This window comes from Coturnix japonica, chromosome 3 (assembly GCF_054131305.1).
Source record: "Coturnix japonica strain WE chromosome 3, WE-NBRP24, whole genome shotgun sequence".
In the NCBI taxonomy this organism is placed as follows: Eukaryota; Metazoa; Chordata; class Aves; order Galliformes; family Phasianidae; genus Coturnix; species Coturnix japonica.
The window spans coordinates 2,821,965-2,891,949 of record NC_140665.1 but is presented as its reverse complement, the minus strand read 5'-3'; the positions used below and the strand labels follow the sequence as shown (position 1 = coordinate 2,891,949).

General features: G+C 47.0%; 4 protein-coding genes and 1 long non-coding RNA gene across 27 annotated transcripts in view; 1 reads left to right on the top strand and 4 right to left on the bottom strand.

The window, feature by feature from the left end:
• The window catches only part of EHBP1 (EH domain binding protein 1), a 184,753-nt gene extending 184,498 nt beyond the window's left edge, over positions 1 to 255 (bottom strand). For all 21 annotated transcript variants that reach the window (XR_014944325.1, XM_015856563.3, XM_015856564.3 and 18 more), the window contains exon 1: positions 19 to 255. The gene's annotated coding sequence lies outside the window, so the exon portion shown is untranslated. The remainder of the gene's footprint in view (positions 1 to 18) is intronic.
• A 2,637-nt stretch (positions 256 to 2,892) lies between these two features.
• Positions 2,893 to 5,983, bottom strand: LOC116653229 (uncharacterized). The gene is made up of 2 exons (XR_004306752.2): positions 5,885 to 5,983; positions 2,893 to 4,686 (listed from the first exon to the last, which is right to left on the bottom strand). It is a non-coding gene; the product is annotated as an uncharacterized LOC116653229 (long non-coding RNA).
• A 28,119-nt stretch (positions 5,984 to 34,102) lies between these two features.
• Positions 34,103 to 38,334, top strand: TMEM17 (transmembrane protein 17). Of its 3 annotated transcripts, none has more exons than XM_085540928.1 (4): positions 34,103 to 34,231; positions 36,767 to 36,870; positions 37,125 to 37,238; positions 37,870 to 38,334. In XM_085540928.1, the coding sequence occupies exons 1-4, from the start codon at positions 34,129 to 34,131 to the stop codon at positions 37,909 to 37,911; spliced, it is 363 nt and encodes a 120-aa protein (XP_085397054.1). In that variant the 5' UTR covers positions 34,103 to 34,128; the 3' UTR covers positions 37,912 to 38,334. The 3 variants fall into 3 exon arrangements, with proteins under 3 accessions (XP_085397054.1, XP_015712080.2, XP_085397053.1); XM_015856594.3 differs by having other exon boundaries at positions 37,649 to 38,334; XM_085540927.1 differs by lacking the exon at positions 34,103 to 34,231 and adding an exon at positions 35,544 to 35,713 and having other exon boundaries at positions 37,649 to 38,334.
• Positions 38,335 to 41,095: 2,761 nt separating this feature from the next.
• LOC107310707 (uncharacterized) lies at positions 41,096 to 48,927 on the bottom strand. Its single transcript, XM_085541017.1, has 5 exons — positions 48,791 to 48,927; positions 47,926 to 48,070; positions 43,225 to 43,429; positions 42,767 to 42,899; positions 41,096 to 41,263 (listed from the first exon to the last, which is right to left on the bottom strand). Exons 1-5 carry the CDS (start codon positions 48,925 to 48,927, stop codon positions 41,248 to 41,250), a joined length of 636 nt encoding a protein of 211 aa, XP_085397143.1. The 3' UTR covers positions 41,096 to 41,247.
• A 6,246-nt stretch (positions 48,928 to 55,173) lies between these two features.
• LOC107310709 (uncharacterized) lies at positions 55,174 to 65,217 on the bottom strand. Its single transcript, XM_015856597.3, has 10 exons — positions 63,624 to 65,217; positions 63,352 to 63,391; positions 60,959 to 62,854; positions 59,680 to 60,618; positions 59,190 to 59,255; positions 58,213 to 58,313; positions 57,455 to 57,519; positions 57,078 to 57,229; positions 56,852 to 57,004; positions 55,174 to 55,905 (listed from the first exon to the last, which is right to left on the bottom strand). The coding sequence occupies exons 1-10, from the start codon at positions 63,717 to 63,719 to the stop codon at positions 55,583 to 55,585; spliced, it is 3,831 nt and encodes a 1,276-aa protein (XP_015712083.3). The 5' UTR covers positions 63,720 to 65,217; the 3' UTR covers positions 55,174 to 55,582.
• Between the last annotated feature and the right edge of the window lie 4,768 nt (positions 65,218 to 69,985).

The following is a 69,985-nucleotide window of genomic DNA, read 5'->3' as shown; positions in this document are numbered from 1 at the left end:
CGCGGGCGCGGCGCTCACCTGCAGCCGCTCTCACGGCGTTCCCCGGGGCGGGCGCTGGCACTGCGCGGCGAGCCGAGAGGCGGCCCCGACACCGACACCGCCCATCGCCTTGGCGGCGCCCCGCGGCCGTTCCCCCGCGTTCCCGTGGCCGCACAGCCCCGCCGGCCGGGCAGCCCGCGCGGGTCCCGCCGCGCCTCACGCCGCCACCATCGCCCTCCTGCCGGCAACGCGCAGCGTCTCGCCCCGGCCCGGCCCGACCCACCGCCCCCCGGCCGGGCGCGGCCCGCCCCCCGCCGTCCCATTGGCTGAGCCGCGCGCCCCGCACCTCCCATTGGCCGCCGCTCCGCGTCAATCACCCGCGGCCGGAGGGGCGATCCTGCAGCGGGCAGAGCCGAGCGCTGAGGGAAGGCGGCGCTCGCGAGCCCTCCGCTCCTCAGCTCCCACTACGGCCCATCTCCGTCCCGATTGGCCGCGGTACCCGAGGAGGCGGGGTCGCGCGTTAGGAAAAGCCTCGCGATAGGCGAGCTCGGTCGCCCGTCAGCGCGACAACGTGCGGCGATTGGCTGTAGAGCTTCCTACAGCGGCAAGGTGGGCGCGGCGGGAGGAGCGGGCTGTCAGGGAGGGGCGGGGCCGCGTGGCGGCGGGACGCGGTGCGGGCGGGGCTGCGCTCATGGCCGGTCGGGGATCCGGCCTCGTCGGCTTGGCACGTGTGTGGGGGATTTGCTGCCCAGCTCCGCACGCGGAGCTTGACGTGAGCCCCGTTTTTCTTTGAAGCGCCGATCTGCTGCCCGGCATTGGGGAAACGAGGCCGGCCGTGCAGCATCGACATCATGTGCCTCCATCCGAGCGGGCGGCTCGCGTGCTGTGTGAGGCGGGAGTCGGGTTCCAGCCGTTATCGGGATCCGGTTCCTCAGCGCTCCACTTCGAGTTACCGCTGTCAGTCCCAGGTCCACGATGTGCTCAGGGCGGCTCTGACAGCGATATTCCTGCCGAGCCCGCTGTGTTCCTCGCCTCAATGAAGCCGTGGGGGTGTATCTATGCATGTCCTCACCCTCCACACCTGGGCACGGCGCGGGATGCTGAGAGCTGCATCACACCTCGCCATCAGAGTGACTGAGGGCGGGTTGTTCACCAGGACATAAATGGCCTTTGCTAGAAATAGCCATCCTTATAAATCTGCTTCCCCGGTACACGAGCCTGCGGAAATGTCACCGAGGTAATTGACTAATTGGATTATGTCACATTTACAAGAGCACTCAGCTTTGTGAGGCAGTGGGCTGTGCCTTCACCTGCTACATCTGAAACGCCCTCATCTCTCTGGATCCCTTCAGAAGTTTGATCCCACCTTTACATAGTGGAGAATTCACACGGGCTTCCTCAAATCTGAGCAAAGCGCCATCCTCCAGTCCTGAACATGGTGCCCTGCTGTGCTCTGCCCAGAAGGGGTGCCCCAAAAGCCCATTTCCTGATGGCAGCTTCACGTCTCAGCCTTTGCAAACGGCTTCACTGCACCATCCCGGAGGTGCTGGGCGCTCCTGCCCAGACCAAAGTCCTGTAGGTAAAGACAAGAGCCTGGTTCCAAAAGGGAGGATGAAAAACATCCTCACCTGTAATTCCTTTATCCCACCTCTACCTGGCTGAAATTCTTCCTGAGCCACTCAGCAGTAAAAGAGACGTCATATTTATCTACAGACGAGGTCAAGGACTGGAGTCACATTCCTGAAATGCAGAAGCCACGTTGCAGCAGTTCAGCCCTTGGAGCCGAGATGAAAGATGGGGTGTTGGTGGTGGAGACCTGCACACTGCAGACAGCATTGCCTTATTGTGCCTCACAAAACACTGGGTTAGAACTAATTTCTTCAAGGAACGTTTTCCAGAGTTATTTCCAGTCAGTCTGATGTTGGTTAGCTTGCAAGTGGGCTGAGCAAGTTAACGAGTTTTATCATCCAGCTTTTGGTATCCTTTAGAATTGTACCCTCATTGGGCCATTTCTCCCTTTAAAAAAAAAAAAAAAAGAAAAAAGAAAAAAAAAAGAAAAAAAAAAGAAAAAAAAAAGAAAAGGAAAGGAAAGAAAAAGAAAAAGAAAAAGAAAAAGAAAGAAGGAAAAAGCAAAAGCAGGCTGTGCTTTGTCCATAAATAACAGCTTTCGATCCTTTAATCATGCTTAGTGTCTTCTGTACCTTTTCCAGTCCTTCAGTACCCTTCCTGTGTGGTCTCCCTTGCCTTTTTGCAAGGTAAAATGATGCTTGTTTAGGACATCCTGCAGCATTAATGAGGTGAAGAGTTCCTCCTTTTGTTGCCTTGTTTGTCGTTGTCAAATAAATACCACATTTCTTCCCAAATAATTCAGCTGTTGATTTAACTTAAGATGCCCTTCAGGAACACTGACCTGTGAACATTTGCTGTTCACTTTTTCCTCACTGGAATAACTTCTTTTTGTCTTCTCTGAAATCCCTTTTACCTTTGAGCACTGCCTTCTTTTTTAACATATACTTGATTCATAACCCAATTGCTTGTTACACAGCCTGCCAACAGCACTCTATGGAAACAGCTGGAAGGGGGAGGGCCTTTAGACAAGCTTTAGACAAAATAAGCAAGCAACCCGCGGCTGGAATTTGCAAAAAACCATTTTGGATGGGTTTGCCAGCACAAGTGACACCCCACAAAAGCAGAATCGGAACAGAAAGACCCTCTTCCAAGAGCACTGGCAGAACATCTGAGATGGAGCAACTTGGACTGCAGGTGGAGGTTTGTGGAGGCACCCAAAGGAATTCCCAGAGGTGGAGGGGTCGAGGAGTTATAGTTGTGGAGCCCATGGCTTCTTTTTTTCTAATCTAAGGACCTGTTTATTAGAAACGGAGTAGTTGGACACGCAATCACAATACCATACTGGAAAAGAATTTAAGCCTTTTAACCGTATTTCAATAACTCTGCATAAATATCAGAGCGATCATAAAAATGTAATACAGCTGTCTCCAGAGATTACACAGGAAATTCCTCTTTGTCCAACTACAATATCATATGTCGCCTTTAAAGAGAACGCCTACTTCACTTGGATCTACACCGTTAGTCATGCACACAGGCTGTTAGGAACAGAGGTATGCTGCCTTGGAGTGGGGACATTAACAAGGCACAGGTTGGCACAGGTCACACCCCAAATCCTCACCAGGATCTGAACCTCACCCACTGTACTCAGCTCTGGTGAGGCCGCACCCCGAGTGCTGTGTTCAGTGTTGGGACCCTCACTGCAAGGAGGACATTGAGGCCCTGGAGCGTGTCCAGAGAAGGGCAGCAAAGCTGTGAGGGGTCTGGAGCACAAGTTGCCTGCTCCCATGTTTACAATCTCAGCCATGCCCAAACTATGTAATTCCAGGCTCAGAAACTGCTCTTCAGTAAGTCCAAATCAATCCACGTGTGTTTAACAGCACTGCAAATTATTTCAACTGAGTGTATTACTTTAAGTCTTTGTTAATCTCCTTGTACACTTGTAACACTGTGTGTATTGAAGTCACTATATGCAAATATCGACTAACTCCTCTAGCGCTCTCCCTGCATACACAGAGAGCTGGTCTCCAAAGCACAGAATGGGACTTCAGCCCTTCCATCCTGGTACTCACCATAGAATTGTTTGAGTTGGAAGGGACCCTGTAAGGTTATCTAGTCTAACACCCCAGCAATGAACGGGGACACCTGTAGGTGATCAGTCTGCTCACAGTTCTGTCCAGCCTGACCTTGGTTATCTCCAAGATGGCTTAGGGAGTGAGTAGTCAAATGCATAGTTAGGAAGAAACAAGTTGGAGCTCACTACAGATGGGCTGTAGGGCTCATTCTGTCAGATCGTGGCAGTGTTTGGCAAACAGCCCTACCTGCCATTTGTCCCTGTGGGAGACTCTCTCTGAATTGTTTTGGCAATCTAATTTACACATACCCAGGAGGAGTGGATGCCTTTACAACTCCATAGAGCTACAAGAGAAAAAAACAAACTTAGTCATCACAGGTACACCTTCCTTCCACCTCTACCCAGAGCTCTGGAGCTAAGCAAGGACATACACAGCAACAGCAAAAGGCTGGTCAGGGCCTCTTTCTTCCTGACAAAAGATCCTGTATCATCCAAACCAGCAAATCTGTCTGTTTAGGGGAACAGCAGATAAATCAGATGTTCTGGCAAAGCCCAGGAAAAATAACAGCTCGATGCTGTTGAAAAGAGAGCTATCAGAGATTGATTTGTCTGACAATCTGTCTTTATGCTCTCTGCTGAAGAAGAACAAGAGTCCTTTCATGCACACTGAATTTACCCGTAGTGTGTATCAGCATCTGTCAGCAAGGCTCTAAGCGTTACTAGTTTAGGGCAATGGATGATGGCTGCTGCCCGGCACCTGCCCTTGGCACAGCACTCTTGCATCCCAAAGGTGGTGCCCCCCAGCTGAGCTGGCCAGCTGTGGCTCTGCCAGGAAGAGGCAGAACAGTTCTTGCTGAATGGGCCTAGAAGGGAGGGGGAGCTGCAGGAAGAAGCCATTCCATGCTCTCTGGTCTGCAGGAGGAGCACTGGTGCCAACCAGGCACAGGAACAATGCTGTGCAGAGAAGCAATTTGATAGGAGGCCCAAAAGTCATGTCCGTTCCCAGCTTCGCTGAAGGTTATCTCATACAACCTCTTTTAGCAAATCTGCTCATCCAAAAGATCAACCTGAAACAGTCACAAAAAAACAGGCATTAAAAGTCTGGCTAAATTAGAATCATAGAATGGCCTGGGTTGAAAAGGCCCACAGTGCTCATCCAGTCCCAACCCCCAGCTATGTGCAGGGCCACCAACCAGCAGACCAGGCTGCCCAGAGCCACATCCAGCCTGGCCTTGAATGCCAACAGGGATGGGGCATTCACAGCCTCCTTGGGCAACCTGTTCCAGGGCGTCACCACCCTCTGGGTGAAAAACTTACTCCTAAGATCCAACATGAACCTCCCCTGTCTCAGTTTAAGACCATTCCCCCTAAAACTGTTTGGTTAGAAGGAACAAAACAAAGAGGCTATAGCTGGTGGCAATGTTACTAACTGTAGATGGACATCAGTTTGCTAGACCCCACTACATCAGCTAATGTTGACCTCATCATTTGCTGCGAAGTCATGGTGCATATCTCAGTGCACTCAGTGAGACCAAAATAAAACCCACAGAAAGGTTTTATATAACACTGAGGCTACAGGATCTCTAAATGTTGTTTTCTTATTGGAGCAAGAGCCAAGAACAGCTTAAATTCATTAGCTAATGGCCTGTGACAATGAAGGACAAAGACAATTATTCTGCCTATCTCCCAGCTGATCACTTCTGTTTGAAGAAAACGCAACAAATTATCTTTCTCCCATATTAACGCATCAGAACAGATTAATATCATATCAAGAAAAACTTGTTTCTTCCAAAATGCAGACTAATGCTGGATAAATTTGATTTTTATAGATGAAAGCTCAGTAGAAAAAAATCAAGCTGTTATTAGAGCCATGGACAATCACATTACTTTTTGTATGATAGGAAGACTTCAGTATTGAATCAGGAAATTGATCTCAAGAAATTTTTTCTCCTAAAGGCTTATCAATTCCCTGAGCATCTGTCACGGAGTTCTCTCTAGAGCTCACTCCGGGACAGTGGGAACAAGCCCAGGGCAGCAGGAACAAAAGTTCCCCCTTTCTCTAGCGGCACTGTACGGCGCGGCGGCGGCGCGGCCCGGCCACGTGCGTTTCGGGAGGGGGGAAGGGAAGGGAGATTGCGATTGGGTCTAACAAAAAATGAAGGAGAAAAAAGGTGATCTGAGAACGAACGGCAGTTTAATAACCTAATAACGCTGAACAACAACAAGAGAGTTTCAACAAAGAGAATACCAAGTCCCCAATCTCACCGATGGAGCTGTGGAAGGCGGGAAGCTCCGACCGCGTAGTCTCCTCGCAGGGAGCCGGGCCAGCAACCCCGTCCCCTTCCCCACTTCCCCTCCGGTGCCACTCCCCACATGAACATTTAAGGCAGTCCACAGAAAAAAAACTTGTCCCCTTTACTCCCATTATTAGGCATGGTGTTCTGTTGTGGAATACCAACACCAACCAAATTACAAAACCATAACAGCATCTCTCATCGCATCTCAAATACTTATCCTTGGATATTATAGCCACAGGCACTGTATCTTAATGACTATTTTTATTTATAGGATAGTCTGGAAAAACATGCAATATGGAGTCTTGAAGGGGAGTGAAAATCTCCTGCCTCTATCAGCTGTTGATCCACTTCTTTTCACCTGAAAAGGGAAAGAAAAAGGAAGGCAGAGTAGCTGCACACTTGGATTGGCAACCAGCAGCTGTGGCTTTCTCTAATTTTCAATGTCAATTTAAGGTTTTCTGAAGCTTTATGTGCTTCACGACCACTCTGCCTGTTAGATGCTGGGTAACCACTGTCAGCAGACACTTCTCCCAGCACCGAAGCACACAACCTACAACTCTTTGTAATACAAGCAAGCTTACGAAGAAGCCCATAAGCCCTGGTTTTATGGGCAGTATTTTATGGAATTGCACATTCTAGGAAACACCTGCTTGTTGTTCCTGGAGACCACGTGGAACTACCCAGAAACACCTGGAGCTGCAGCCCATCCTCCTTCCCCTTCATACTTCAATTGCTCCCAGTTGTCATTCATGAGTGTTCAGACCTCTCCTTTGTAGTAATGGGTCGTTCATCTGGGCCTTGACAAACCCCAGTCTCATCCTCTAGTAACATATGCTGGCCACAAATCCTCCGTTGTAAGTGCTTTGTAACCCAGCTTTCATCCTTCCTGAAGCAAAAGGAGCTGGGGGTAAGTTCTGGTGTCCCAGCATGGCGTAGGTATGCAAATACAGCTCGCCCAAGGATGTCCCCCCTGTCCCACAAAACAGCCTTTTACATCTTCTCTTTGCAGCTGACCTTTGCACTGTAAGCCACTGGGACTAATAAAACACATAACACGGACTACGTACACAGAGTGTTACAGATCATGAAACTCAATGCCATAATTTAGAAGTCATAAGAATATTATTTAATTCCCAGTAACTCCCCTCCTCCCCCTCCCCCCAAGAGACTCTAGAATGTGTTTATGCACTAAAGTGCCAAAATGATAAAAGGTGCTGATTTTGTGCTATTTGCTTTGTGGTGAGCTGGTTATTCCGTAACATTCCATAAATACAGGGAGCTAGAAATAATTAGCATGCTGAATAACAAGCTTTCCTCTACAGCACAGTACATTTTAAATCACCCCTTTTCAGGAAGCGCTAAGGCACAGCCTGCCTTAAACACAGCAAATAAAAGGGAACTCTTCTGGGAGGGGAAAGCTGCTGTTGGGTTTTGTTCTGTTTGCTTTCCCTTTAAAGGGTGGTGTATTGGTAGCAACAGCCCCAGGGCCGCAGGGACAAAAGCTGCAGCGTGTCTCCCTGTTACAGCAGGAGGGACACGTTCCAAGAGAGCATCACGTTCTCAAGCTTAGAACTAATGCAAACACCCAACAAAATCCTCCTTTGAAGGAAGGAGATGGTTTTAAACTGCTTGTAACGAAGGGAGAAGCAGCACGATGCACAGCTCTGCACCAGCCAAGGAGTTCTCCTGATTTTCACTGCTTGGCTTGTAGTACTTCTTTTTTTTTTTTTTTTTTTTTTTTTTTTTTTTTTCCCCTTTTGTAAAAACACAGCGTGGATTTTATTGCCTTTTTTGGATATTAATATGCAATCAATTCTAAATGGTGAGTTGCGGCACTGGGTAATTTCTCTGCAAGAATGCCAAGCAGGTTCTGTGCTGGATCAGCCCCCGTGACAGCACAGCAACTAGCAGTGCCTGAGCCATGCTTTAGAAACAAGCTGTGCACAGCAGCTCAGCAGGGAAGCTGGAGCAAAGCCCATCTCAAGGCCAGCTGTGATGCTGAATGTTACCCTGCTGAATGAATGTTACCCTGCTGAATGTTACCCTGCCGAATGCTCTTTTTGGAAAGAAAAAGAAAACTGAGCTCACATTCTCAGGAGTGGTGAACTGGGACAAAAAGAGGGAACAGCAGGATCAGCCATCCCCAGGGCAGTGCCACCAGCCATCCACATGTGCATCAGAGGTGCTTGTCTTGATTTCCTCCCCTGCTGTCTGCTGTCATGCTGGCACCACAATCAGGGCTCCTTCTTGCTGCTCACCAAAGGAGAGAAAAGGACCATTTTTATATGCGAGGTTAAAGAAGACAAAGGGAAGGGAGTGTGAGCTGTTGTGTCAGAGGTTCGTGTGGACCAGATGCACACTGCAGAGCAGCACTGCCTCCAGGACTGTGCCGCACTGGTCATCAACATAGCTGAAAGAGCACTTGGTTTTGTTCACATTAATCTACGGAAGCCTTAATGACTAGCAGGTCCAAAACAAAGCTGGAAGTAGGTGGCTGTGCCTGCTCCAAGCCCAAGCAGAAAGCACAACTGCATCTGGCATGGCTACCAAACCTGTAACCACACAACCCAAAGGAGCAGCGAAGGATGCGGGTGTGCAGAAAGTGCTGATGTTCACGTATGCTTTCCTTTCCATCTCTCTTAAAAATCCCCTTGGCTGTGTGGAAAAATATTTTCCTATGCTGCAAAAGGAAAGCGCTAGCCAAGACCAGGCTCTGCTTTTCCAATGTTAATCACAGAGCTCAGCCTTGGGGGGTATCATAACTTGGTTTTGGTAATCTAATACATAATAAGAACCCTTCACAGTAACACCAGCTCAGAAAGAAACACCGAGCTGAGGCTGCAGCTGTGATATCCAATTGCCTTCACCTAGATACTGTGGTCAGCATACGTAGTCCTTAATAGGGAGTACCAAAACAGCCTCCAATATTTGTGGCCTGTGGAGTATGATCTGTTTGCTGCAGTGTCAGGAGATGTGAGGACACTGGTCACCTTCCTTCAGCACGGCCCCATGCTTTCAGCAGATCTCCCTTTCCTCTAATACCCACATTCACCTGCCAATTAACAGCTCATAAGAAGAACTTACAGAAGCATCTGCAGTTTGTCACAGTCTGCGTTTGATGATAACACTTAAAAGATCAAATATCCAAATTATCTCCTAGTCCTCTTTTTCCCCGCAAACCCCCCTTCCTTTCATCCTTTCCTATTCCCATAATTCATTAGAGGCCCAAACCAGTGCAAATGAACTACCCAGTGTGTGACTGCACAACCCACCTAGGAAAACTAATTCAGGAGCAATGATTTTCATATGCCTTTTACTTTCTCAGGGCTCAGGAGTTCTTACAGAGCTTGCTAAGGAGCCATTTTGATTGGCCCGCTTGTGTGAAAATAATCCATGTTTCCTTGGCATGTCAAGCATACAACATGCCAGCAATAGCTTGCATACTTTTGAAGGCCTTTCTGCTGTGAAAGACTAGCACGCTACTAGCTTTACCAAGGGGTCTAAAACATGCTTGTGGGACTTGAGAAAGGCCTTTCCAATGGCAGATGCAAATTAATTTGCAAGGCTAACTCATTAAATTAGCAGAATTGTTATGTCTCTCAAGAAGTAATTGCCATCCTGTGCAACAGATGAAATTCTAGAAGAGGAAACCTCACGTCTCTTAGCTAATAATGAAATAACAAACCACCACAAACTCTTCCCAGACTACTCTTATTTGGATGTGATCCACATTCTTTTCCAAGCCAGAATTTCCTGGTCAGCATAAGCTTCCTTTCTCCTCTCATATTCCTACATTTCCAGCTTGAGCCTGGCCTGGGTAAGTAGGCAGAAGCAAGCTGAGGGGAACAGCATCACCTTCACAACACGTAGCAATATGCCTTAGAAAAGAGCATCCCATCCATCTGAAGGATTGCCACATCTGTATGGGAACTGCTGAATCACAGCCCGGACCTCTGATTGATCACCTGAGGCAGGCACTGAGTCAGCCCTGGGAGCACAGGGCAAGGCAATTCTCCTGTGTGGTCAGAAGGGGCAGAGCCTGGCTGCACCTCTCCTAGACCCCATTTAAGGGCTGACTGCCAACTGAGGGATCTCTCTCTCGAGGTTGCTCCTTGTGTCTCTCTGGAGGTTGCTCCTTGTGGAGTTTCTTGTGCACCTACAGCACTGGTGAGCACTTCCATTATCTCTAATTATCTTCTCCAACTTGATAATCTTACAGCTTTTCTATATTCCATATAACATCTCTATACTCACTGATCATACACACATCCATAGGGTTTTAATCAGCCCTGTTTAGTTTGTAGCTTCTTTAGATCACTGTGATTTAGATCACTTTAGACTTAAGGTTACATAAGCCTGTAACATTCCCCTTTTTACTGCTATAGTAAATAGTTACTGCAGGAAAAGGGAACTTTTTGCTTTTAAACACAAAATTGATCTTGTAGGCAGCCTCCTTCAATGTGTTAAATTGAAGTTAACTATAGAGCATCATCCAAAAGGAGGACCACTCTTCAACCCTCCCTGCACAGCAGAAATCTGCACCAGCGCTGCTGATCAGACACCTCAGGGCACAGAGGCAGGAATGCTATTTGCTCTTACACCTACTCACTTCTCTGTACTGGGCAAAAAAATACCCCTACTTGCTCATCTAGTCTATAGCCAAAGATCGAGAGTTCAATTACATTCTTAGCACATCTGGTTTCAGCAGCACAGGTTGAATGCTTCAGAAACCACAGAGCAGAGGTGTTTGGGTTAGGAATGTTCTTGTGGTTAAAGAAAAGAAAAGAAAAGAAAAGGGGGGGGGGAGGTACAAAAATCTTCAAGTGTTTGTTTAGAGAAAGTAATTTTCATTTAAATGCTGGCACAATTTCAACAATTGGAGTTGAATTTTGAAAGCATTTATGACCATCCATAATTACAAAGATGCTCAATGAACGATACAGGATTTGTGTTCTGAATTTCATCACAGCAGCAGCCTGATTTCTATATTACAACCTATTTTATATCACAGTTTGGTTTTGCCTTTAGGAATCCGGTGATGCTTTAACACACTGCTGCTGATTTGCTGTTTCATTGCTGTCTCTGACTTTCTCAAGTGAATACCAAAAAGATGTTCAAAACCAGAAAACTCTGCTTGTTTGGGGTCAAAGTTTGACCCAGTTTCCAGTAAAAGGAATCTCTTGGTCCAGATTCTATCAAATTCAGGCCTGGGGTTACAGAAGCTCAGTTTCACTGAACTTAGCATAACTATTTGGAGCTCATTCTCCACTGAAACCAAGCAAAATTGGGTCCTTGGCTCATCTCAGAGCAGTGTGCAGGCCTCAACCGGATAGATTGCCCTGAACTTCTGTTCACAGCCCCACTTGTGACACAGCGTACCTCCATCCAGCAAGACAAGATGTTGCAACTAACTGCAACTGCTGCTGTTGCTTCACATTGGTTTCAAGGGAGCAGATTCTGTAATACGGTTTGCTAGCGAAGCTAATTTCCATTTAAAAAGGAGGGGAAAAAACTGACTCCTGAGCCAGCTTTTGAATGCTTTCCTTTGTTAACTGGCACAGTTAATAGGCCTGGATATGACAACTAATTTCACATCATTAGCGTGCCTCAAAGGGAGAAAATGAGCAAGGAAAAGCAGCTTGAACAGCCAGCATTGCGAGGGTACCTGACGGAGCACAGTCTGCTCTTGGGCTAGCTTACAGAAAGAAGGACAATATCAAGAAGATAAATATTAATAGCATTCCCTCTCTGTCAGAATACACCTTCCCTTGCAATCATGCAGTTCTGTTGGACCTTTGTGCTCACTGAGCATTGAGACACAATCAGTTTCACCACTAGGAAGAGATGAAGAACATCAATTAGGTTCTGCTAAAGCCAGTGGAGGAAAGGGAACAGCAGCACTCTGCTAGCACAGCCAGCGCAAGCACAAACATCTGTCTGTGGAAGGCACAGGCTTCGTCCCAGTGTTGTTGAGTTTGGTGGCAGTTGCCTATTTACAAGCTGCTCAAACCCTCCGTTGCATTTTTGTATCGCCCTTCCACCACACTCATCTTTCCAAGTGTAATGAGGAGCAAAAGACGATGCCTTCTTTAGGACGAGCATCAGTGAAAGTATTTCAGCCTTTTGCTTTTGCCAAGGCTGACCAACATCCAGGAAAGCCACCTCTAGGAGAACTCTTCTATCTCAAGCACCTCTACAGTCTTCAGAGTGACAGCCCATTTCTTTAAGTGATCGGCAACTGCAATTGCTTGAAGCTTACCCTGAGATATCGAGTCCTTCATGGAAGAGGCCTCGTTTTTTGAGGCAGCCATTTCAGGTACTGACAAAAGTGAAACAAAAACTGAGGCTCACAAAATCCTTTGTGAGATTTATGAAACGCAGTCAACCTCACTTTGTTCTGAATCTCATTCTTTCTCCAGTTTTAACATCTCTCCCAACTTTCTGTTTCCTACAGCAGCCTTCACTGGGCTTTAGCTCAATCTGCACATTGTTAACCTACAGACACTCACTCTCCACCAGCATTTCTACTTGGAAGCAGCCATAGAAATTAAAGGTAAATTAGTTCATTGTGGAATCACTTGATATAATAGACTCAGTGTGTTAATGCTGATGTATGTGGTCTGGGAAAGAGAGTAGAGAGGGCTGTTGTGTTGGTCTGGGGAGTTTTTCTTGCCTGTGCCTAGCAGATGTGGTAAGGCAACAGCAATAAATCAGAACAAAGGGAGCAAAGCAGTAAGGCTTTGGGGAACATGTGTTTTAGAAGAAAAGGCTGGCTCACCACTCAAAGCAGCACTGCCTCGTAATGGATGGTTAAAGTACAGATGGAAAAGACAAAATTATGTAAACCATACAGTGACTTACAGGTCAGTGCAGCTTTCAACCAACACTGCAAACCCATCCATCTTCCTGGGCCCAGTCAGACCTCAAGCCCCAAGACAAGGTCACATCTCATCTCCAAGCTGTGTTGTGATACATCAGGCTGCCAACAAAGCATTAAATAGTTAAAGCCAACCCAAACAACTGTTGGAAATATCCTCAATAATTTTTGGTCAGGACGGTATCTCTGATAAAAGCAGTTTTTATTCGCGATTGCAATGGCGGGCGCCCTGATGGCAGAAGCGCACCTATGGACATGATGCTACAGTTTTTATACCTTTTCTCCCATATGTTTTCCCCTCCCCTCTCCCCTTTGATTGGGTATTACAGGTTACAATTTTACCCGAGGTTTGCATTTGTTAATTACATTAGTTCACTTGCTATCTTGTCAGTCGCCATCCTGCTGTTTTTGTTTCCAAGATGTCTCGGTACTCTTACCATATTGATATGTTGATTACCTTCAAAGCTTCTTCCATTCTGTCCTAGAGGCCTAGGACAGAATGGAAGTTAAAACAAAGAGCCCGGGGGGGGGGGGGGGGGTGATTCCAGTCCTTCCCAGTATCTCTTCAGGCACATCCTTAGGTATGTCCCGGTAACCCGGTGTGTGTGCCCCGGTGGCGCAGTGGTTAAGGACGCCGCCTTGCTGCAACACTGGGGCCCGGAGTTCGAATCCCCCCTGTGGCGCAAGTGGTAGAAGTGCCGCTCTGCTGTTACACAGAGGCTCGAATCCCGGGGGCTGGACTCGATCTCTAAGGTCCCTTCCAACCCGCACGAGACTATGATACTATGATGATGATGATATCACGACTTGTATATTTTTACAATGCGTACAACAAAACACTAAAACATACATTGTTGCTAGTTTACACAGGCATATTGTTAATTATTTTAACTTCTCCTCTTTGGATCCTTTATTACTCAGGTCTTATTTGTCCAGCACCAAAAATCAGTAGTTCTGTTTCAGACAGCTGGACAGACAGGAGCTGCAGTCTTTGTACCTAATAACTTCTACCTAATAACTACAAACTGCTTCACTTATATAATGAGACCTTGAAATAAAATATCCTTATCTTATTCTAAATGCAGAAACAACATTTGATTCCCACACAACCAACATTTCCTTTCCCAGGATCAAGACTCTCCAGCTGCTGTTGACAGCCCCACTGCAAGCAACTTCAGCTTGAGACATGCAGCTGGAGGAGCAGTTTGTCTTCCCAGAAGCCATGCATCCCATGTGCTGTCGTGGTGTGGCAGCAGTTTCACATGGCAAGAGGGGACTTTTCTCAATGCCGGGCAGGCAGAAATGCTCAGCTGAAATGATGATTACTTTGGAGCAGATTTTCCCAACATACTTAGGAGTCCAGGACAGGAAGAAGGGGGAGGGCAGTTCTCAAAGCCTCCAGGTGGGTCAGACTCAATCCATAGCTGGGCATTTTCCTCCTCTCTCCCTACAACTTACTGAGTGTCCCTTAAGAAGTGGCACTCTGTACTTTCAGGCACCTCAACATGTCTGCAGAGAATATGAGGTTTCATATCACACCCTCCTGTCTCACAAGATGCCCCTGGAACTTCCAGCCAGGCCAAGGGTCAATAGTGGGCAAACCCAGGCTATGGGCAGGAAAGCAACCCCAGCAGCTGGCAGGACACGAGAAACCCCAAGAGAATGAAAAGGCACCTACTTGTCTGTCCCATGCCTGTTAGCCTTTTAGGGTAAGCAGCCTTTATTTCATTTAATGCAGTATCATTACCACCAGTCCTCTGGCCGAGTACTATAATATTAAATGTGCCCTACAGACACTTTGCTTTCAGTGTTGGTCTGTCTTTCCACACTCCCCCTCTTCTCTTGCTTTATCATTTCCATTCTTACATAGAAACAAAGCCTGCATGTTGAGAACTGAGCTGGGGCTGTGAAAAAGAGCGACAGACACCATAGAAGTAATCTGGAAAATATAGTTTGGATGTGATTGATGAGCTCCAACCTGTGATAAGTCCTTACTTAAAGCAGCAGGTAGAAAAGCAGAGCTGGCAGTGGGTACTTCTCATTCACCATCTTGAAAACCTGACAAGGAAACACCAAGAGCACACATTGGGCTGGCTGCTTAATGCTGAGAAGCATCATCTCTACTAGACTGTAAAGTTAAAGCAGGACGTACTAGAAGGGGAGTTTCCAGACACTGTGCTCTGAAATGGTACCATCCTGCCACCTGAAATCACATGCCTTGTGTTGAACTGGGAAGTGTTTTATAACATTACATAGCAATGAAAACTGAGCTTTCCCCCTTATGCTCCCTATCAGGATCCTCAGAGCTGAGGAAAGCTCAGAGCTCTGTCAATTTGTGAGACAACACAACAGGCAGAACTGGAATCCCTGAGGTGGACGATCAGAGGTGAACTCAGTGCAGATGTGTCATTAAATCAATCAGCCAAGGCCAAATTGCTGTTTAAGAGAAGAAATCAATTTTAAACAACAACAACAGGCTGTAGAAGCCAACGCAATCAGAAAAACTCCAAGTCTGGAACACAGGGCTTTGGCTGCTGCCCATGACCACAGCCCTGCTGTGAGAGCAGCCAAGGCCCACCCCACTGCTAGAACGCTAACACTGGGCAGCCACAATCCCACCCAACCAGTCCCCAGACACATGGATGTCACTGCAAGATCCCCTCCTTCTGCCACTGCCCCAGCCACAGCGCTCAGGCTCCTGCCCTGCAGCTGACAAAGTGGGTCAGGGTAATCTCCAGCAATCCAGCTAAGCCAGCTTTCTGCCTGCTCCGCATTTCCAGAAGTTACACAGGGCAGATGCAGCAGGGATCAGGATCTGGCCCCTCACATGCATAGCTTTAAAGGCTGTGTTCAGCAGAAGCTATCGCAAAGAGGAAAAATGGCTGAGCCCAACTTATTCCTCTGACCTTGAAGGCTTTAAAACATAATATTTTATTTGGCCGGTTACAGAAAACATGGGGCAGAACCTTCATTTTTCTGGAAGGTTTGTCCTGAAACAGAAAAGGAAGAAAAATAATGGAACTTTTGTTCCGCCTCCCCCTGCTGTGCACATCCCTGCACCCACATGAGCTGCCTGCACTTCAATTTTAAGATCCGAATGCATTTGATAACTGTATTTGCTCAGCGGAAATGCCAACAAGGTCCCAGTCAAAAACAAACACGGTGGTCTGTGGGGTTGGGGCAAACAGGAAAACACCCCCGTTAAAAGTTCATGCTCAGAGTGAAACTGGAAAGGTCAAAATGAACCCTTTCTTTTCTTTGCTAACTGTTCAGGACAGACTTCAGCAGCACAGAACATTTGCCCAGCAACCCCCCACCGTACCCAGCAGCATTTTGTTTTCAGTGCACAGCAGTTATAAACCTTTATCTAAGTACAAGGCTTTTGCGGCACTGTTTGCAGGGAGAAAAGTTGATTTTCAGAGTGCTGGTTTCCAACCTGACCTAAATTCAGCCCACAGGCATAAGCTGCTCTCTTGTTTAAAAGAGACAGGACTGCCTCATTCATCTCCCCAACCTCCTGCACGTGCTAAGGATCTCCAGCAGTATTTGCAGGGGGGACACCTGTACAGCTGACAGGTAAACAGATGTTAAACAAGATGGAAGATTATCATGATAGAAAGATAATCTATGATACATGGAAGGTGCTCACCAGCATTGGAGGCTCTCAGTAAACTCCACAAAGGAGCAATCTCCAAAGAAAGAGATCCTGCCTTAGTGGTAGTCAGCCCTTAAATGAGATCTGGGATCACGTTCACCTGTGCTCCCAGGGCTGACCCATTGTTTGCCTCAGGTGGTCAATCAGAGCTCCAGGCTGTGATTGATTCCCATACAATATCATCCCCAACAGAAGGAGCACAGCATGAGGGTTTCCTGCTTTCCCCATCCTGCCAGCTGCTCTTGCTGCATCCAGCTTCTCCCTGAGCCTTTCCTATGGACACATTATAAAAGACTCCCCCTAGTATAGCAGGGCTTCAAGTACTCATCCTGCAGAGCAATTGCAAGCTTGCTGCAGTAGCACGAGGGGTGCTCACACCCTGGTCCTTTTCCACAGACAAATAATGCTGTGGGCACACAGGTGAAGAACCTGAGTACATTTTACCTTGTCACCTCAGCTCCACAGCTGGTTACTTGCAGCTGAAAGGCAGCAGCAAGCAGCAGTGGGAGGTAGCCTTCTATCTGCTCCTGTAGACAGATATCACAGCAAATGTGTTTCTAGGAAGTCTCACAGCAGGAAAAGACTCAGGATGGTTGGAACAGCGATAGCTATTGCCCTACTTCCTTCATCAGAGGTAAATCCCACAGCTGTCCTCTAAAGCTTCTCTGCAGCTAAGCAGGAGCTGCAACTCCTTCTCCCGCTGAGCGACCAATTAGCCATGGGCAATCTCTTTCCTTTTAAGTAATAAGCGAGTCTGCTGTTCAAGGCACCTATGTTCTGTGTTCAGCAAATCAGCCGCCATCAGCACTGGCTGTGCTCATCAGGCAGCCGGTGGGAGCACCCTGTTGCAGTGCCTGTTGTTGCAGTGCCTGTTGCACAGCCAAGAGCTTGCTGCTGCTCAGCAGCTGGCACTTGGCACAGCTGCTGCGCGTGACTCAGGCTGGCACAGCACTGGAGATGTGTTCCCCTTGTTTATATCTGCAAGTGATTCCTTGCGTTCAGACGTTGTTGGTGTGCCAGCTAAGTCGTTCAAATCTGGAGTTAATCAACTCTGCTTTCAGGTCAAGGCAGTGCTTTCCAGGGTGTAGCTCTGTAGCACAGGCAGTGCTGGCTCCCACCACAGCTGATATTTGCTGCTGATGTGTTTCCCTTTGGGAAAACCTCACGATTGCATACAAGAACAGCTCTGGGAAAAGCCTGTTGCTCCTCCTGCCCAACAACCTGGCTCTTCTGCTCCCTTCAGTGTGGAGAGCTCAACCCACTGTCCGGCAGATCCAGTCTTTACCCCTGTAACCATGTGAGAAGCCTGCTGCAACCCCTTGAAACCAGATGAATCTGAACAATGTTAACTCAACTCCAAGTACAGAATATTGACTGCCCTGGACAGCACTTTGCTGCAGCAAAGCAAGTCCCTTCTGAGAGAGCAGGTCAGCTCCAAAGCCCCTTCTCCTTCCACTCCCCCTCGAGGGAAACTGACCTGGAGCACTTCTGGTAAAACCGCACCAGTTTACAGCAGCCTAAGAAGGTGGCTGTGTGTTGTCAGGGCACAGAACTTACTCTTGGAATTGGAGCAGCCTCAGCAGGCCAGGCTGGGAGCCCTGAGTGGGACGGTAGGGCTAGGAGGGGTGGGCTTGTTTTGTGGCACTCTGGGGAAGAACAACCACAGTGAATGACAGCTGAGTAGCATCGGAGCTGGGAGCGCTGCTGAGGAAATGCCCAACCAGCAAAACAAAACACGTTAGCAACAAAACGGGGAGCAGGGGCTGGAGGAGAAGTGCCAGAGGCACAAGAGAGCCCTGACGTGGGCATTAAGGAGAAGCAGGATCAGACAGTGATCTGTGAGACAGACATAGCTTTTCTTCCCATTAACCAAAAGGATTAAAGCACTTGAATTCAGCCACTCAGAATAATACTGGCAAATACATGACAGCTGTGTGCAACTATAACTAATCCTAAAATACTGGTTCTGTGCCCATCCCTGAGCAGTGAATCTTGTGCGCTGCTGGATGCTGGAGGTGAGAGGATGTGTGAACACCCCACCCTAGTGGTGCCATACCCATCTGGGTTAACCCCATCCTGGTCATGCCATACCCATCTGGGTTAACGAGGTTTTATGGCCATTCTTTGTCCCCAGCACTTCATGGAGATTGACTCCTGGGCAATTAAAACATCCCTGAAAAAACCCACCAAACTGTACGGCCTCACTGGCAGAAATCCCAGCCCTTACGTACATGGGCTCAGCTCGGAAACTGATGTGAGAATCAGGCAGAGAACACGATGCTGTATCTTGAATATGTGGTTGTCTGCAGGAACATCCACTCAAGATATCAGCCATCTTCTAAATGGGGTTGAACATTCATAACTCTGCTTTACAAAAGGAACACGAGGCACCAAGATGAAAGGCTGCCACTCTTACAAAGAAAAGAAAACCTGCAAATACAATAGGCACATTAGGCAAGGTTTTTGGGCAAGGTTTGGGCAGAATTTGGCCATCTCCATTGTAAACTGCAGCTCCCATTCAGCTGCTGCCTTGCCCCAGATGTGCCTCAACTTGCCTGCTGCCTCCTGGTTGGGATCTCAGCCTCCGCAGGCTGTTATCCTGCTCCCAAGCATGTCCAGAGTTGCTCCAGCCCAACCATCTCGGTTCCATCCCACACCTGAGTGTGCCAGGTCCTGGCATCACTACCCAGGGCTGCCGGTGCCATCCTCAGCCCAGGAGCCATCATGCATGAAGCACAGCAGCGAGCACTGCCATCCCCTTGAAATGCCTTTTGCTACCGCAGTCCCAAGTCCTGCCCTGCACAACTCCCCAGCAGCTACTCAAAAACTCCTCATTTTCCACTTTTTCCTGTACAGTCCAGGCTAGAAGCAGAGTTTTCTTTTGGAAATCCTGCATCCATTTCTCCTCCTGTTGTGTGAACAGATTTCAAACAAGAAATAGAAAAGAGAAAGTGTTTGTGGTAGATAAGTGCTGAGCTCCAGCTCCCCCAGCACAGTAACCCTCCGCAGCTCTCTCTGGGGTTAGTGGTTATTTACCCACTACCCATGCTCTCAGTCTGACAGCTAGCAATGCATTAATCACTGTCAGTGTGCTTTTGTTTCTGCCCCTCTGCAGGTACCTGTCAGACTCACAAAAGATGGATTATCACACCACCATGTGTGCAGGAACACACACTTGCACTCCCTTCAGCAGCCACTCCTGTCTGCAAGAAAATACATCCCTTCTCCCCCTCCTTCCATCAGCCAGAGCAAAGCAATCCCCCTTGGATTTCCAGTTCCTGTGGTTTCTCTCCACTTCAGCTGGCTGGCAGCTACCTTTTTTACCCAGACATCTGTCCTCCTCCAGCTTCACCACCAGCACTAAGAGAAACACCAGAACGCTTCTGTGCATCATTATTGTGCCACCCCAGGCACCCTGCTCCCCTCATTAACCACATGAGATGGTGTCCATCTCTCCTTCACAGAAAGTTTTCTATGGCTCAGCTCTAACCTCCTAGCCATGCTGTGCTCACAGCATTTCAAAGTACAACCAACAGACCCAGGAGCAGTCTCTGGGAGATACTGAATCTCCACCACTATAGAAACAGCTGCAGCTCTTCTTAGTCTATCATTCCGAAGAGCCCTGGCAGACTGAAATATGTACCTTGGAGTGTGGATCTAGTTCCCACAGGGAAATGACACTGCCAGGAGATGGAGGGATGCAGAGGGGCTGTCTGCACGGAGTGGCTGCAAGCACACATGTATGCTGCTGCAGCAGAAAGGGCCTCTTGGGTAGAACAATGAAGTTGTTCCCTACAATGTGAGTAGAGCTCTTACCAAAAGGAGGAGGAAACAAGCTCTGTCTAAAGCATCTAAAGCCAGAATAAATAAAGGTGTTGTTTTTATTCAACTGCAGGCTGCTGCCATTAAGAGGGGTCTCCAGCCTGCCTTGGCTGCCCTTTGCTTCCTGAGGAAGTCATTCTCTTCTCTCACTCCCATGGACATTTCTGTGCATGATTCAGAAGCTGTCTACAGAAAGCAATTGGGAAGATGAATGAGTTCACAGAGGGAAGAACTGAGAAAGAGCATCTCTCCGGGTGAGTTTCAGCAGATGAACTCCCATCTGAGGTATGGGTAAGTTTTGAGGTGTCTGGCCCTGGGAGGAGCAGGAGAAACAAGGACTCTGACATGAGGTGGGATTGCCATCAACGCACAGCATAACCCTCCTACCTCCTCCCACCCCTTGTAAGCCTTGTGTCAAGGCAGACTGGCTTGAAGATGTGGCAAAAGGTCAGTGGTTTTTGGGAGTGCCATTGCAGCAGCTGTGTGATACACTCTGACTTCAGTGCAGTTTGAGCTCACAGCCCTTCTAATGCCTGAGGAAAGTTCAGAGAAGACTAGAATCCAAAGCATGAAAATGCAGGCACCAAAAGGCCTCAGCAGAAGTTATTCCTCATAGACCCCAGTGATAACAAAGGCAGGTGCACTGTGTCTGAAGATTTTGAATGCTGGGATCACACACAGCCCTCTTGCTACTTCTTAAAAGGATCCCAGGTGCTGGAGCTGATGTGATTCTCATTCTGTACTAAAGGCCTGAGAAGCAGGAATAGACAAAACCAAGCAGTGAACAAAATCAAACCCTTTGCATATGGTGCAAAACTGTTCTAACACTCTCAGTGAGTGCAGGATCGTTTGGAAAGGGACTGCCAACAGAAAGTAATTACACCACCTCTTACACAATGTAGGTTGAGTAACCAGAGTAACACCAAAGTGTAACCAGATACACGAATATCTCTTTCTGCTGAGAGGTTCAGCTTATTGCTTCTTCTCAGAGACAAATTAAAGCAGGAAAACAGTGCTTACACCCAAACTGGAATTAAGTGCCACACTGCTGGGGACTTCCATTTTCAGTCGACACCAGGATATTGCCTCCTGTTAAGCAGCTCTACAAGTACCTGTAATCCCAGCCCTGGGAGGGATCCTCATGTCCACTTACCTTCAAACATTCCTCTGGACAGAGCTTTTCAGCCTGCTGCGCTCCTTATGAACACTTGAGAAAGCAGCTGACTCTTAAAGCCTTCCTTCTGCAATACTTAGCAGTGTTAATTGATTTTCCTGGTTCCAGCTACTGGCTGGCCCAGCAAAAGTACAGTGCTACAGTGACCCACACTTGTCTCTCCCTGCAGCGTGTCTATCTGTGGTCCCACATGGCTCTGGAAATAAACTGCTTTTCTCAAAGAGACCCACTGTCCGGAGTCAGGATCTCTACAGAAGTTATCCAGGTGTGGGGAGCTGCAGAGGTACTGAGGGATGTCACAGCTTGCATCAGCTCTCATGAGGCAAGGATCAGCTCAGTGTATACACAGCATCGTTGTTGTGGGAGCAGTTCATACACGCTGAACCGACCCTACATCAGCAATTGCTATGAAATTTTAACTAAAAAACCACTGAGTATATTACTTTCATGTCTTATGCAAAGGCATCTGCTACAGAAAGCAAGAGGGATTCAGGCGAGTGCTCTGCAAGATGTGACCGGAATATGTTGCTTCTGAAGTCCTCTCATCAGAAGTAGTAATATATTCCTCTTTTCCCCTTAGACTTGGAAAGCACATTTTAGTGCCTGCCTCAGGACTGTCGGGATCAGTATTTCATGAGGAATTCAGCTTTATCAACATTCAACAGCATCGTAATCCAGGAATAATTAATGTAATATTAACATAGAGTTATCAAGAAAGGTAAGGATGTAAGTGCTCAACATCAAATTTATTTAGCATTGCTACAGTAGCGTGATTGGCATGGAGTCATTTAACATCAATGCTAACTACAGCAGGATGGCTTCCCGGTGTGCCTCTCTGTGCTCCTCAAGGGACCAAGCTGTGCTGCAGGGTCTGTGGCTGTGCCAAAACAAAAAGCAAAGAAAGCCTTTTCCAAAGCCTGCCATCACTTTGCCAAGGTACAAAACATATCTCTATTATTTCCACTTATGAACTATCCTAGATAGATCATGCATACGATAGATATAGGAATTACAATGGAAGTGATAGCTAAGTGTGTATAGGTCTGTATTTGTGCACACACCATGTAAAGGTAGACAAGATTGCATTCATACATCTATTCTGTAGAATGGGGGAATAAGTTGTGGCTTTTATAGAAGCCGGTTCTTAGAGTGGATACATCAAGCAGCAAAATATACAAATATATATACACGACTGCACTGCTATATAAATATACATATATATATATATATATATATATGCACATAGTTGTAAAAATACATATATAAATTCAGTTAAGGGCTTTGCCTTGCAGCAGGGGAAGGGAGATAAGCTGCTTTTCTTCATATCTGGAAAAGATTTTCTGCCTTTAGGATGAGTAAGTTCAGCAGTTTGGGAGGCTGATTGCTGCACTTCTGCTCACCCTGTTCCCAGTACAGCCAAAAAGAAAAGGAGTCTGACGGAGGGCTTTCACTGAGTAGAGTTGCAGTAAAATGTCAAGTGAGGCTTTCAGACATGCCACAGCTGCTACCTAACGCTGCCATTAGCAGGAACAAAGTGCCTGGGCATGCTGAAGAATCCCTGCAGCTACTTAAGACTCAGTTGCAGCAGCGTGGTGTGTGTCCTGCCTGCAGCCAGGACATCCATCCACTGAACCTCAGTGGGACTGGGACACCTGCATGCAGCACATTCCTGTGTCAGTGAGCACTGGCAGTGCTGCAGGACCAGAGCCCTCTCCCCTGGTTGTATGTGTGCTGCAGCCTGGCTCCTTCCACACAGCTCACTTTGCAGCCAGCTGCCACAATTGCTCCAAAACCTGGGTACAAAGAACAGCAGACGTGCCCGTAGAAGTACAAACCTTTGCTCAGCGTGATAAGCCCTAAAGGCCGGATTCTTCACCATCACTCAGAGGTGACATAAGCAGCATGCAGGGCAATGGGTGAAGGATCAAGACTGACTCAGGAAAGAAGAGGATCCTCATGCTACCCTGACAGCCTGAAGCAATTCTGAGGCCATGTTTCACAGCCTCCTGGTACTATATGATGCTTTAATGGTGTGTCAGACCTATCATGAACCAAGACCACCATCTGCCTTTAAAATAGATCTTTAAAAAGAACTTTCCCTCCCAGTAATGTCTGTGGCTTGAGATTAAGTCTAGATACAGTTTTAACACACCTCTTATTTTTTCTGCGGCATCTGCAAAGAAAACTCACTCCAAAGCAGATGATTCTGTCACTGCAGAGATGGGAGCAGCCAAGGCAGCCTTCTGCAGCGCCACATGTGACGTGCTCCTGCTGAATCCAAGTCCCACCACTTTTTACTGAGTGCCATGCTTGTTTGACTACATACAGACCAAGTATTATAGAAAAATGTAAATATTTTTATGGCCTTGCTTGCTCAAAAGCCTCTGAGGATGGCTGGCTAGGTGGAAAGGAATGCGGTGCACACACAGAAAAAGCGTAATGAAAGACAGAACCCAGATATATTCTTTAACCCAGAGATGGAGTGCTTTGCATTCTTAAGCAGCAGTTGTTTAGTACCCCACAAAGAGAGCGTTAAAGTCTAGACAACACAATTAATAATGAACTCTCCAACGCAAAGTGCTGTCACTGTCAGCATATCCTCGCTCTCTTCATGCACAGAACACAGGTTGACTTTACAGAGTGTGGAAGACTGTCTGAAATATTAGTTGTTAGATCTAAAATGATTTCAAGTTGCGTTGACCCTTCCCTGCCCTGATGCACCAGGCAAAGCCGACCCTTCTCCCTCTGCCGCTACCTGAAGGCACTGACCAAGGATTTGAATTCATCTGGCTCCTGGATGCTTTGGGGTGTCTCTGCTTGGGGCTGGGAGCCAAACCCAGCTGCAAGGAGCCAGCGAGCTGTGGAGGGGTCTGTGGTCTTATAACTGCGTGACCGGGGGGTTGTTTCCATGGAGCTTTTACACAGCCCCATTCCCCTTCTTCTGCTATTGCTGGCTGCAGTCACAGCTGTGTGCTAACAATGCACCCTGTGTGCATGTTTCCCATTTGGCACATAGGCTTGTAACACATTTTTAATACATGATTTACAGCAGTTCTGGCGTGGATTGAAACTGTTACCCTCAAAATCTGAGCAAGGATATACTGTCAGAAAGCATTTAGGGACAAGGTAGGAGCAGGCAGGCACTCAGCACTACAGCCTACAGGCAGCTATAAGCCAAGGCACTGCTCCTCCCTTGGCCACTATTAGCCCCAGAAGAGCATCCTCATTTCCACAAGGGACATTCTCTGGACATAAGCAGCACTGGTGGCTGCTCACTTAGACATGGTCAAAGCCAGAAGCAAACAAAAGCCATCACAGTGTTTGAGCCAGATCTGTTTGAGACCTTTTCTTGCCCTGAAAACTGCAAAAGTATGACTGGAAATATAGCAGAAATTGAGAAAAATGGTGGCATTTTGCTTGACCTGGATAGTAGGTGGGAAAAGAAGGCATCACTTTATAGCAGGAATGTATCTTTAAAGGGAATTGTCATGAAAAGCAACAGATAGCTTAGAAGAATCTGGCAGCCCAGTTTGTCATCTTTGAGGTCCTTAAATGACCTTTCAAGATGCTCGAGTAACATCAGATACAGCATGCAAATACATCTAAATCCCAATTTCTTATTACACTTTATTAAAGTCTCAATTGGAAAAGATAATATAAACTTCCTGCCCTACTAAACTGCTACCACATGCCACTAAAGCAGCAGGGGAACGAGGCAGTGCTGCCCTGTATGTCTGATCAGCAGATGGACAGTTCAGCTCTCCCTCATGGTGAAACACATTATGAAATAGGATACTGCTATCATTTGATTTTACACCCTTTTCTTATAAAACCTCCAAACGCTAGAAAAAAATACACTGAATCTCATCTATAATGATTCTTTACAGAGTTGTTGCCACAGCATAAAGTGCGGATAAACATTTCAAAGACAACTGGTATACCTTGCTAGCTAGGGTGATTTCTTCACAGCTTGAAGCACACAAGACTAGTGCAGAAATCTGAAGGGGTTCCCAGCCTTAACTTCATAAAGAGGGGACAGTTGATAAAACAATCATGCCTGGATAGGTTCTATTTCCTTTTGAAGCATCTTGTCTCTGCTGGCATAAACTCAAAGATAGATACTGAGTTCATAGAATCTTTAAGGTTGGAAAAGATGGCTGAGATCATCCAGTCCAACCATGAACACAGCCCCACCGTGCCCACTGACCACATCCCTCAGAGCCACATCTTCACCTATCTGCAATGTTTGAGCTTACAGAAGGTTCCCTGATGCACTTAAGCAATGTACAACTGTTATCTGAACCCCTTCAGCTTCGAGGCCAGAAAGGATCCAGAATGGAAACCGTGCTGCTGCCTGGTTGTTTAGAGCTGCATCAGACAGGACGCTCTCAGCACCGCAAATGTGCATTGGCACGCTAACAGCACACAGAGCTGCTAGATACAGCTTGGAGGTCCCATTTTGCATTTTTCTGCATTCAAGTTTTCCTCCAGTTCAGCCAAGTTATCTGTCCCTCGTGCCAATTTGCTGAAGCAGCTTTTGGTTTCTTACCAGTTTCTGGGTGAGGCAGCCCACAGCTTTTTAAAGAAGGACATTTGTTTTTAGCAATACAATTACCAGCACTGCCACTGCACAGCACATGCTAAAGCAGGTTTCTGAGGACACCAGCACTCAGAAATAAGACGCTATAGTTCAGTAGGCATGTGTAGGTCACTCCAAAAGCACTGTTCTCGGAATTATTTCCATGGAAACTACAGCAGATACAAAGAACACAACAGCACTATTTGATAGAGCAAATTCTCAGCTACAGAGCAATATTTTTCAACATAGCCATCACCATCAGCAATGCATTTTTGCTAGCTATGAACAAGAGCCTGCATGCAATGCTTGTACCAGTCTGCATGGCCACGTGGAACATGTCTCGTCTCATGTCACTGCCACCACTGCTGAAATGCAGTGCTCTCTCTGCACTGTTCTCACATCCACTAGTTGGTCTCCATAAATGTTTAGCAAGCATCAATGAATGGCAATGTGTGCCATTGTTTTCACGTGAAGGAATTAAATGACACCCTTTGATTCATACATATTTCCATGTCAGATGCAATCCTGTCAGACTGCCCCACTCCTGCCATCTGTCTCACAGCTACAACGTGGATGATGATATTGGTGGGAATTGGTGGGCTGCCCAGAGAGCTGTGGATGCCCCTGTCCCTGGCAGTGGTCAAGGCCAGGCTAGATGGGCCCTAGGCAGCCTGAGCTGGTGGGTGTCAATGCTGCCCATGGCTGGAGCCAGATGATCTTTAAGGTCCCTTCTAACCAGAGCCATTCTACAATTGCCATTCAATTCTATGATTTTTAGAGGCTGGCCCTTCAGAACCTGCATCGGGTATCCAGTACTGCTGTCCTCTATCTGCACCTTGTCTTCCCATACCAGGGAGGGAAGAATCAGTGATGCTTTTACCTAGTGACAAGATTGCTTTTTCGTTTTGGGAGCCAGTGCTGCCAGTGCTCACATACAGTTCTCTACATCTGAGCTGTACCCAACTCAACTCTCTAGCTGCCCAGGATCTTCCCTTCCACAGCATATGAAGGAGTGGGAGGGAGGGCAGCCTGCACTTGTCTTGGCTGCTACTTCATGAGTGAGTAAAATTCAACACGCTAATCCCAATCCACAAAGCCAGCAGCATACGGGGCTCAATTAGCTCTGCAGCCATCTTGCCCTGTAGCTTATCTGTGACACACTTAGGAAACATTTGCCAGCCCCCACCATGTGTTTCCTGGGAGCAAGCAAATATGCTCTTCTGCCTTCAGGCTTGACTTGATCTGAACTGGACTGGCCTTCAGGGATCCCAGGATGAGCCAGCCGGTCACCAGGTGCTACTGAAATCAGGAGTCTCCTCTGCATGAATTGTGAGTCACTCATCAACACAGCTCTGGGTTTCCCTTTAGCCATAATGTCACATGTCTCACTGAGGCTCTTTGGGTTGGGGTTTAGTGAGGATAGAGCAGGCAATGCTACTCCTGAGTTGGCAGGGAACAGCAGTCCCCAGCCATGAACATGACTGACATGTCAACACAGAGAAATGTATGGTACCAATTAAGGCAGCATCAGCAATTATGCAGAACGCAGCTGAGTGGATTAATTTGTCACCTGGAGTAAAGGCTGCCAGGATGAAGCTGGTTGTTAAAAGACACGCTTTCATCTTGCACACCACCTTGTGCCAAATACTACGGAGCCCATGAAGGCCACTAAGGATGGCTGCTGGGTTTTCATTTCCCACATGCAGTCTTAAGCATGGAAGAAACAAGCAGTTAATGCCCCTACATGCTATATATGCCACTTCTGGTCCTGTTTAAAAGGAAACAATACCAAGCTTGGAAATAAAAAGTGATCTCTGAATGACCTTCTGTCCCAAAGCAGAAAGAGCAACAAAGTACCTGTAAAATGATCATAGAATCACCAAGGTTGGAAAAGACCTAAAAGATCACCCAGACCAACCATTCACCTATTACCAATAGCTCCCACTAAATCTGCAGAAACAGAAGTAGAAACTGAGGAAAGCATGGCTCAGGTTAGATACCAGGACTTCATACTGTAATCACACAGATAGTTGAGCACCAAAATAGACGTGTCCAAGCAGCTTGAGTAGTCACTGCCATTGACAAAGCACGGCTTGGACAGGGTTGGCCTGGCTCTGGGACACAGGAATGAAATTGCCTCTCCAAAGCTTGCAAACTTACTGAGAGGATTTTAAGGGAGTCACAGATAGGCCAAGTTACAAGAAGCAAGACCTGGTGGACATTCATGGCTTTAAAGGCAAGAGAGACATGTCTAATGCCTCCATGTAGAAACAGACTTTGTTGGTTTCCACTTTCCGTTTTAATTGCTTCCAACTGACCATGCTGGCAGAATGCATAACATCACACTGTAGTACAAAGTATACAGCTCCTCAGCACACATTCTCTTCCTCAGCTAAACTGCTGTAATTTAGTGAAAGAAAGCAGAAATTCTCAGAAGAAACAAATCACAGCATTACAGTTCTTCAGAGCTTTCCTCACGGATACCTCCAGTTATTTAAATACAAATAAAGATGGGATAAATGTGACTCTAATTGCAGACAGTGCAGCTGAAGAACAACACAAGCCATCGTTTAGCCCTTGCTGCACTTCTAATCAGAGCTCCTGCACTAGCATCTGGTGCTTTAAAATACTGCTGCAATAAATGCTGCAGTTATAAACCCAGTATTTCATAGAAGCAGGCAAGATCTTGTAGACAGTGTCTGAGGGGAAAAAGAAAGCTTTCAACTGAGCCCTGTAGTAAAGAATTTCAGGCACACAGAGGTCAGAAAGCAAACCAGACAAGATCCTTCAACCCTGCCTCCTCCACTACAAGTGTCAATAACTCAGCACACAGGAAATTCTTCATTTTAAACATTATCTAAAGAGCAAAAGTCCTTCTAGATTCTCTCCAGTCTTAAAAACCACATTGTAGATACTGGTTACGTGAGAAACCTCTTCTCCAAACAAGGACAGAAATGTAGTATTTCAGAGGTAGCTGACTGAAGAGTTCAGAATGATCATTCGCAGCTACAACAGCAACTGATATCATGGCTGAGTCTGAGATACAGCAGTGCATCCAGCCAACGGATACCCACAAATAAAAAACCCCTGCCTTAAATAACTGAAAATGCAATAAAGGCAGAATTAAGTGCTCTTCAGAACTTCATAAAGTCACTGTACTCTTCCTCCTGTGCTCCTCCATGAGAACCTGAGGCAGTTTTGTTTTGTCTGGAAACAGGAGCCTAAACCTAACAGACTGTAGCTCAAAAATAAACGCACAGCCAAATTCATGTCCTAACAAAGATAGATGTACCATAGATTGCAACAGTGTTGCACCAGCATCCCCAAGAGCTTAACCCATCATGTTTGAACGTTTATCAAGGAGCTTCGCAGAAGTGAGAATCCAGCTCAAAATGCACACACGTGCTGCAACCTCTTTGTGTATCATACAGATCTCAAGTATTTTTGCAAGACAAAAGGTAAGACTTGTTTAATAGCAGTGCTTGCCTTGAGAATTGCCCGGTACGCTCAGCAAAACCACAGATCAACAAAATAAAACAAGTGGGGGAACTGTTCCATCTAAATGCTAAGTACAACAAGAGGAACATCAATCCATGGGTGTGAGTAACAGCCTTCTTGTTGTTGTTTTTATACCTTTAATGTCTTTTTGCTTAGGACTAAAATAGCTGAGATACACTCAATGCACAGGATGACTGCAGCAACGTGTCATGTTTCAAATAGGAACCTCAGACTAGTCTCATCAGAAACAAGAATTGCTTAGCAGACACAAATACCCACAAATACCTCATAGGCACTAAATAAGCACCAGGGACTAACAGACAAGCAACACAGAGAAAAGATCATCTGAAGGCCTCACACACCAGGAGCACAGCTGTGGAACTGCTGTGGCAGGCACCATAACAGCCTCCTGTCAAACATAACATCATCCTGTCAAACATACGCAGTCGTGGCAGCAGCAATTTGCTCAAGCTCACAATCACCCTAAGGACAGGAGGAGAAAGCAGGCCTGTGCTCTATTTGCCTGCTCATACTCCAACTCACCACTTCTCATATCTTATAGCATTTCTAGCAAAGCACAGCACAGGTATCATACAGTTGGAATAATGGAAAAAGAGTATAGTTAGAACAATACAAGAATAGTTTTAAATAGATAGCCAGAGATTACCTATGGGAAAAACTCACCAACTCTGAAGTCTTCAGTCAAAATGGACAATGTTGAGGCTTGCCACCAGAATTCCACAAAGGAGCAATCTCCAGAAAGTAATGCTGCCTTAGTGCTGGTCAGCCCTTAAATGGGACATGGGAGAGGTAGAGTCAAGCTACACCCCTTCCAGGAGCACAGTTGAATTGCCTTCACCTGTGCTCCCACAGCTGACCCAACACTTGCCTCAGATGGTTAATCGGAGGTTCAGGCTGTGATCAACAGCTTGTTTCCCATACACTCATTAGGGATCAGGCAAAGAAGTGTGCTATTTCTGTTGCTTACACACTTACACCTACATAAAGGGCAGCGGCACAGGTATACCAGGGAAAACAGCATTTGTGAGATTCCACATGTGAGATTCAGAAACACGGCCATTACAGTTCAGGTACACAGATAAACCCCTGGCACCACTGCAATGACCTCCATGTTTCTGCAATGCCAACTGTAACGAACTGTCGATATTGAATTTCACTAGCTATACTGCATCTGCTGTTCATGCCTTAGAGCTGTTGCCAGAGAGCCCCAGGAGCTTGGTCTGGGAGCCAAGCCAGTGTCTACCAACTTAGCTGGACTACTGTGGATACACAAAGATCCAATATTCCTCTGATTTAAAGCTTTCAGGCAGGTTTTCAGACATTTTTGTTTTATTTATATCTAGCACGTGTGGAGAGAAATAAAACGGTCATGTAATGTGCTGTGCAGTTACAGTCTCATTTTGAAGCACAGAGTTGGAAATCCAGTTATTTCTACCTTAAGCATTAAGACAGGGATAGAAACAAAGAAACTAAGCAGCAGAATGTCTTTCTGTTAAAGAAAGAAAACGCCAAAAGCAGCTCCATCACAAACACTGGACACTTAAGTATTTATACAGATGGTCATTGTAGCTGATACAGACACTTCATAGCTGAACTTCTTTCCTCCTTCCACCCCTTACAGCCCACGTTGATATCCTTATGGTACAAGGAAACCCTGACCTGTCCAGGTGTTATAATCCATCAAGTTTTAATGTTCTCTTGCTTGAAACTTGAGCATGTGCTCCTCAACCCACCCTATAGAAAATCAGATGTCTGTTCAGAAAGTGGGCAAAAAATGTGTGCCTTAGCATTAAAAAAATACCCAAAAACCAAAACCAAAACCCATCAGAATGAGCAGAAACAAAGAGTATGTTCCATGATTCCATCTTCACTGAATATTTTAAGCATTTGCACAGACAAGAATGTTAAATGAAAACGCACACAGCTTTATTCCACAGGGCTGTGTCGGGTGCTTTGCCATCTGCTGAAATGTGAGGCTGCCAGATAGCACAGATTCACACCTCAGCTCTGGAAATTGAGTTCCCATGGCAAATCCAGTCACCTCTTGTGGTGTCTGCATTCCAACAGTCTCCCCTTCACCAAATACTTCTCTTTATACTTCGGTGACCGCTAAGCTGGATTTGCTTCACAGTCTCTGAAAGAATCACAGAATCACAGCATCACCAAGGTTGGAACAGACCTAAAAGATCATCCAGTCCAACCGTTCACCTATTACCAATAGCTCCCATTAAACTATGTCCCTCAACACAACATCCAGTCTTTCCTTGAACACCCCCAGGATCGGTGACTCTACCACCTCCCTGGGTAGTTCATTCCAGTGCCTGACCTCCCTTTCTGAGAAGTAATGTCCAGCCTGAATCTCCCTTGCCAAAGCTTGAAACCGTTCCCTCTGGTCCTATCACTAATGACATGAGAGCAGAGGCCAACCCCCAGTTCGCTACAACCTCCCTTCAGGAAGTTATAGAGAGCAACGAGGTCTCCCCTGAGCCTCCCTGTTATGGTTTTGTAATTTGGTTGGTGTTGGTATTCCACATGAGAACACCATGCCTAATAATGGGAGTAAAGGGGACAAGTTTTTTTTCTGTGGACTGCCTTAAATGGGCATGTGGGGAGTGGCACCGGAGGGGAAGTGGGGAAGGGGACGGGGTTGCTGGCCCGGCTCCCTGCGAGGAGACTACGCGGTCGGAGCTTCCCGCCTTCCACAGCTCCATCGGTGAGATTGGGGACTTGGTATTCTCTTTGTTGAAACTCTCTTGTTGTTGTTCAGCGTTATTAGGTTATTAAACTGCCGTTCGTTCTCAGATCACCTTTTTTCTCCTTCATTTTTTGTTAGACCCAATCGCAATCTCCCTTCCCTTCCCCCCTCCCGAAACGCACGTGGCCGGGCCGCGCCGCCGCCGCGCCGTACAGTGCCGCTAGAGAAAGGGGGAACTTTTGTTCCTGCTCCCCTGGGTTTGTTCCCACTGTCCCGGAGTGAGCTCTAGAGAGAACTCCGTGACACTCCCCTTCCTCCCCTGAGCCTCCTATCTTCCAATAGGACTAAAGGGAATGGCTTCAAGCTGCACCAGGGGAGGTTCAGGCTGGACATGAGGAAATATTACTGCTCTGAAAGAGTGGTCAGGCAGTGGGATGGGCTGCCCAGGGAGGTGGTAGAGTCACCAGCCCTGGAGGTGTTCAAGGAACAATTGGACGCTGTGTTGAGGATCATGGTTTAGTGAGAACTATTGGTGATGAGTGGCTGGTTGGACTGGGTGATCTTGTAGGACTTTTCCAACCTTGGTGATGCTGTGATTCTGTGGTTCTGAGTCTGGCAGGAAATACATTCCTAGCACCTACTGGAAACTGGCAAGACAACCAATATAGATTGCACCTGTTAATGCTCAGAAGCCTAACCAACAATAATGTTGATTTTCATAATGTTTTCTGGTACATAAAAGCAATTTTTAAGCTCTTCAATTATTTACCAGGTAGTTAGCTAATGAGCCGGCATCCACTCCCAGATTTTTATCATTGAAACCATGGTACACCTCCAGTGCCCTAACAGCTCAGAGGTCCACATCCAGCCAGAACACAACCACAGTATGTATCCCTGTGACTGCAGCTCATATTGCTTTACTCACCCTACTTTTCAGATAGCTCTGGTAGCATCACTGAGCTGTGCTCACTGCTCCGCAGGCTGATCTTGTACCCTCTTCCGTGTGGCGCAACAGAAACTGCAAAGAGTGTTTCTCAAGACTAAACCTCACCTGTTTAATCTGCAAAATAGGAATAAGCCTCACCTGCAACTTAAGATTTATGTTACTAAGTGCGCTCACGCAGTAAAGCTTGCTGCCTGCCCTGCCTGTAATGGGACACTCTTCTTCCTCATCCCTTCTGGTCTCCAGTTTGGTTTGCTTTGATTTTTGGGTCAGTTGGTTGGTTTTCATTTGGGGGAATGATGTGCAGAATCAAACTCTATAGCCAGAACTAGGTTATAAAGCAGGCATGTGTTTATTCAGCGCTGGGCACATGGGGGATCTCTCCTCCTATCATGTGCATTGATAGACAGGAGCGTTAGAAAGTTGTAGAGCAAGTATATACATATGAAACAGATTTCCAAGGAATCATTAGCATATTCATCGTTTTGGGGGAACTCATTTACATGCTGTCCCTCCTACTGACTTGTGAGCAGTCCGTATTGGGGTCTCACTCTGCTGGTCGTTGGGATGAAGTCAGAAGTCTTCCTCAGGTCGACCCTCCTTCTTTGACCCAGCTCCTCCACTCAACCCTTAGAAAAAGATCCTTCATCTCCATGTGAAATCTCTCTTACTGACCCGACTCCTGCTTTCAGGGAATGCTCGCTGTCGATTCCTGCAGCCGCATTTGACTGCAAAACTGGTTGGGATCTCCCTATATGCGCACACATCAGTCCCTGTTATCAGCGCAGGGCACGAGCTGCTCCCCATCCCGGCGTTGCGAAGCGTTCCGTCCCTCAGGGATCCCTTCCTCCTCCCCGGAACGAACCGCCCCGCGCCTCGCCTCGCCCCGGCCCGGCCCTTCTGCCGGAGCCCCACGGCGCCTGCGCTTCCCCGCCCCAGCCCGGCGGCATGTCGCTGCCCGAGCCTCTGCGGCGCCGCCTGGGCTCCTTCAGCCGCTCCGTGTTCACCGACGGCCGCCGCTCCGGCCCGCACAGCCGCAGCGAGCGCGCAGGTAAGAGCGGCCGCCAGTCAGCGACAAACATGGCGGCGGGGCAGGTGGGGCGGGGGGAGCCGAGCCCTTCCACCAAGCAAGATGGCGGCGGAGACCGGCACCGGGCGGCCGTGAGGATGGAGTGCGCTGTGCTTCATAAAGCTCTAAGGCCTATCCCTGAGGACACGATCCGTATCCGTGAGGAGTGAGAGGTTTTCCTTTGTCCTGTTGCCAGGGAAACCTGCAAACATCCCACAGTTTTATCCCTTTGCAGTGACAGGAGCCACGGAAATAAACTGTGTGCACAGGCAGGTTGCGTTCATGGAGGTGAACATGAATTTCCACCAATAAATCCATCCCAAGTTGATGAAACTCCTTTCAAGGCAGGAGCACTCATTAACTTTATGTACTTACAGCAGCATAGCTATACTGCTGGCTTACATGTCATTCCACGTATCAAACAACACTGAAACATTCTCTTCTTGGCTGTCAGAACAGCTTCTCTCTCAGTCACTTCAGTTTTCAGTCATGAAAGCTCTTATGAGGAGCTCTTATGAGGAGCTCCAGCTGATTGAAAGCAGCAGCAAATGTATCATGGATTTCAGTGAGGTCAGGCTTTCCAGCCTAAAGTTCACCCACACATACTGTAGGGAGTTGCATCACATTTGCCAGTGCAATACAGGCTGGCAGTTCCCCTTTGTTTTTGCTATTCTGGAATATATGCACAAGTTCAGCTTAGGGATAAAAGATGAATTGTAACTTGCTTGTATTCCTGTGCATTCACTCAAAACGCAGCTTGAAAACTTGATTAAAAACAACAATGCTGGGTCAGTTCAACCTTCACTGTACCTCAGTATTTGCATCGTCAAAATTTGTCAGAACTCTTCGCTTCTCTCTTTTTAAATATGGCTACAAAGCATTGCAATTTCATTTAATGCATAGAACATACATAGAAGAAACTTGACTTGTAATTAGATGTAATTAATTGAAAGATGAAAACAGAATCCATAGAACCCTTGGAGTTGGAAGGGTCCTTTTAAGGTCATCTAGTCCAGCTCTCCTACAACACACAGGTATCTCAGGATGCTCAGAGCCTGGTCCAACGTCTGTTAAAGTTGCATCTGAGTGCCCTCACAAACCCATAGACTGATTTGTTACGGGAGCTGAAACAAATTTAGCTAGGATTGTTTTTGAAGTAGCTATAGATTTTCATTCCTTTGTAGATGTAGTAAAGTGTCAATGCTTAAAAATGGGATTATTAAAAATAGATACTGGTTTTCTTGCACTTTCTGTTTCAGTTTAATCAATTCCTGTCCCTCACATCCTGTCCTTAAGGTCTGTCCCAGTTCTATTCCCAAATAGCCCTCCCCTTCCATCTAGTCTAGTAGCTACCCTGAATAAATACTCCTGCATCTGGCATAAAAACTGCTGGAACAGATTGTACCAGGCTGCATGTGGCTGAGCTGGAAACAGGAATGTCAGACTGAGATGGAACAAAAACAGGTATGGAAATGGCTGGAAGATACAGAAAGAGACGGCGGTGTCAGAAGAGGGGTGGTTCTGAGGCTGGAAGGAAAAACATGTGGCTGTTGGACTAAGTTCCTATTGAGTATCATCGTGACAGGGGAATAAGACCTGAATACAAAGCAGGTCACAATGAATACTTCCTAAATATGCTTAGATGGTACCAGGTGGAGATATACCTGCAGACTTCACTTGCGGAGAATGTAACAAGTAGATCTGTTGGTAGTTGAAGTGAATTTGTTGTAATACAAACTTATTAGCTGATATAGCAGTAAATGGGTGATTAAAAATGAACGATTCAGTTGGGGTGCCCTTTAAAATTTTTCCTTGTTTTTCAGCTTGATCTTTTAAAACTGTGATTAAATTCTGAACACTGAATTCTGCAGGCTTTAAATTCTGCTTGCTGTTCTCTTCATTGGATCGACACATTTTGTTCCTACCATTCTTTGAAGGACGAGTTTTAGCTTGACACATATCTGGAATTCTTTAATCAAGATCTAAAACAATCACAGGTTTCTTCAACGTTACTTTTATCCGTGTTTGTTTAAAGACTCAGAAAACAAGAGCAGGCGTTACAGACCTGGAGTCTAGTAGTAAGTCCCCATTCAGGAAAGTCGTCTACAAAATGAAGATAATTCAATATGTACTCGTCTAAATTCTGACCATCCTCTCAAGAGCAGCAGTTAAATTAGCACTTTATTTCTGCAGTATTAGGATACAGCAGTACTTGAGCTAAGCCTATCAGTCAGGTTATTGACTGCTTGGTATTTTACAGCTTACTCCACAGTCAGACACTCAACTTGAATTTATGACTACGTGATAAAAACGCTGCATCACATGAGCTGGAGGTTGCATTAGATGGTAGGAAATAATATAGCCTGAGATAGGAGAGATAAAAAATACTTTAGACATTTAATTTGACTGAAGTATTAATGCTCTGCTTGAAGCTAAAAAGGAACACAAACTTTCTGTCAGTTACTGAAAGAAAATATGAAGCAAACCAGGAGTGACAAAGACTTCTCTTATCTACAGATAATGAAATACTTGCCAGTTTACCACTACAGATGTCTCTCTATTTCAACGTTTACTTTTTCCCATGTTGGTGGCTCAGCACAGTTGTTATGCTCCAGCTGAAGGTGAGTCCTGAAGGACAATAATGATTTGTAAGTGTACATTTTCTTATTAACCCCTACCCAGTACAGAGATAGAGCTCACTGGAGTGAGAATTTAGTAGGTTTGTTTGGGGAATCCCTGAAACTGGAGTCTCAAGAGTATTTGAAAGCTGATATAGCACTGTCAGCTTACAGCAGCATGCAGTGTGTTCATTTAACCTCAGAGCGTGTGTTATGAAGAAGCAAGGCAGAATCTTTTACTCTTTCCTTCCCTCTAGTACACAGTCTTGTCAGATTACTACAAATTCATCCTGGTCACAGTCGTGATCCTGACTTCTCTAATAGAGGTGATTCGACTCTACCTGGGATACATGGGCAACCTGCAGGAGAAGGTATGTTACCATATGTACATCTTAATTTGTGGAGGAGAGCTTTTTACAATTGAGAATAAATGAAGCAGTCTACCAGTTGATCTGAGAGCTTTATGTTGATCAGATGCTTATTTCCGAGCAATAGCGTTTACCTTCTATTACCTTGGCATCAGCTTCCGTTAACTTTTGTGGATTTCTCCCTCAGAGGTAACCACTCTTACTCCTCAAAGCTGGTTTTTAAAAGATATAATTCCTGTCAAAAACACGACATGGACACATTCAACCACCTCACTTTGCCATTTCACATTACGTCCTGCCTTTTGTAAGGTTTATTTTTATAAACGTTTTTCTCTACAAACTTTGGTTCACTTCCCCCCCTCAACCCAATCTCTCACTGCCAGTTTTCATATGGTGATGTCTCCCTGTTACAGGTCCCTGAGCTGGCTGGGTTTTGGCTCCTGACTCTCCTTCTGCAGTTACCTGTAATTCTCTTCTTGCTATTTAATGAAGGTCTGAAGGTTCAGCCATTGGAAAGATCAGTTAATATCATCTTTGCCCTCTTCCTCATCTTCCAAGTTGTTGCAGCCTTTGTCACCCTGAAAAGAATGGTAAACAAACTGGCAATTCACTTCCACCTTAATGACTTCAACAGGCTGGAGGAACACCCGGTGCGTCATCCCTATGGCTCGAGTAAAGAAGAGAATGTACTTCCCATGGCTAGTATGGGTCCATGCTGAGGAGCTTCATGCAACAAGTTGGGCTGGGAATGAAGCCCTAACAGAAGCAGGCGTTATGATGCTACAGCTGGGTTCCATTTTGTTGGGTCATTATCTATATTTCTACTCCAGAGACATTAAGAAATAGATCGTAAGTGCCAGCATTAAACCTCAAAGTTGAGCTCCACTCTACAAGAAGAAAAAATCAAAGCCAGTGACATAAGTTGCTGAGTGGACCGCTTCATTTGCACACTGTTAGTCAGTACAGAACCCACAGGGTAGCTTTGGTGGGTTTTACATGTTAAAAAGTCACGTGCCATTTCTAAAGAACACAAGTCTATTTTCCTAACTGTTTGCACAGACATATTTTGTTTACAATAAAGCCTTTTTGTATGTTTGGATTTCCACTGATTCTTTGTCTGTTCATCCAGATGCTGTAGATATTTAGTTAAGCTAAAACAAGCAAGAATCTTGAGGCTAGAAAGAACAAGTAGGGGTGCCAGTGATGAGAGACTACGGCTTGAGGTGGTCTAACAGATAATTCCAGCACTAGGAATTCCTTACTAATAAACTAGGGTGGAGTTTTGAAAGCATTCTTTCGCTCAAAATGCCTGCACTCCTCCTCTTTGCTTTTATAGATCAAGCTGTTCAAAATGAATGGTGCAATTTTCTCAGACAGAAGGTTTGGTAAGTCAGATGTAGCAAAATTATAGACATAAAAAGATGGCTTTATGTCACTGACTGTCTCTTAGAGGCCACTACACATGCCACAGTTCTCTCGTTTCTGTTTGTGTCAATGTCTGAACTGTCTTCTTCATATTCAGTAATCACTGAATGATCATTTTGTTTCTGTTGAGGAGGGATAAAATCATTTTTCATCTGAATCCTTAGAGTTTTTAGAAGGGCAAAAGCAAGCAATTTTCAGAGCTGGCACAAGCATTCAGACTGCTTGAAGAAAGGCAAAGAAGTCTGATGTGAGAAAGGCAATATAAAGACTGTACTTAAAGCTGTTGTATAGCTAAAGCTCATAGACCCTTAGTGAAAAAAGAAAGTGTTGCACTTTGTTTTGTGCCCAAACTCTTCGTTTCTATGCATGAGTGAAGGCTTTACGATCGTTAATGGCTTTACGATCTCTCGCCTCCAACTGAAGCAGTAGTTAGACCAGTTAGTGTGCCCCGGTGGCGCAGTGGTTAAGAACGCCGCCTTGCAACACTGGGGCCCGGAGTTCGAATCCCCCCTGTGGCGCAAGTGGTAGAAGTGCCGCTCTGCTGTTACACAGAGGCTCGAATCCCGGGGGCTGGACTCGATGATCTCTAAGGTCCCTTCCAACCCGCACGAGACTATGAGACTATGAATTACCAAGTGACACCAAAGTGGTAGGGTGGTAAAATGGCGATTTATTGAAGCACACACAACCTTATATAACCTACGTCCATTTCGTCTACTCCCACTGTATTACACGTCAGTAAGATTCTTCCAGAATATGGGGGAGGGCCTGTCACGTCACATCTCAACAAGATCCCTGTATTTCGCCTAATACAACATCTCCCCTTCCCCATGCTAAGAAAGCTTAACCCGTTACAATACACAACAATATATACCTATAAGCCTATAGACCTATAAACTTGTAACCTTATAAACCTATAAACGTATGAAATCTATAAACTGTATATATTCTATTTGTGTATAAATCATTTTTTTTCAGCCATACGTTGCAAACCCTATCAGTACTATCTTAAGCAATTGCTTGAACCATGGTGCAATACCACCAAACCAACCCTCCAACCAGTTCCCAGAAGGCTCATCCTGGATGCCAATCTTCCTGGTGTGTTCTTTCAACCACTTCAACTTCTTGTGCAACGACTCACTATGATCACTCAAGTTAAAACAACACATCCCTTCAATGTCTTTGCAACCATGACCCTGTGCAAGAAGCAAGAAGTCAATTGCTGCTCTGTTTTGAAGCATAGCACGCCTAATACTGTCAATGTCTACGAGCAGTTCACTCAGCAGTGTGGAAGTCATATTGGCCTGTTTTACGGACCTTTCTATCTCTTTCAGCGCTTGCGCTGCGGCAACTCCTAGGGTAAAAATAGATGCAAAGATCCACGCTGTTGGTTCCCAAAGGCAAACTTTGTCACCGCAGTCCGACGCCAGCGCATGAATGCTCCGTCTCTTCCGAGATTTAGTCATGTTTCTGGTCAAGCGCACCCAATCAAGGGCTCGTGGGGACAAGATAGTTAACCGTCCCAGATAACAAGGCCCTCCCACTGCATTTGCTGGTATCCCTTGCCATGCACGGTCACCACAAATCAAGAATATACCTGGTGGAAGTGCCTTCACAGTGGAGTTGTTCCAGATGTATTTTTCTGATCCCTGTCCTTTCGCCCTGGGTTCAAAACAGCAGCCTTTTGCATACTCGCTGCTGAGATTGCAATCTATTCCCCATTGAGAGCCACCAGGCCTCGACACGTTAATGACACCAGGGTTACTCACCCAATGTTCAGGCGGACAATAACTGCTATTTCCCATTGGTGTGGATATATTTGGAAGGAAGCCACAATATGACCCTCCCCAAGTAAATTGTTCTGTATTGTGTGGATAAACAAGAGTGAATGGATGCGACCTATTTTTCCGTGCATTCCAATAAGGACCTTGAGGTGTGAGAAGGTCTAAAATATTTGAATGGCTCCTCTCATGGTTAAATCTCGCAAAGCCAATACATCCAGGAGACCACCAATAGCCTCCCTTTTTATCCCACGTGTCATTGGGTACCTGTTGTGATCCCAATATCTGCAGCTCTTGGGGGTCCCAGGGGAGAGTGACATTCAATGTGCAAATGACACATGCCATCCTTCTGCTGGCGAGGATTACAGTGTCATTCCCTAAATCTCTGAGTGTGATGTTAATAGCTGTTGGTGCACAGAATTATCTACATGGATCCTGAATGGAATTATATGATCTTACGTATCCCTGAAACTCAGAGGAGTTTCCCCATGCAGGAATCCCAATCAAGCATGTTTGAAATGGTGATGTAGTTGATTGCAGGCTAAGACAAAAATCCGTCCTCCCTGTTTGTTTTACCCAAGTAACCCACAGATTCCCAGGTTGTTGGATCAAATGAACACCCACCATCGGTGACCAACATAAAGACAAAAGACATAGCAGCATCAATATGGTGTTTCTTGTTGGCAGCAGGGGTTGTTTCTCTGGGTTCTCCGAGTTCTTCGATGTCCAGAAGAAAGCTCTTCTTTTGCACTCTGTCGATTCAGGATTCCTTGGGCGGCCGATCAAGAGGTCCATGATCAATGCCACTATGAGGTCTGCACCCTTGGCCCAATTTAAAAGAGTGTGAAGGAGACCTGGGCCAGTGGCACCCTCCCGTACCAGTTTCCCTGTGGCAAAACCTCAAATTTTTGACACTGATGTGCATCATGTCCAGCCCAACCACACAATTGACAAGGCTCCCCCAGTCCCTGTGACCCGCTCTGCTCAGCTCTCTCAGGGCACTGTGACTTAAAATGACCATGCTGCCCACACTTGAAACACGGACCTTTTCCCTTCTCCTCCCCGGTGCGAGCTTCCACCATCACTGCAGATTTGATCACAGAGCTAACCGAAGCAGCCATCCCTTGCACCGAAGCAGCCATTCCCTGCACGGCAGTTGCCAAGCCATCATTATTTGAGGGTGTATTCTTCTGATGATCTAGCACATATTTAATAATCTCCCCTGGGGTGTTCAGAGTCCCAGGTGCTGCCCTAATTATCTGCTGAACGTCCAGGAGCGACTTTTGCTTGAAACAATCTATCACAACCGAAGGCTGGACCTCCCTGGGGAGGTCAGACCCTTCAACGGCACGAATCAAGTGATTTGCAAAATCAGAAAACAACTCAGATGGCTCCTGTTTGATATCAGACTACGGGAGCACAGGCTCCGCAATCTTAGCCACCGTCTGCAGAGCCTGAAGGGCTGCATTTGTAAGCGCAGTTAACTCCCCCGCTCTAAGCCCCCTTGCTTGACCCTCCAGGGACCCCACCATATCATCTGCTAAACCCTGAAGGCGCAAGAGAGTAGTTCTTTCAACCCTAGCCGCACGGCCTTGACCTGTACGTGCATTAGCTGGATGATTGTTATCACGAGCTGCTTCAGCTACAACAGCCTGAAGTAGTCTATTCCATTCATCATACCACAGTGTGTACTGCACGGACTCAAGAATCACCCTCATGAGACTGACCACATCATACGACAGGAGTCTTGAGGCCATGAGAGCCTCAACTGCTGACATAGTCACCGGAGAACGCAGGCCCTTGTTCTTAACTAACCCTGCAAGGTGAGTAATCGCCTTGGAATCCAGAGAAGTCCAAGCCGGACCATCCTGCTTCACAACTATCGGCAGAGCAAAAGCTGTTGTTTCTGAGTCAGCTGTCCAGAGGTCCTCCCTTGTTTGGGCCCAATCAGTGAGAGTGGGTGGGCTCCACGGGACAGGTGCCGTGGGGCCACATCCCCCTTGGGCGGGCCCTTGGGCGCCCCACATCGAATCACCACCCCCACATTCACTTTCACTATCATACGGGGCCGTACGATCCGTCCCTTTCTGGGCGTACACACAGCAACAGGCCGGACCCGACAGCAAGGAAGTACCACCCGCCCCTACACTTTTCACCCGTGGCACCACGCCTCCCCCCTTCAGCTCTGGTGGCACCACCACGCCTCCCCCCTTTGGCTCCCCCGCCCCCTCCTTGTCCTTGTTCTTATCAAGTATGCAAGCAACACCACATTCCTCAGGGGACTTCCCCCCCCCTTCATCTCTGTAAGCGTCCAATGAAGGATACAAGGAGTCAGGATAGGGGGGTGGAGGCAGGGTGTCATCCTGTTCAGGGCGGTCTTCTGGAATGTCCCTCTTCTCCAAAGGTGAAGTAACAGGTGTGGCTGGGGTAGCCGGCGCCATCTTGTCTTCCACCGAATCTGCAGGAGAGACAAGACCCCCCTCGCGGCCTCCCCCCGTTTCCAAACCCAGTATTTCTCTAGCATGTTGGTTTGCTAGCTTCTCCTCCCGCGCTGCTTTCAGCGCTTCTAAGATAAATCCCCATACTTTGAATTCCAACACTTTCCAAGTGGCCAGCGACCTCTGAGATAACGCGGCCGTAATTCCATCCCATCTGCCAGGATTGTATAAATCAGATGGGGCTGTTAAAAGCTCTTCTTTCTCCAACAGCAAGAGAACTGCTGTTACCTCCCTTTTAGAAGGATTCTGTTTCCCACAGTGAAGTTTACAAGCGCGAAGAATTACCTTGATAACGGCTTCCATGTCGCCTCGGCCGAACGTAAGTCTCCTGGCCGTACCCTGGCGCTTCCCCGAAGATAGCTGGGGGTTCCGAGATTCTGAGATTCCGAGCTCTCTCTCCCACCTGTCGAAGAGTGATGCGCACTCCTCTTCGACCCTGGACTTCCGCTACTCCGTGATAAGAATTCGCTACCGCAACGGGATCCTGCAGCTGTAACGCAGACAACTACTTTGCTTCAAGTGTCCCAAATCACACCTAATTACGTTGATCACGTCGGTCGGTCACCATTTGAAGGCTTTACGATCGTTAATGGCTTTACGATCTCTCGCCTCCAACTGAAGCAGTAGTTAGACCAATTACCAAGTGACACCAAGGTGGTAGGGTAGTAAAATGGCGATTTATTGAAGCACACACGACCTTATATAACCTACGTCCATTTCGTCTACTCCCACTGTATTACACGTCAGTTACATTCTTACTTACTGATACTTACCCCAGAATATGGGGGAGGGCCTGTCACGTCACATCTCGATAAGATCCCTGTATTTCGCCTAATACAACATATGAGTGAATGTACAATTCATTCAATTGAATTTCCTTTTCTTGTCTGGTTATTGTAGGCCATATACTACCAAGTCACATACCCCTTTGATTTTAAACTAAGTGCTTCTACCAACAGCAGAATTGGCTGCTGAGCAGAAAAAGAGCATTAGAAACTCCTCGTAAAGACATTCTTAATTGATGCAGTGGGAATATTGTGCATATTCATCTCAGTTACGTTGCTGCAGAGTACTGAAGCCAGGGCTGATGAGGTGTAGGAGGAACTTGTAGGATCCATTACAATGACAGATAGCGACATACTAGAGCCTAACAGCCCAAACAGAAGCATCATAAACCTCAGCACTTATTTTCCCTAATAACTGTAGAATGTAACTCAAATGTCATAGTGTTCTGTAGGCGTACAATCTTCTCCTGACCCAGTACAATGGGGTTGACTCCAGATACTGCCTTTCTCTGTAGAGAACAGGGTGCAGACCTCAGCTCCACCAGTAAGAATCTATGTGTGTTAGAGAACTACAGATTGATAGCACAACGGGAAAGCAGAGCGCTGGTGGTTTTCAGTGCCTTCCAATAGTTTATTGAAAAAAACATACAGACTCAAAGAAAGCAGCATCTTCTCCTTATGCGCACCTGGATGCAGTAGACTAATATCTGAAGAGACAGTGATACACCTGTAGTAATCGAATCTCTTGCCTGCACTACAGAATGCCACAATCTATGTTTTTTTGTTTGTTTGTTTTTCTCCAGTATCATCTTAAAAAGTTTAAATTTATTCTAAGATAAGAGTCTAATGAGTGGGAAGGCTTTTGACACCAAATACATCACATACAACATGATAGGGCTGAAAAAAAATCAGCCGTGTACTAATATTGACAACAAGAAACTGCTCTCCAGAGCTAAGGCTGCAATGCCTGATTCAAAATCCTTGCTGTTAGTGATAAGGAAACCATAGGCTTGGAAGATCAATTGCCGTGCAAGATGATTACCAAAAGCTGAAGATAAATGGATACACACCCCTCTGCTGGAGAGAGAGACAGAATATTGATGTGCTGATACAGGTAACAGCATTCAGATCAACTGTTAGGTCTGCCTGGAAATGCTGAAGGTACAAACCAGTCCAGGACATAAAACTTCAGCAACATACTTAATAATATCATCCCATAGCACTGCACTGGCATTACTCAGGATTCCTAGCAGACCATTACCAGCTTCAACGTTCAATTAGGAAGCCAGCCTGCCACTACCTAACAACTCACATTCTGAATCTACAGCTGCAATCTTTCCATGAGTTTCCCAGTCCCACGACCCAGAGGCAAGAGAAGATGGCAGTAGCACTCAGGAAGACAAAGCAGTGAATGAGGACTTGCAATCACACACACACAGAATCACAAGGTTGGAAAGGACCTATAAGATCATCTAGTCCAACCGTCCTCCCTCCACCATACCTACAGAAAACCAATAACCCACATCTCCTAGTTCCCTGTTCAGACACCTCTTGAATACTACCAGGGATGGCGACTCCACCACCTCCCTGGGCAGCCATTCCAGTGTCTGATCACACTTTGAGAGAAAAAGTTCCTTCTTATGTCTAGTCTGATTGAACTTGTGGCCATTTCCTGCTCCACAGAAGGGAGGAATCTTAAGAACACTGGAAAGTGCAGCATAAGTTTGTCATAAAGCCAAATAGCATTTAGACAGTTTTGAAAGTCAGGTGTACAGTAGAACCTTTTTGTCACATGGCAATTTGCACGGAGAACCACTGATTGTTTTTCTATATAATCTAAATAACTATTGGTACGTTCCCCTTTGAATGGCAACAATCTGTGAAGAACTGCACCCTGCATTTATATTACTTGAGCAAGTTTACTGTTAGGAAAGGTCAGCAGACAGCTTGGAAGGAAATCTGTACTGACATTCTTCCTTTAACTGAAGACGAAGTAGCAGCATATTGCCTTAAAATTCTATTTTTAGCTTACTGATCAATTTGAAGATGGATTATTTTTGTTCAAGGGCACCGTTGCTGAGCATCAGCATGTGTTCCTTGTCAGAAATGGACGTTGTAAAAGGATTATTATTATTTTTTTCAATAGTAGGCTGGACTTCTGAGAAAGGGAAATGAAATTTTGAAGCTTCACTTGTGTACCTTGCTTAGGCAGATCTGATAAGGCAGCCCTGAGATAAGGGACAGATAAATCAAGACAGTTTATAGAAGAAAGGGTGCAGCAGTGACCTTTCTATAATCCACTCTGATCATACATTTCACTCTTGCCGTTGTCTCTTATGAACTAGAATGGAGTTAGCTTTAATCTAAATGTAAATGGTTAATGAAGCTGGTAGAATCAGCACCATTACTCAGTCAGTTAAGGTAGTCAATAGTAATATTTGATAGCTAGGTAAGGCTTCAGATGTCATTGATTTTGAAAAACAAATCTTGCTTCTCTAGGACAAAGATCACATGGCAGATAAAGCAAAGATAGGAAAGAGATCTTCTGTAGGAGGCAGGTAAATCAGTATATAAGGCCAAGAAAAAAACCCTAATAATGAATAGATTCAAGAAGCGTAACACTGTGGGGAAAATGCATATGCTGATGGCAGATGCTTCTGAAAGAATAGAAAATTTATTAAAAGGAAACAAATTTGCCGAGTTACTGTCTTGAAATCTTACAGGGTTCAGGGGAAACTTTATTGCACAAGCTAATCAGGAGCTTTCAGGACACAAATCCATGTTCATTGAATATATGCAACTTATACTCATTATGAAAAACACCTTCTACTTCAGATGAGCCAAGGTTTGAAAGTAACAGAAATACCATATTTGGGAAGCGTATGCTAGCCAAGAAACACAAGCACAACAGGGAAACCATAGAGAAAAGCAGAACAAATCTGGCAGACAGCTACAAAAATGACCATGCTAAAACCTATGGCTTCCCAGGTGGATTGAAGAAGTATTGGTGACTTCCCCTGAGCATCCAGTGGTAGGGTAGGAGTTCCTGCAGTCTATGAAAGAAGCCAGTGTTCTTCTTGAAGGGATAGAAAAGACCCTTCTCTATTCACATTTGTACGGCTGTGCCATTTCCAAGTCAAAAACTCAAGCAAAAATGTTTGAACCCTGTTTAATTACCATGTCTCAGTTTATTCAAACCACGCCCTCAGCTGAATTCATTAAGGCGAGGAGAACATTGGATCTGCTGATACCCAGTCACATATACTGCAAATACAAGGGGGATTTATTTAATGTAACTTCACACAGAGAAAGTCTGTGGTAGGCTGGAGCTTTGAACAGCACGTCCTTTTCCATGCAACTAATGGTACCCACTTGCTTAAAGAGGAAACAACAGCTTGTGACTGATACGGATCATTCTGGACTGACAATGTGGGCCAGGTTCTGTTTGAAGAGGAGGCAATGGGATCATCCTGGTGAACCACTATGGTCTGCCTTGTTGAAGGGCAAGTGATGGGAGTAAGCATGCTCAGTTGGTGCGTCACACCTAAAAGAAGCATTACTAAATTCTGATGCCTGGCAATGATTTCTTGTCTCTAAACTGAAAAAAATACATATGGCTTTGAAAGTTGGACTATTCAGTTTAAGAGGAATTGGTTGGATGGCCACAACCAGAGGGTTGCGGTCTACAGCTCTATGACCAAGTGAAGGTTGGTCATGCATCCCATCCCACAGGGGATAGAAATAAGAAGTCCTAAAAGTCATGAAAGTAGAGTGGAAAACAGCATATTACGATAATACTGATAAGGCAGCAGCAAAAGGATCAGCTAGGCTGGCCGCGGTCAGCAGTGATGAAATGCGACACAATAAAAACCCTCAGTTATTGCATTAAGATCATTTTAGGATACCAAAGACTGAAATAAAGGAGAGCTCTGGATTACTTTGTTACTGAATAATGATATACATTGGGGTTTTTTCAGAAACACCAAGCATGAAATACAGTTACAAGGGGAGTCTGAGAAATAAAATTAAGTGAGGAATAGTCTGCAAGGGATTGTTTAGGATGCTCTGAATAATTTTTTCCTAAACATTATCTGCAACACATTTAGCCACGTTCATGTTTCTCAGTATAGCTTTTAATTGTACACTGCTGAAGGGCTGGTGCTGGTTCAGAAAGGCAAGGGAGCATCAGGACAGCTCCTACTTGCTCTTTTGCCAGCAAGTTCATACCTCCTTGCTGAGCACTCATTGCTCCCATCCCAAAGCCACTCCCCAGCACAGGGCAGCTTTGGGACCGGAGGGGCTCTTCTGCTGCCCTTGGCACACATGGAAACACTGATGCCGTTGCCCTGTCAATAGGAATATTAACTGGTATTAAAACTCTGACAAAAAGATGGGCTCCTGTGGGGATCCGGGGAAGGGTTTGTTTGTGTTTTTAATTTCACCGTTATGGCCGGCTGCCACTGCTGTAGGCTGCTGGGCTGTATTGCTGGCAGTTAATCAGGCAGCCAGCAGCTTGAATGTTTTAATGCTGGCTTGCAGCCAGTTGCCAATATTCTAGCCCCGTGCGGTCACCAGCTGTGACAGGAGCTGCAGCAGGACCTGCACATCAAACTTACTTTCATGCTATTACTGCAAAATGAATGCCAAACCAGAGCAAGCACGTGCAGCTGAGGAGGTGCATCATCCCACCCAAGTGAGAAAGCAGGTGTATTTCTCCCAGCCGCCTTGACACCACAACTGTCTTACAGGCTCCTTTGAACATCTCAGTCAGGTAAAAGTTCTGCCCATCACCAACCTAAATGAATGATTAGATAACAAATAATTTCCTCTTCTCCACCATTAGAGGGTCAGTAATTTAGGGAAATCACACAGCATTTGGAGACACTTTGCTTCTGAGTTGGTAAATGTCGCTGTGGCTCTGAAGGCTGACAGACTGGATTCTTCTCCAAACACTGCAAGACTTCCAGGCCAGCCCTGCCTGCTGCATGCCACAGTTCCCATCATATGCCATCACAGCACCATCCCATGGGACAAAAATTTCCCATTCTCATATGGGAATTAGGCACCTTTCCAGGCACGTGTGGTCCAGACCTACAGAAAAGCCTGTGCTGTTCACCTGCAGAACAGTCACATAAAGCTGGTTCAGTGCCTCAGCTTGGGTGCATATGGCAACACACAGCTTTGCAGTGACAGCACTGTCCATTGACACCTATTTAATATATATCATTAATACCCCGCAGGCCATATAGCATCTAGTTTGCTCCTGCTCTCAATTCTGTATAGTTTTGATGTGCTAAACATGTCAATAGTGCTTTTCAAAACTGCATTCTTAGCAATTCTTATGGCCTCATTTCCTCTGCTCCCACATCAGTCTGCTTTGAAAACTAATGAAAACCGAAGCATTGGCTTTGCTGTCAGCAGCATACACTCACATGGGTGCTGCTGCCTGGAATCGTTCAGGAGAAAAACAATGGTTGGAAATCCCTTCAATCCTGCTTTCTGCCAGCAGAGGGGCGGGCCAGCGTTTTCTCTTGCTAGCAATGAAAGAAATCCTTGTCATACTATCTGGGGATCATTTTCCTTGCTGATAGCTTCCTGATCCTTACAGTGCATCAAGAAGCTGCAGCAGGAGAGCGAGCACTCAGAGTTTCAATGGGCATACCATCAGCTGGTTAGGATAGGAAAGGGATTATTTCTCTCTTCCTCTACAGCTGGGAGAAATCAAGAGTGCATAGACCTGGGCTAGGAGCACATCACCTAGCAAACTGAACAAAAAGCCCGTTTCTAAACTCCTGGTTTGTCACGGTGTAGATGGGAGGCCAGCATCTTTCATTTCTAAAAAGCTTTGAGTGCCACCCTCAAACAATGCAGCCTGACTACTTTTAAAGCTCACAGGTTGTACCTTGGAAGCCCTGTCAGGTCTTTTCCACAATCCCAACCAGCACTGTCTCCAGAGTACTAAGAGACTGTGACATTGCAAACTGTGCTGCAGCCCCATTGCAGGGCAAGGCCTAGGGGATGTACATGAGTTGAACATCAAAATCTTCAAGTAACACTGCACCTTGTCACAGCAATGATGTGCTTTTAGTGTGGAAACCAAGACCAAAAGCCCACTGCAGCTAACACTATCAACCACATTTTTACTGCAACACATCTTCAGGTGTGCAGCCAACCCTTAAGAGAAGTGCTTAAACTCAGTAGTTTAGAAAACCTCTTAAATAAGTTTAAGCTGTTTTGCACTTACTGAGCGCTCAGCCACATGCAAATGTTCTCCACTGTGTTCTCCACCCCTGCTTCCCTTTCTGCCTCTAAGCAAACCTAGAGCACTTCATATTGCCCCCAGAACAGCTGAAAACATCCAAACCCAGGATCACACCACAGAGAATTACTGCAAGCCAGGCCAGCAAGAACTGGGGGAAAGTTAGATCTCAAATACCCACAGCAATTCAAGCAGCAGTCAGTTAGAGCAATTCCAAGGGCAGGTCTAAAACACACATACCAGCACAAATATTGTGGTGATCTCAGTCAAGAGACTCCTCCTCTCCCTCTTCAGGGCTGTAAACAGTGTCAGTCACTGGAGAAACATCTTGAACTCAAGTACCCTACCAGGAGAACGTGCTCTTCCTTGTGGCTTTAACTATTACAGCTTTTAAAAGCAGAAGTATTTAAAAACAAAATTGGGATAAAACCAGGATGTTTTGCAGGAGATTCTTTTAAATCTAACTACAAGGAGCTTAGCGTGTTATCCTGAGGCTGTTCAGCTTGTAGAGCCACATTGGCAGGGTGGCATTTCAGAGAACCATTAAATCTTTTGAGATGGAAGGGACCCTTACAGACCATCTAGTCCAGCACTCCTGCACTGAGCAGGGACACCCACAGCTCCATCAGGTGCCCAGAGCCCCATCCAGCCCAACCTGGATGTCCCCAAGGACAGAGCACCCGCCACTTCTGGGCAACCTGTGCCCATGCCTCACCTCCCTTAGTGTAAAAAGCTTCCCTACTTCCAGTCTAAATCCTCCCCTTTTAGTTTGAAACCATTTCTCCTTGTTCTGTTACAGCAGACCCTGCTGAAGAGTCTGTCCCCTTCCTCCTCACAGCCCCTGTCAGATACTGAAAAGCCTTTCCCAGGTCTCCCCAGAGCCTTCTTTTCTCCAGGTTGCACAGTGCAGCTCTCTCAGCCTGTCCTTGCAGGGGAGATGTTCCACCTGAACTCTGTGGAGGTTTATGGAGTAACTCAGAAGGACCACTAGACATGGGGTCAAAGAGGCACATGGTGGCACATCAATGCCTGCACATCATCATTGCCTGCACTCTCTGCAGCACCCAGCAATGGTGGCTGTACAAGAATTTGGTGGAAGAACTATAATTTCATCTCTGCACCAGTAATTATGTGTATTTCACGCAGCCTAGTAGATGTCATGGGGTACAATTGATGCTGCGAAGAGTATTCATATATTAAGTAATTTATAGCATAATCATTAACAGCTAATCACTTACAAGTTAAGATGCTCCAGGAACAGTCCCAACTCAGTGTGTGCTGACTCCTTCCAGGAAGACTCGCTGTTTAGACAGCACTCCTCACCTTCACAAAGCAAGCTGCTCTGCTCCATCCTAACAGATCCTGTGCTTGCACACACACCTGCAGGTAATCACTAGGTAATGGCAGCAGTGCTAATGAGGAAATCAAACTCTCACATGCTGTATTGTGATAGCCACAGAGTGGGGAGAGGAGCATCTTTTGCTGATGAAGGCACAGGAGAGAGGGGAAGAGCTTTTTAGATATATAGCAGAAGGGCACCATCATTTTGCAGCTGAGCAGGCTTCATTACTTGGCACTGCCTAGTTAATTTAAGCTGCTGCAGACACATATATGCCCAGCACTTCCTCCACACATTGTGGCAGGTTGATTCTCAGCTCCAAATCTGCTTGAGATGCAAAGCTGTAACATTCCTGCAGATCAAACAATACCCCCTCCATTTTTTGGTCATTTGGCCACCTTCCTGCTTCCAGTGAGCACAGGTCCAGCTGTAGGTACCAGCAGTGACCCCACCAGCATCCTGTGCTTTGCTCTGCTATGTAAAGAAACCTCTTCCCTTGCAGTGTTCAAAAAGCATCTGGATAGGGAGCTAGGAGATCTGGGTTTTCTGTAGGTATGGTAGAGGGAGGACAGTTGGACCAGATGATCTTGTAGGTTCTTTCCAACCTTGTGATTCTATGACTGTGATCCTATGATTGTGATTCTCTTCCCAGTTCCCAAGAGCTGTGGCCTGAAGCAGAAACTTCCTACACCCACTGTCCGTTTTAAGTGCCACAGGGCCACACAGAACTTGCTCTCAGCTACATCTGTTGCCAGTGAGCCCCAGCAGCCCATTACGTGTGATTAAAGAAGAGCATTTCTGTTATGAGTTTAAGGTTTGCTTTTTGAGATTACTTTTCATCCCCTCATTCCTGAAGCATGAGAGAAGCCAGTCTGATGCACATTATCACTCCCACAGCCTGTTGTTTCTCTCCTCTTTAAGTCAGGCCAATCCCAAAGCTTTTCATGCAGGGGCCTCCCCAAACCTCCATCATTTCCATCACCCTCCCAGTCCCACAACGGGCTGTGTTACTTAAAAACAGCAATACTGCCCTTTCTCTTGGGTTTCACCCTTTGTTTTTCTTTCTGCAACACAAGCAGAGGCAATGAGCTGTAAGCCTGTGGCCTCGGGAGCTGGACCCTTTCCACATGCAGCTCAGCCCATACATCCAACCAAGCAGCCCATTGAATTGCTTGTTGTGATCTGTCTCATTTTCACTGAGGTGGCAGCCATTGCCACTGCAGGACTGAGCAGATCTCTTTTTGCTGGCTCTCCTGGTCAGGCAGCTGATGGCTAAAAGGTGAAGGATGCCCCATCAAAAAGTGCCTCCCTGTCTTTACCCCCAGCTCTGCAGTTCACATCTGAGCTCTGCAGGCAGATGAAGCCTCCCCTGCCTGCTCCAAAGATTGAAGCGTTTTGGAAGAACAAGTTGAACTGGGGCTCACTGACTCTTTAATGAAAGAAAGCAGCTGCCATTCCCTATTGCTCCCCACAGGACACCTCCCTGCTTCCAAGTTAATCACAGGCTCTCCCCGACCTCTGCACGCTCTGTAATAGATCACTGCTAATACATGAGGGAATGGTTCCCACTGCAAAAAAATTGCTCCTCACAGCCCATCAATCCACTGAGCGAGGGGTTTCATACCGCCCAGGGCTGTGAACCTGCCCAGTGCCGCACTGAGAGATGATAAATCCACGCTGGATGGCAGAAGCAGAATAGCTTCCAGTCAATCCCAGCCTGCAGTGCAAGAATTCAGATTTACAGACCCAGCAGATTTTACTTTTTCCCTCATTTTATTGTCTATTAATTCACTCCGCTGCAGATGAGGAAGGTCTTGGCAGAGCAGGCGCCTTTTGCAGCACACAGACGCGTCCATTCTCACACCTCCATTCTCGTCCCACACCCCTGGGTTCACGCTGCCCCACTGTGAGCTTAGGGGGAAGCACAGGCTCGGCCCACAGGTCTATGACCACTGTGGTGCAACGCAGCGTCACCGGGGACACGCATCCCAGCTGGAGCAGAGCTGAGAGATGAAAAGCAGGATGGTAACGCCATGTAGCTGCCAGAAGTCCCAGCTGCACTATGCAGTAACGTAACTCTTTGCAATCTGCTTATTAACCGCGCAGCTCCTACAGGCAGGGCTGGGAATAGCACAGCCTGCATCAGGTTTTTCTTGCGAACAATTCACATTCGCTGCATCATAAACACACGCTACAGCAGGAGAAACGTGGGGGGCACATTCCACATTAATAGGAAAATCAAAGAGCTGATTTAATTGGTCTTTCCCTTATCTAATATATGTATGTCTGTGTCTCTTGGTAATTCACTCATGGTTTCACTGTTGTTATTCCATTAAACCTGTTGGAATGATTTCAGCCTGCACCAACTCTTCACTGAGCGTGTTCATGCCATGTGTATATAATATAAATAGCTAAGTAATGGGTGTTTATGACTATAAAGTACAGTTGTGTGTACATATGTGTATGTATATAAATAGTTCTATACATAAAGTATACATATAATTTCTTCACAATATTTTAAACTGAAGGAATTTAAATTTACAAAAGAAGGTGATCTATGGAAAGAACCAAATAGATGCACTTTGCATTTTGTTGAACTAATAATCTGAGCATTTCTAATTTTTAGAAAACATCAAATTTGCATTAATAAGCTGTGTTTGTTAATTTGGGGGAAAAAAAACCAACAAAAAAACATTCCTTAAGCAGGCATGTCAAGGAACACAACCAGGAACCACCTTGTGCCAAACACCTCCACAATACCACACACAGGGAGCTTTGCACCTTAGGCTTCCCCACCACACAGGTGGGAGAGCACAGACACCTGCACACCCAGCCTGAAGGGCTCCTTAGCAGAGCCGAGAAGGGAGGAGGGGAGAAGGTTCTCTGCTAAATCCTTCCCAGGCCCTGGTTGGTTTCAGGATGAGTTGCAAGGAGAAAGGAGATGGGCTCAGTGCAAGGCTATGGGATGTGGACAGGGCAGGAAAGACTGATCTTCATCCTCCCCAGCTTTTACAGCCCAATTCTCACGAGGCTGAGAAAGTTTATTTCCAATAGCAAGTGCAATGTTGTCTTTGCCCCACTGCGCTCTTCAGCCTCAGCAGGGAACACGAGCACAAGCTGTGCAAATACAGACACATTGATGCTTTCCTCCTTTATGATGGAAGATTACACACACTTATCTTCCTCCCAGGGAGATGCTAGCATTCAGTTCTCTGCTATTCATGGCATACTTAGCTTTCACTGAGTGTTTTCTACATGTGGTTTGCCTGTTGACCATATGTACAGCTAATGAAGCTACAAGCAAAGCATATTTGAGAGCTGCATCTCTGCCTGTTGTGCACCAAACCAAAGCTGGGGCTGGGGGCTTCATCCTGCAGGCAGGGGTCCCACCAGCACCCCATCTTTTGAATGAGACTGTGATTGGAGCACGGGTTCTTCAGCCTCCGCATCTGCAGAACGAGTCAGAGAAAGTAGGTCAGCAAATACAAAGAGATGGCCCGTGAGCTGCTCCGAGGGCTGCTCGCAGCGTCGTCCCACATCTGGCAGCCCCATCTCTGGGCCAGCTCAGCTGATCGGAGCAGCCTGCGCTGGGTTTTCAGTAGCCGACAGTGCCCTCCAGTGGGACATCTGCCGCCACGCACCCACGCGCTTCCCAAAAAGAAAAAGGTTATTCAAACTACGTATTAAAAGCCTCGGCATGGAAAGATAAGGAAGTTACAAGCCCAGGAATGGAGATACAACTGCACCGTATTGCCAGCCAGGTGGATGCAGCGATGGTTGGTGCTCTTTGCAGCTGGCATCTCAGCAATCAGGATGCACATAGGCACTATAAAGTGCTGGATCCATTCCTCAGGAATGCCAGTAGCATCTCTGAGACCTTGAAGTTGAGTCTGGCGCGCTCCTCGACCAGCACTGGCTCCAATGGGGCTGTATGCAATGGGCAGAGGAAAGCAGCACACCTGAGCACAGGGACAAGGCTAATCTTTAACTTCCCAAATCAAGCACTGAAACATTTATTTTTTTCCTTCATTATTTTTTAAAAGAAAGGTGTTAATTATTATACGGCAACAGTTCTGCACAAATCTCAAGCAGGAAAAGGGGGAAGAGAATATAAAGAGCATTTGATTCCAAAGGGAAACAAGCATTTAAAATAAACCAATAAGTGACAAAAATGAGAGAGGCTGGGGGACAGTGGTGGTCCATAAAACGCAAGGTGAGACTGCACAGTCAGCACTAAGCGCACAGGTAATGAGGGCAGCCCTACAGCGGGGCTGACTGCTCCAGGAAGACGCTGTAGGCCTGGCCATGATGTGCCCGAGCCCCCCAGAGCCACTCAGGGGGCCTGGCCCGCAGCTTCAGCTGGAAGGGGTCGAGACGCAGGCAGTCCCCCAAGTCCCGCAGCTCCATCACTGGCGGCTCCTCTGCAGCTGGCTCTGGTGGCTCCTCAGGCCCCAGGGCCCTGCCTGCACGTCGTCTCTGCCATTTTGCCCAGCACAAGGTGCCAGCAGCCACCAGCAATGCCAGGCTGGCCATGATGGCCGCCCCCACCAGCATGTCACCATGGCGGAGCAGGAAGCCGAACCCTGTCAGAAGAGTCAGAGCCTGAGTTAGAGATGCTCTGCCAACACCCCCAAACCACCGCCCCAAAGAAATGTTTAGACAGAGGGCCAGCCCCACAGGAGATGGGTTCCCCAGCAGAGCCATTCCTGAACTCACATGGAACCACATAGAGGCTGGTAACTGCTGACACCATCCCTCCAGGCACACAGGGACCCCAGAGATAAATATGCATTTATAAAACATTACGTTAATGCTATACTTAACCAGTCTGGGTAGGCTTTGATGGCATAACGGGTTAATGAATTTGGGGCTGAGAGAACAAATGAGAAATGCAATTAGCCTGCAAGCTCACATTCAGCTTACAGGAGCTTGTGGGAGGGGATGTGCTTAATTGCACTGAAGAAGCAGCAGGATTTTAGCCTGAGTCAGTTAACTGATGCAGGCCAGCCCTTGGATGGCCATCTAGGCTCACCTCTGAAAGTAGATCAAGAAGCACAGGACAAGAAGACCATTTGTACTCCAAGAGCAAGGCTCACCACCTGATCTACATACCTGCCCCCCAGCTTCAGAAGGGACCACATTGACCTCCAGCCCACATACATCTGAGCACAAATCCCGAGAAGCTCTTGAAGCCAGAGCAGGAAGTGCTTGTTTTTTGTTTATTTTTCCTCCCCTTACAAGAACAGCTACCTGGGAACTGCCTTGCATTGACACAGATCTCCCCCCTTCCTAAAGCCATGGTGCCAGTTGCAGAGTCATTTGTAAGCACGCAGTGTAATGTGCAATAGCAAAGACATGGCCAGAACTGCTAAACTGGAGCACTCTGATGAGCCAGTGGTTGCTGAGACTGCTGCACAAGAGACTCATATATGCAGTGTTGGTGCTAATTCTGCATACACAACCATACACCTCCTCAGTACCATCACCATGAGACATGCAGAAGTACGAGGACATCACTGTGTCACCTACCTGACTGGGAACTACGGACACACAGGGTGCCAGACTTGGTGGGAGAATGGTCCTTGTAGCCCTTCTTGCAGCGGCACAGGTAGGTGCCCACACCATTGAAGCACTCTGCCTCCTCCCCACACAGGCTGACCCCCGAGCTGCACTCATTCACATCTGATGGGAAACAGGATCCAAGTCACATTAGGCTCAGCACAAAAAGGCCCTGCTACCAGACCACAGCACCCACCTTCCACCAGCAGAGAGACGAGTTGCAGCTTCCCTGCTCCCACCGGAGCACTGAGCAGCTCCCCCAGCTGGGAGTGCAGCAGCAGGGACGTATTTCTCATCTCTGGCTTCAGGTGGAGCCAGTAGGTGAGCAGCAGACTGGCATTGCTCGTCCTGTGGGCAGGAAGAGCCCAGGGTGAGACAGGAAGAAGGCACTACGGCCAAGCAATGCTGCAACAGCCCTTCCACTCATTAGCAGGTGGCCACAGTGCTGCAGGCTCTTGCAAAGGGAATTTGTGACAAGAGACAGCTTTACTGGAGGAGAAAGAAGCCAATATCCAAGGAGCACCACAGGTAACAGAGGTGCCTATCAAGAAGGTGGCATATCAACAAGCATACCTCTTGGCTTCCTTCAACTTGATTTCGTTGACTCTGTTGGCAGGGAGTTTCAGGTTCTGCTGGATCTGCAAGGCAAGTGACCAGCGCTGACTGGGCATTTAGTCGGCACAGCTGTGACAGCAAAGTACTTCTTTCCTCAGCCCTCCCTCCCATCCCGCTCTTCCCTTTCACAAACCACTCAGGACATGTGAGACATCCCATAACCCTGTGCTGGGAGCCTTTTCTCTAAGACACTGTAATGCCTCCCATCTGCTCAGCTTTAACTCAGCTCCCCCAGGCAGACAGGGTAATTTAGGAAAAGCAACAGAATCCCCAGATAAGCATTTAGATGAGAAAGAGTGGATGGGCTGGGTGCCATCCAGCGTGCGAGTGGCAGCTCTATGGAGCAGGCAGCATGGTGAGCTCTATGCCCACTGTAGGCTGCGTCCCAGAAAGCAAGACTTGGGAGCACACAAGTCTAACCCCTCCTGGACTTGCTGTTCAAGCTACCCTGTTTCTAGAGGCAAGTTACAACCCTCAGCTGGTCACATCTGTTTCTGCAGTGCCTTTCTGCACCAAAACACCATCGCTGTGAGCAGGCTGCAGGGCATCAGCATTAGGCCTTGGATTTGGACCAGCACAAGCAACTCAAATGCTGGCTCATCATGTGACATTAACAGAAAATCCCTGGGATGAAGAGCACAATGTGATCTCTAACAGATGAGCTTCTGGGGTACATAGCATTTGCCTTTTCTTCCCATGACCATGCCCAGGCTTACATGGCTTCGTATAGATTCTAGGAGATCCCTTCTGAGCTCACTGCCGCCAGGAGCGATCCAGTCCTTGTGTTTGATTTCAGTCCTTACTTCAAATAGCACATCTACCAAAAAAAGTAAATAAGAAGAGCTCTGAGCAAGTGCAAGCAAAACAAACAGGACTAAGTGACCTAACCTGGCATGTCAGCCATAGCAGTGCTGCTACACAAGGTAATCCTATCAAGTGACACCCGAGTGTTTCCAGGGGTTGAGCATCAGGCAGAACAAGTTGTTGAGAAAAGCAGAGGAAATCTTAGCTAGTGCTCAGCCTTGGATCCTGGAGTTGATCTCTGAACAGAGGACACAAAGCATTAACCTTCATTCCACTGCATTCCAACTTCCTCAGCAATTACGTTCCTAACAGGTACCACCATTGTTTGTGATATCCTAGATGCCCTCCATCTCTCACCCCTCTCTATTTGGAATCAGCACAAACAGCTGGTTAAATGTAGGCTGACATACACTTACCAAAATATGTTGTTTAAAGCCTGTTCATTCATCAGTCCTGTTCAAAGATCAGTCCCCTTCTATACTGATTCTTTTTCACAAGCCATTGCTGTGGCTTGCTATACATACAAACCCAACTCTGCTTAGTTGCTGACACTCTCATAAGCAAGTTTTTCTCCTTAGTCTGAAAAGCAAAGCTGAGGAACCAGGCATTCCTGAGACATCGTGCACATGTATTTAAGTGAGGATAGAATCCGTCACAAAAGCAGTATTTAACAGCCATTGAGCAATAGTGTAGCTCCAGCATCCCAGCATTTATGCCAGATTTTTGCATATGAACTCCAGTTTCTCCAGGGTAAGTGCAAAGTACTTTCCAGATGGTCACCAGTGGAGTGCCCTCCACTCTCATAAAGTTGATGGGCAAAGGATGGCCATGTACAGCACCAAGGTTAGGGCTGTGCTTTAAGATATGCTCAAGCCTTTGCATTGCTTACCTCCGGGGTGGTGCAGGGACTGCAGTGCTGTACCATTCTTCAGAGATGCCAGAACTGAAGCCAGATCTGACAGAGAAAAGAAGAGAGATAGAGAGCGGCCACTGATCTCTGCCTCCTGGGGCAAAACACACACTGGGTGTGTCAGTTCACAAGAAGAACACCAGCAAGGTTTCATACCAAGATGGGCACACATAGCCTGATTCTGGTGTAAGCTGTGGAGGAAAGGCTGCTCCTACACAAGTAACTCAGACCCCTGGGATTATGAGCCAGTCTCTCTCTGTTAAGAGGAGCACTGGCTCATAGATATGCATGAAACAACATGTAACCCTATGCCCACCCCACCATCTTGGATGTGGTAGAACTGGGTGCCAACTGAATGCAACAGCAACATCTTCAAACAAGACCTCTGCAGAGTGCTGCTTCTCTAGAAATGGGTATTGAACAACACTGAGCACCACTTCAGTCCCAGACAACCCAAAAAACAACTTACCAAAGAGATCTTCATGCTCCTGTCCTGGTGACAGCACATCTCCAGAAGACACACCTCTGTCACCCTGAGGCATCACCTCCGAGGCAGGGACATCAGCTGAGTAGGGTGAGGCTGTGCTGACCAGAGCAGGCACCAGCTCTACATCCCCCTCTGTAACCTCCAAGGCAGGCAGCTCTGCTTCAGGCCCAGCACCTCCTCCTGATGGAGCCTCCAACACATCTTCATCATGTTCCCTCCCCTTAGTGCCACCATATGTAAGGCTTCTTTCCATCTCTGTTTCACCCTGCAGCTCACCATGCTCACTCAGGTCTGCACCAAGCCAAGCATCTTTCACAAGATCAGGGAGGTGTTGGCCCTTGTCCTCTGAGCTGACCACCTCGGCCTGGATCTTACCTGCAGTAGATGGAGCAGATGGGCTCAGGGATGCCCTCATCAGGGGCTGCAAACCTTGTGTTATCCCCTTCCTCCAGCTCTTTCCTTTAGAGGTTTCCTGCAGGGGCTCCTGGGGAGCTACAGCACCACTTGAAGAACTCACAGCTTCATAGTCTCCAAATACATAATACCGTCCTTCAAAATGTTTGTATTTGCTGCTTAGAGGGTCATTTCTTAACAGCAGTAGCACGTGGACCGCAGTGGCTTGTGCAGCAAAGATCAGCGTACCTTGGCTGTGACAGGCATACACGACCTTAGTTTCCACACGTGAAAGGACCCCTTGGAAAATGATCTTGTCCTGGTTCTTACCACAGCCTTCACTGCTCTGGAACCCCTGAATGTAGATGACAACGTGCTTCTGGGGGCCTGCCCAAATGGTCCAGTTGCACCAGATGTTGGTATGGATGTCACCATACAAAGGGAGGTAGAACACCCCAAACCTATCCTGCAAGATGGCATGGCAGCTCCTAACAGGGAAGTACTCCATCACCCAGGGCAGTCCCAGCTCTGGTACATTGTGAACAGAGAAGAAACACAATCAGTGACCAGTGTATACCCCAGGACACAGATACCCTATTCCAAATCCTCCACTGCTGCAGGATCCCTGTGGTTTCAACCCCCAGACTCAACTCCCTACTCTGGGACTGGAGCTGAGCCCAGGATCCAGCTTCTCTACCAGCCTCTGGGGGCTGGAACTGTGAGCTGTTGCTTCCAGAAGAGGTTTAGCCAAGACCCCAGCAACCAGGGCCACACTTGCCAGGCTGGGACTGCCAGCGGGAGCATCTCTCACCTATTAGTTCTACCTTGAGAAGATGGCTCACACCAAAATAAGAAACACTTTACCTACCAGTGTGCTTCTGTGGCTGTCCTGGCATCTCCATGACTCTGGATACTGGACCCTCAGCAGCCTCCTGGACTCTTGGCACTGTTTGTCTCCTCTGGACTGCTGGAGGATCAGAGTGGGCAGCGCACAAGGAGGAATTTCTCTGCTCTCCCACACCCACCTGGAGACTTCCCACTCTTTTCTGCATCTGAACTGCCCCAGCGAGCAAGGCAGAAATCATTTTGTCACTAGTAGCCATGCCCGGTAGCAGCAGAGCTGGTGTCACCCCAGAGCCATGACTCAGGGGGTCCTTGGCCTGAGGAGGTCCCACACAAGGCCTTGGGATGGAGGTTGGAGAGGGTTCACTCACAGGAGCCAGGGTTTCCCATTGGTGGCCACCTCCTTCCAGGGCATCCTCTCTCACCCAAGGGCCAAGGTGGCCAGGAGACACAACTGCACCCATTTTGGGGGCTGCCAATGGATGGGGAGGAGGTAACGGTGAGGCCATCTCAGTTTCCTCAGCAGTCAGACAGCTGCAAGCTTGGGTGCTTGTGGGGAGGCTCCCAGGGTGCACAGAGACGGCCTGCAGGACAGGATGGCTCTGGGCACACAAGTGAGAATGCTCCTGGAGGCTGGCCCATGGTGATGTGGGACACAGCACCACTTTCTCCTCAATGCCACCCCTGGAACTCTCCAGGGGGAGGAGATCCATGAGCTCCATGTGCTGGAGGTAGGTTGTTTCCAGCCCAGGCTGAGTCACAGGTAAAGCCCCCAAACTTCTTTGCTCTCTCTCAGGCAGCAGCTGCGAGAAACTCACCACATCATAATAGTGGCTGCTCAGGCTGGGCATCAGGTCCCTTGCAAGGTCAACAGCATCACTGCCTGCTGCTCCATCAGCTGGGATGCTGAGCTGGGCACGGCTTCCATCCTTCCTTAAACCCAGCCCCTGGGACACGGTGGTACCGATGCTCTCTTGGCTTCCTCTTCTGCCAGGAGAGGAAGCCTGTGAATCAGCACCCAAGTCCATGTGACTCGTGCGTGTTGGCTTAATGGTAAACTGGAGGTATCTCAGATCTTCCAGCCTTGGGGTGGGGTGCAGTACAGACTGCCCACTCTCCCAGCTCACACCCGTGGGCTGCAATGAAGACTCCACCACCTGCAAGGCTCCAAACAAAGGTGTTTTCAAAAGCGTGCTTGAAAACCCATGTGTGTAACCTGGAGCAATTCCTCTGCTGGCGGTGCAGCTCAACAACTGGGCATCCCGAGCTACACCTCCCTCTTCCTGACAGATCCTTGGCCCTGTCTGTGGCTCAGAGCCCTGTGTGCGGGCAGCTGGCATGCCCAGCAACTGTGTACTTACACCTTGGGATGGGACAAGCTTTACTGGGCTTCCCATAGGTATCAAGGTTGCAGAGCCTCCATGGTGGTCTGTCCATCCAGTCTGGAAAACCCTGTCTTGCTTAGATGGCTTTGGAGTGAGAGTTTCAGGAATCAAAGCAACTCTGGAGGGAGATTCGCATTGCTGGTACTGGAAGATGTAATACCTGCCTTTAAACTGGGTGTCTCTGCAATTTGGCAAGTACCTCTTCAGCAACACAACATGCACAGCCTGAGCAAAGGTGGCAAAAACATGCATCTCCTTCTTCCAGCAAGCATAAACTACATCGTTTTCCACCAACGAAGAAACTCCTTCAAAGAGGATTTTGTCTTTATTTCTGCTGCAATCCTCCTGTGTGATAAAGCCTTGAATATAAACTACAATATGCTTCCTGAAGCCTGCCCGGATCGTCCAGTTACACCACAAGTTGAATTGGGAAACACTGTGATATTCTGGAGGAGAAAACTCCCCATACGTGCCCTTCAAGACTCTGTGGCAGCTCCTCATGGGCACATATGTTGATATCCAAGGAAACGCCGTCCCTAGAAGACAATGGACAACCTCAAGTTCTCCTCCTTCCCCACCTGCCAAGCAGAGACCAGTCCTTCCTTCCAGAAACCACCTTCATGCTCTCCTATCTCCTATTTGCATGACACACCATCAGCAGGAGAACACGTTGCTGTGCCTGCCTCAGGGCCTGAGGTCAGGGGAAGGATGTCAAAGGGTGCAAGTGCACACACCAGCTTGGGATGCTCCCAGATCTGCCATCCCTCCAACAAGAACTGTTTCCACACATACACGTTTGTTTGGATTGTGCTTTAATTGCTGCCTATAGACAGCTTGCTGCAGCCAAATCTCCTGCTTCAGAACCCTCCCATCCCAACACTCTATACCAGCTCTGTCCCTCCTCTTCCCATCCCACAGCCAGGTGACTGCTCCAGGCTTCCCACACCAGAGACTGATGTGCCCAGCAAAACTGGGAGTGGGAAGGGAGTTGTAGTACAGACAGAGAAACATTAGTGTGAGAATTAAGCCTTACCTGCTTCAGCATCCTGATGTTCTGAGCAGGATTTACACACCTATAAAGAAAACAGCCTCAATGCAGACCTGAGCAGCAGCATCTGCACTAGCACAGCCTGAAACAGGTGAGCAAGGACCACTGACACCAGCCCCTTCATCACCTCATTTTTCCAAGCAGCACAGCCCCCTCCCCACCTCCAACAGCAGCAGTGTTACCTGACTAATGCTTTAAGGGACACAGCCAATGCATTACCACTCCCAGAATGGTCAGGGTACCCACCCCTCACTCACCCCCACAGCTCTACAGCCAGGATGCAGCAATCCTGGTGCAGGTCCCCACACCAAGGGCACCAGGAGTAGGAACAACAGAAAGGTCAAAAGCCTCATGCTAGGGCCTCACACCATTAAAACCAGACCCAAATGACTCCTGAAGTACCACTTCCTCCCCTAAACAACTCAGCAAGTTTCCCCCAAGTGGAGTAAACACTCCACCTTCTTGCCAATATATGCACCCATACATTGCCCAGGTACCCCTGATAACAATTAGTTTGTCATAAACAAGGATCAGCTGTGCTCATTAGCCTCACAGTATCCTTTCTGCCCTCCCTGTTTTGGTAAGCAGGCTCCAACCAGCCAACCAGCCAAACATGTCATGCTGGAAACTGGAGTTAAAGCATTGCTGATGTTGTTCGGGTGACCTTGGAGTAAAGCCCAGTTTGTTTTTTCTCCCCACTCTCCCTAAAACAATTTAAAAAAACCCCAAAAACAAATTACAGGGAGAGCACCCTGCTGTACAATCGAGTGTTTCCATTACATCTGAAGCAGCTTTGGCTGGATGCTGTAATTCCCCCACTCAGCACTCAGTGCAAGGAGGGCTCCTCTCCCTGCCTACACACTGCAAGGCAGCAAGCAGCCAGCCCAGCTGATGGTGTGCAAATTACCAGATGCAGCAGCTCGTCCAGCAGCAGTAGCCTAGCTTGTCATTAGGGGCAACGCAGAGAAGGCAATTAGGCTGCTTGACATGCGGCTTTGAGAACGTACCCTTTAACATGTCAATCATAATTCAGTATAAATAATAATAATCATAAATCCTTTCTTCCATGTTGCCCCACTTTGACAAGCTGTCAGATGTTCAATGACAAATACATTCTTTTCTTCTTTTTTTAAAATCTTTTCTGTCCATCTCCACCTCAGCCCTATAGCAGCCGTGGGCTAACCACCCCTGACATCTCACCATGAGGATTTAACCCTGGGTGAGGAGCCCTGGAGGGGCTGAACGGTCTGGTAGAGCCCTGTGTGCTGTTAATATGCTGCACTATAGATATCTGGGGAGCTCTGGCATGCTGGGGTTTGGTTTCTTTGCCTGGTAGCTGTTTCTATATGAGTATCCTCGTGCAAATCTACTTGCATCTACGCTCCAGCAATGTATAAAGCAGCATAACTTTGCTGAGCTCCGGGTAAGTAACTTTAATTCTATCTATCTCCCTCTAGTGATTGCATTGGTGCACAGAGAAAGAGGAAGTGCTCTGTGTCTTCTGTTCAGAGATCAACTCCAGGATCCAAGGCTGAGCATTAGCTAAGATTTCCTCTGCTTTTCTCAACAACTTGTTCTGCCTGATGCTCAACCCCTGGAAACACTCGGGTGTCACTTGATAGGATTACCTTGTGTAGCAGCACTGCTATGGCTGACATGCCGGGTTAGGTCACTTAGTCCTGTTTGTTTTGCTTGCACTTGCTCAGAGCTCTTCTTATTTACTTTTTTTGGTAGATGTGCTATTTGAAGTAAGGACTGAAATCAAACACAAGGACTGGATCGCTCCTGGCGGCAGTGAGCTCAGAAGGGATCTCCTAGAATCTATACGAAGCCATGTAAGCCTGGGCATGGTCATGGGAAGGAAAGGCAAATGCTATGTACCCCAGAAGCTCATCTGTTAGAGATCACATTGTGCTCTTCATCCCAGGGATTTTCTGTTAATGTCACATGATGAGCCAGCATTTGAGTTGCTTGTGCTGGTCCAAATCCAAGGCCTAATGCTGATGCCCTGCAGCCTGCTCACAGCGATGGTGTTTTGGTGCAGAAAGGCACTGCAGAAACAGATGTGACCAGCTGAGGGTTGTAACTTGCCTCTAGAAACAGGGTAGCTTGAACAGCAAGTCCAGGAGGGGTTAGACTTGTGTGCTCCCAAGTCTTGCTTTCTGGGACGCAGCCTACAGTGGGCATAGAGCTCACCATGCTGCCTGCTCCATAGAGCTGCCACTCGCACGCTGGATGGCACCCAGCCCATCCACTCTTTCTCATCTAAATGCTTATCTGGGGATTCTGTTGCTTTTCCTAAATTACCCTGTCTGCCTGGGGGAGCTGAGTTAAAGCTGAGCAGATGGGAGGCATTACAGTGTCTTAGAGAAAAGGCTCCCAGCACAGGGTTATGGGATGTCTCACATGTCCTGAGTGGTTTGTGAAAGGGAAGAGCGGGATGGGAGGGAGGGCTGAGGAAAGAAGTACTTTGCTGTCACAGCTGTGCCGACTAAATGCCCAGTCAGCGCTGGTCACTTGCCTTGCAGATCCAGCAGAACCTGAAACTTCCTGCCAACAGGATTTACTCTAACTGACTGCTGCTTGAATTGCTGTGGGTATTTGAGATCTAACTTTCCTCCAGTTCTTGCTGGCCTGGCTTGCAGTAATTTTCTGTGGTGTGATCCTGGGTTTGGATGTTTTCAGCTGTTCTGGCAGGAAATGAAGTGCTCTAGGTTTGCTTAGAGGCAAAAAGGGAAGCAGAGGTGGAGAACACAGTGGAGGAGGCAGGGTTGAAGGATCTTGTCTGGTTTGCTTTCTGACCTCTGTGTGCCTGAAATTCTTTACTACAGGGCTCAGTTGAAAGCTTTCTTTTTTTTTCCCCTCAGACACTGTCTACAAGATCTTGCCTGCTTCTATGAAATACTGGGTTTATAACTGCAGCATTTATTGCAGCAGTATTTTAAAGCACCAGATGCTAGTGCAGGAGCTCTGATTAGAAGTGCAGCAAGGGCTAAGTGATGGCTTGTGTTGTTCTTCAGCTGCACTGTCTGCAATTAGAGTCACATTTATCCCAACTTTATTTGTATTTAAATAACTGGAAGTATCCGTGAGGAAAGCTCTGAAGAACTGTAACGCTGTGAATTGTTTCTTCTGAGAATTTCTGATTTCTTTCACTAAATTACAGCAGTTTAGCTGAGGAAGAGAATGTGTGCTGAGGAGCTGTATTTTTAAACCATGACATTCCAGCCCTTATTCTACATCATTACATTATGTTTATACATACATACACACTCATACGTATAGTTGTGAATAATCAGTAACCTTATTTTCTCAACAATTTATATTTATTCCATACAAATCTTTAAGTTGAGAACAAAACTCTATAACCTAACCTACTATTTTATTAATTTTGAGAAAATGGCAAAACTGCCAGAAAAAGGAAAACATGTCAGCGGTGGTAGAGAAAGGCAGCGCTAGTAGGGCGTCCCCCACGTCAAGGTGCACTCATCCTTTCCCAGCCACCACAGCAGATGTCCTTTTGACTTATACTTCTTTCCATGTGTGCTCTACACATGCATGGCCAGTGCACGATATAGAGTCCAGATTTAAAACTTGCTTACAGAATGCCTAATTAAGGTATATAGAAAAAAAGTGTTTCCTTAACATTAATCCACTCTATCTTAAGTCCTGTACCTAATTGAACATTCGTCAAATATTTTCTGAGACTCTACCTATATATCTACAAGAAATCATTGGATGCACTCCCCCAACATCAAATTCCCTTGTGGAACACATTGGACATTCCCATTTTTGTCCATCACCCACCACGTGCACCCAGGTCCCTGGGCAAAGACAGTACCCCGGAGAGGTTTGCCCTTTCCAGACGCTGGAAGGACCCAAACCGTTTTTCCCAACACGCTCTTTATGTGTACTACAGGAACCTTATCTCCCTCCACGGTACGTAGGGAGCTGGATTGGTTAGGACCATTACGATTACTAGATCCTCGAGTGTTGACTAACCAGGTGGCTTCTGCTAAATGGTTCTCCCAATTTTTATATGTTCTGCCACCCATTGCTTTCAACATAGTTTTCAACAACCCATTGAATCGTTCAATCTTACCAGAAGCTGGTGCATGATAGGGAATATGGTAAATCCACTCAATGCCATGATTTTTGGCCCAAGTGGTTACAAGAGAGTTTTTAAAATGGGTCCCATTATCTGATTCAATTCTTTCCGGAGTGCCATGCCGCCACAGGATTTGCTTTTCCAACCCTAATATGGTGTTTCGGGCGGTAGCATGGGGTACTGCGTATGTTTCGAGCCACCCAGTGGTTGCCTCCACCATGGTGAGTACATAACGCTTACCATTGCAAGATCGTGGCAAGGTGATATAATCAACCTGCCATGCCTCTCCATACTTACACTTTTGCCATTGCCCTTCCCCCCAAAAAGGTTTCATCCTCTTGGCTTGTTTAATTATGGCGCATGTTTCACAATCATGAATAACCTGAGCAATAGCGTCCATAGTTAAGTCCACCCCTCGGTCTCTGGCCCACTTATATGTTGCATCCCTTCCTTGATGACCTGAAGTCTCATGGGCCCACCGAGCTAGGAATAATTCACCTTTGTTCTGCCAGTCCAAGTCTATTTGAGCCACCTCAATTTTGGCAGCTCGATCAACCTGATGGTTATTTTTATGTTCTTCAGTAGCCTTACTTTTAGGCACATGAGCATCTACATGGCGCACCTTTACAACAATGTTCCTTATTCAGGCAGCAATGTCTTTCCACAGTTCAGCAGCCCAAACAGGTTTACCCTTTCGTTGCCAATTATCATTTTCCCACTGTTGCAACCACCCTCATAAGGCATTTGCCACCATCCATGAATCAGTATAAAGATGAAGCATTGGCCACCTCTCCCGTGGCCTCTGCAGCTTGTCGTGTGGGGATCCATACAGCAGCTTTCCATCTGCAATGCTTTCCTACAATACGACATGATCCGTCTGTGAATAGGGCAAATTTCTTTTCGTTTTCTGGTAGCTCATTGTATGGTGGTGCCTCTTTAGCACGTGATACCTCTTCTGTAGGTGGTGTTTCAAGTTTTTTACTCTCAGGCCAGTCCATGATCACTTCTAGAATTCCAGGACGGCTGAGTTTTCCCATTCGAGCTCGTTGAGTAATTAATGAAATCCACTTACTCCAAGTGGCATCAGTAGCATGATGGGTGGAGGGAACCTGTCCTTTAAACATCCAGTTTATTACTGGCAAGCGAGGTGCTAGAAGAAGCTGAACCTCTGTCCCAACTACTTCAGAAGCAGCCCGAACCCCCTCATACACGGCTAAGATCTCCTTCTCAGTCGGACTGTAGCGCTCCTCAGACCCTTTATATGCTCGACTCCAAAATCCTAGGGGTCGGCCTTGGGTTTCTCCTGAGGCTCTTTGCCACAAACTCCAGGTGGGACCTTTCTCTCCAGCAGCAGTGTAGAGGATGTTCTTCACATCCTGTCCCGTCTGTACTGGCCCCAAGGCCACAGCACGGGCTATTTCTTGTTTTATCTGCTCAAAAGCCTGCTGCTGATCAGGACCCCATGAGAAATTATTCTTCTTCCGTGTTACCTGATAGAGGGGGCTCACTATGTGGCTGTAGATGGGACATGCATTCTCCAAAAGCCCACTACTCACAGAAAAGATTGGGTCTCTGTCTTGTCGGTGGGCGGAGACATAGCAGTGATTTTGTCAATCACATCTGCTGGGATGTGACGACGTCCATCTTGCCATTTTATACCTAAGAACTGGATTTCCTGGGCAGGCCCCTTCACCTTGCTGCGCTTAATGGCAAAACCAGCTTGCAAAAGAATTTGGATTATCTGTTTCCCTTTCTTGAAAACGTCTGCTGCTGTATGGCCCCACACTACAATATCATCAATATACTGCAAGTGCTCAGGACCATTACCCTGTTCCAAGACAGCTTGGATCAACCCATGGCAAATTGTTGGGCTGTGCTTCCACCCTTGAGGTAAACGGTTCCAGGTATACTGAATACCTCTCCAGGTAAAAGCAAACTGTGGCCTACATTTTGCAGCCAGTGAGATGGAAAAGAAGGCATTAGCAATATCAATGGTGGCGTGCCACCTAGCTTCTTTTGACTCCAGTTCATACTGGAGTTCTAGCATGTCTGGTACAGCAGCACTTAATGGAGGTGTGACTTCATTCAGGCAACTGTAATCTACCGTCAGCCTCCATTCCCCACTGATTTTACGCACTGGCCATATGAGGCTGTTAAAAGGCGAGTGAGTTTTGCTAATCACTCCCTGATTCTCTAATTGGCGACTTAGCTTGTGAATGGAGAGCAATGAGTCCCTATTGGTGCGGTACTGCCATCTGTGAACCACTTTGGTGGCAATTGGTACCTCTTGGTCTTTTACCTGGAGCAACCCCACAGCAGAAGGATAATCTGACAGACCAGGTAAAGTTGACAGCTGCTTAACACCATTTGTGTTAACAGCAGCTATCCCAAAGGCCCATCGGTACCCCTTGGGATCCTTAAAATATCCCATCCTAAGGTAATTGATTCCCAGTATACATGGAGCCTCTTGACCAGTCACAATAGGGTGTCTCTGCCAGTTTTTACCAGTGA

Excerpts from the sequence above, each read along its gene's own strand:
- TMEM17 (XM_015856594.3), top strand. The coding sequence starts at position 34,129 with ATGTCGCTGCCCGAGCCTCTGCGGCGCCGCCTGGGCTCCTTCAGCCGC. Across the intron at positions 34,232-36,766 it reads CAGCCGCAGCGAGCGCGCAG|ATAATGAAATACTTGCCAGT; the intron begins GTAAGAGCGGCC and ends TCTTATCTACAG. Across the intron at positions 37,239-37,648 it reads TGGGCAACCTGCAGGAGAAG|GTCCCTGAGCTGGCTGGGTT; the intron begins GTATGTTACCAT and ends TCCCTGTTACAG.
- LOC107310707 (XM_085541017.1), bottom strand. The coding sequence starts at position 48,927 with ATGGACAGTGCTGTCACTGCAAAGCTGTGTGTTGCCATATGCACCCAA. Across the intron at positions 48,071-48,790 it reads GACCACACGTGCCTGGAAAG|GGCAACGGCATCAGTGTTTC; the intron begins GTGCCTAATTCC and ends TCCTATTGACAG. Across the intron at positions 42,900-43,224 it reads ACATGGAAGCCGTTATCAAG|ATTCGGTGGAAGACAAGATG; the intron begins GTAATTCTTCGC and ends TCTCTCCTGCAG.
- LOC107310709 (XM_015856597.3), bottom strand. The coding sequence starts at position 63,719 with ATGAGGCTTTTGACCTTTCTGTTGTTCCTACTCCTGGTGCCCTTGGTG. Across the intron at positions 63,392-63,623 it reads CTGGCTGTAGAGCTGTGGGG|GTGTGTAAATCCTGCTCAGA; the intron begins GTGAGTGAGGGG and ends TTTTCTTTATAG. Across the intron at positions 55,906-56,851 it reads TGTCCGTAGTTCCCAGTCAG|GGTTCGGCTTCCTGCTCCGC; the intron begins GTAGGTGACACA and ends CTCTTCTGACAG.